At 41.2% G+C, this 62,070-nt stretch overlaps 6 protein-coding genes across 6 annotated transcripts in view; 2 read left to right on the top strand and 4 right to left on the bottom strand.

The window, feature by feature from the left end:
* Positions 1 to 1,580, bottom strand: part of LOC142390275 (mothers against decapentaplegic homolog 6-like) — a 23,692-nt gene extending 22,112 nt beyond the window's left edge. The window contains exon 1 of the mRNA XM_075475702.1: positions 186 to 1,580. Within this exon, the coding sequence (XP_075331817.1) occupies positions 186 to 927 (742 nt within the window). The 5' untranslated portion in view covers positions 928 to 1,580. The remainder of the gene's footprint in view (positions 1 to 185) is intronic.
* An 8,809-nt stretch (positions 1,581 to 10,389) lies between these two features.
* On the bottom strand, positions 10,390 to 13,918 carry LOC142383395 (uncharacterized). The gene is made up of 2 exons (XM_075469183.1): positions 13,868 to 13,918; positions 10,390 to 13,770 (listed from the first exon to the last, which is right to left on the bottom strand). The coding sequence occupies exons 1-2, from the start codon at positions 13,916 to 13,918 to the stop codon at positions 10,390 to 10,392; spliced, it is 3,432 nt and encodes a 1,143-aa protein (XP_075325298.1).
* Positions 13,919 to 31,492: 17,574 nt separating this feature from the next.
* tmem208 (transmembrane protein 208) lies at positions 31,493 to 36,076 on the bottom strand. Its single transcript, XM_075476210.1, has 6 exons — positions 35,873 to 36,076; positions 35,137 to 35,232; positions 33,700 to 33,759; positions 33,442 to 33,578; positions 32,251 to 32,335; positions 31,493 to 32,152 (listed from the first exon to the last, which is right to left on the bottom strand). Exons 1-6 carry the CDS (start codon positions 35,876 to 35,878, stop codon positions 32,015 to 32,017), a joined length of 522 nt encoding a protein of 173 aa, XP_075332325.1. The 5' UTR covers positions 35,879 to 36,076; the 3' UTR covers positions 31,493 to 32,014.
* Positions 36,077 to 38,741: 2,665 nt separating this feature from the next.
* slc39a1 (solute carrier family 39 member 1) lies at positions 38,742 to 43,894 on the top strand. Its single transcript, XM_075476337.1, has 4 exons — positions 38,742 to 39,019; positions 40,354 to 40,484; positions 41,000 to 41,308; positions 42,311 to 43,894. Exons 1-4 carry the CDS (start codon positions 38,905 to 38,907, stop codon positions 42,662 to 42,664), a joined length of 909 nt encoding a protein of 302 aa, XP_075332452.1. The 5' UTR covers positions 38,742 to 38,904; the 3' UTR covers positions 42,665 to 43,894.
* Positions 43,895 to 50,357: 6,463 nt separating this feature from the next.
* On the top strand, positions 50,358 to 54,204 carry rlbp1a (retinaldehyde binding protein 1a). The gene is made up of 7 exons (XM_075470372.1): positions 50,358 to 50,441; positions 50,886 to 51,014; positions 51,123 to 51,327; positions 52,615 to 52,793; positions 52,884 to 53,042; positions 53,134 to 53,244; positions 53,348 to 54,204. Exons 1-7 carry the CDS (start codon positions 50,433 to 50,435, stop codon positions 53,492 to 53,494), a joined length of 939 nt encoding a protein of 312 aa, XP_075326487.1. The 5' UTR covers positions 50,358 to 50,432; the 3' UTR covers positions 53,495 to 54,204.
* An 894-nt stretch (positions 54,205 to 55,098) lies between these two features.
* Positions 55,099 to 62,070, bottom strand: part of LOC142390750 (monoacylglycerol lipase ABHD2) — a 17,853-nt gene continuing 10,881 nt past the window's right edge. The window contains exon 12 of the mRNA XM_075476470.1: positions 55,099 to 58,991. Within this exon, the coding sequence (XP_075332585.1) occupies positions 58,783 to 58,991 (209 nt within the window). The 3' untranslated portion in view covers positions 55,099 to 58,782. The remainder of the gene's footprint in view (positions 58,992 to 62,070) is intronic.

Consider the following 62,070-nt stretch of genomic DNA (forward strand, 5'->3'; position numbering starts at 1 on the left):
GCTTTTGTTTCAGTAACACTTATTTAGGTGGATATTTGCAGAGTAGAAAGTATTAAATGAATATATCAACTACAAAGTTATTTTTAAAACATTCGAGTCTTTGCAGGGTATCTTCTTGGTCCAGTCAGTGCCCTATGAATTAACCTCCAACCGCATCCCCGCCCCTTCAATCTTGATGTCCTTACCTGGCCCGCATAAGCGGCTGTAGTGATAGGGATTGCAGCACACCTTAGCACTGTCCACCACGCCGAAGCTCTGGCAGTGCCACAGCGACTTCAGTCGGGCTGAAAGCGGCAGGTCGCTCCAGCGAAACAGCTTACACAAAAGATACTGTGGAGAGATGTGATGAGCGCCGAGCCGCAGCTCAGTGCTCGGCACCATGACGCACTCGCCCGGTATCCCTCCTTTGGTCTCTACAGCCTTCACCAAGGCGTCCAGAGATCTCTCCTTGAGTCTTTTTAAAAAAACATGAGCGGTGCTTGCGAGTTCCTCCTCCAGAACCGTTCGTCTCGGTGCGCACTGACAAGGGTCACCTCCATCTTTTCTCTGGGCCCAGTAAGGACTCCGAGGTCTGAGATCCCATTCCCCAAACAAACAACACGTCACCGTCCTACTGTCGCCCTCCTGCTCCTGCGGGAAGCCACTGCGCTCTGGGACGCACATGGCACCCCGGTCATCGTCAGGCTGCTCCTCTTCCTCCCTCTCCGCGCTCTCCGCCAGGTCTCCAGCCTCCCCCGCGAGCCCCGGAGCCGGGTCAGTGTGTGTCACCGACCTCTGCTCATGCCTGTGGAGCTTTCCTGAGTGTCTGCCACACGGACCGTTCCGTCCTCCCTCACTTCGTCTGCTTCCATCCCGCCCGTCGCTCTCGGTGACCAGACGGCTTCTCCAGAGTCGCCGAACAAGACCTGAGCGTTTCGACTTGAACATACGACAACCTAGACAGTTTTATATGAGTCCTGTCGGTCCCGTCCCCCTCTCGGGGGATGCCACATCGATTTACACTTGTCGCCAAAGACCGGGAGTTTGTGCACGGTGCGCACAACATGCGCAGCCGGTGGTCACCGTTTTCTGTCTCTCCCGCAGCATCAGAAAGTAATGTTCAACCATACGTAGCGTTTAACATCACTGAACGTCTGAAGAGGGAGAAGGCTACACACAGTCACTGCCCAGTGACCTGCTGTTGCCAACTCAATTAAGCCACAACTTTTGCCAGCCCTCTCACAAAGCCTCCAACTCCCCAACACTCTGGAGATCCCGAACACAATTCACGAAACATAGTCAGACTGCCCAAGGACCAGGCTCAGTTTACATGAACGAAAAACATCAGAACCATGAACCCAAAGTTTTCCAGAGTTTCGCCTTGATCTCTGCGAACCCCTCGGTCCTTCATTCACCCCGAAATAAATCCTCCCAACCTTGAAATCCCGATCGTTTATGTAGCTGGGAGCAACAATTCCGCGCCGGTGACCCGGCATAAAACAGAGATGTTCGGGGACTGCGGTGACAAACTCCAGGACGGATTCCGTGCTGAGAAGTTGTTTTAAAGAGAGCTGGAATTACTCTACTCTCCACTCCCCTGCAAGACTTTTTTCGGACGCACTCACATGCACGCACACACAAACACACACGCTCAGGCACAAGCGCACGCGCTGCCGCGCACATACAGTCAAGCCAAAGAGGATAAAACCCGGATCCCACGACTGTTATTTTCAAAATAAGAAACAACCGTTAAACAGCCAATTTGAAGGATTAAATATATATTTTATGAACCAAATTTTCATCATATAGCAAATGAAACTGTAAAATAAAAAGCTGAAATAAAGGGTTTAGATCTAGGAAGACTAAAGTCGAGCCTTTCTTTTACACATCTAACATTTCCAATGAAGATTCTTGGAATACTTCGTTTTCATGCTATTTCTAGGAAATTAATTTAAATACATTTGAATAGTAAAACATGGTAAATCATTTAGATGTGTGTTTGGAGGCTGAGTCTTTTATGAATGTACGCATACAGAACCCACCTTGTGTAAGACTCAAAGATTCTTGGATCCATTAAAGAAATAGGAATGAAAATTTTACTTTCCAAGGTAATGATCTGATCAGCCCTCGATCGAGACATTGACATTGATATGTGTGCAACAAAAAGCCAATTTTCCCCGGACTGTCGTCTTGCTTTTATGTTGAAATCAAAATCACCCACTTCTCCGTGTCTCTCTGTCTACTTTGACAATTTCTCTCTCTCTCTCTTGCTCACACTGGGCCCCAGAGGAAAGCTCTGGAGCCATTGGTTGATTCCCGCCATCATGTGCCAGTCTAGACACTTTGGCGGCTGGGAGACGCACTGATTGTTGCGCAAACACGGTTTCAAGTTTCTTAACTCTTAAAGACGCAACATCCTGCTCTGCTGTGCTCACCCTGGATATGTTCAGCAGCTAAAATCACACTGAGCAACAGTGAACATATCGATACATTTATTCATATAAATGTAAATGCTGAAGCTTTAATTGATAGATTGTATCCAGCGTGGACCTACTTAGCATATAGCCATATTACAATTATAAAGCCAAGAAGAGTAATAGAGCATCCTAATTAACTTAAAGATGTAAGATAATTATATGCAGGAACTGAGTGTCTTGATTGGTTGAGGCTTTCATTTTTAGCCTTATAGACAGGCATCAAGAGCTAAAGTGCACACAGATAAATTTGTGTACAACAGATTCCCGGCATGCAGCTTGTGAGACTTAAAATCAGTGCGTACCTTTACATTTTTTATTTCAGTGCCAGACATCCTGATTAATAAAACCTTACTTTTACAGAAAAATATTTGGTAGTTATTTTCTCCCAGTGGTGTCACAGCAATAAAGTCACAGTTTTATGGAATTAGACAAATAAAGAGTTTGATGATCTCTTCTGTTTAACACGTAAACAGCAGGTAATGTTTTTAAACAGACAGTTGTCTCACAGCTGATCAGGTAAAGGTTGCCCAGTAATTACAGGGTTAGAGGTTCAAACCCAGGCTCCTCCTGCGTATGTCTTACGGCAAGACACTGAACCCCCAAAATGCTTGTGATGGTCGAGATAAGCACCCTGGGCTTCAAGTGGGGGTTAGTGTTTCCAGCAGTGTCGATTCCACTGCCTGTGCCTGTGCCAACATGACTGCTCCCACAGACTGAGCATTTTATAAGCTATGGCGTTATAGCTGTCGGGTGGGGGTCAGTATAGTGTTCGTTTTGGGTGAAGTGTTAACTCCATGTATCAGTGACATGATGTGTGCTGGTCCAGCACCAGTGGGCACAACCTGAAAGTGTATGAGCAACTACTGGACTGGCTGTGGAAGCGAGAGTCAAGTTACAACGAGAGAGGGTGAGAGTTGAGGATGAAGAGGAAGGCAGTTTTTGTGTGTTTGTGTGTGAGTGTGTGGCTTCACTGGGCACCTGTTCAAAATGTGCCCCCCCCTCCTGTGTAACTCAATCGGATGCAGGGATGCAGAGAGGGAAGAAAGAAGTATTTTTCAAGAGCTTCATCCAGAGCTGAATGTTTCAGTGGCCACATAAGCCCCACTGCGGTCACGGCAACCACGAGAATCTTGATTTATAGATCTTTAAAAAAATCAACAGCCAGAACTTTTCTTTTTCCAGAAACTTGCGAGACGTTGCTCTATAATATTGTTTTCTGTGACTCATTTATAATACTAAAAAGAAAAAGAAAAAAAATAATAAATTAGGTTATTACCCTATTTGAGTCAAACACATAAATCAAAGTGGGTGCAACATGCATGTACAATGCATTCCAAGAATCCATCACACAGTGGTGCATCATGTTGTCAAAGAGAAATAAAAACAGCAGGTTTATGACCAGGTCAGGCGTGGCTTATAGACTCAGTGAGTTTTTATCTGCTTTGTAGAAGTTTTAATTGCACACACTCACACAAAGCAGGAACACTTTGAGATCTGCTTAATGTCATCATACTTTGTGTTGGATAAAAAGTACATGCGTGATTTAGATTTAATCGGGAATACAGTCATACAGTTTGTGATATTGAGAGTAACAACAACATATAAAAAGGCCAGAACCAAAGTTCAAACAAGAGTGGTAATAAACATGAGTCACAGAGGTTCAGTAACCTGAACATTATTCACTTCAAATCACATCCCACTCTAATATACATTTAAAGTCAAATATAAGTCCCACAGTGTTCAATGTAACTACTTTTATACACAAAGAGCAATGTGTTCATGTATAATACAAGATTTATGTACAAAAAATACCAATTAAATTTCTGAAAGCTGCACCACAGTAATGTCATATCTAATCTATTATATTGTAAGAGCTATCTTTGTATAAATACAGCGCTTTGGGGATGTATTTCTGACAAAATCAGTTAAATGAATTTGAATTCAATTATATTGTATTAATCCCCCAAATGGAAAATGATATTGCAGCAGTATAAATTATCATTAAAGATATGCTGTTCTTATGGATAGAAAACAAAAACATTAAGTATAAATCAGCAGACAAACATTTGAGAAAGTTGAAGTGTCGCAGAGAGGAAGGTGTGGTTGATATATTCAGAGATCACAACGAATCTATTGGAGTGTTGTTTATGTAGCATGGCAACAACTTAGCTGATGATGTCACACAGCGCCAGCAGGTAACACAGCTGAATTCTTCATTGGCAGGAACTCACAAACCAACAGATCGACAACTGGGGTGCAGAGACGCTTCTTCTCAGTGAGATGACCAGGATTACACCATCTGTTGTGAACAAGCGCTGGAATCCTCCTTCTTTACTGTTACCGCTCTGTCTGCAGTCTCTGTCTTTCCACATAGTCATCAAGCTGAGTATATTAACAATCAAAATGAGAATGAACATATCAACATATTTTTGTGTGATGTGTCATTTGATTAGACATGGAACTGAACATTCTACATTCAGAGGAGCGGAAACGGGTAAATAACCGAAGTATGTCCACAGCCATGATGCTGTGAACCGTGGGGGAAAAAGACATTCTGCTGCTTCTAACTTTCTCTGTGGCAGATCGTTGTACTTCTAAGTACAGCTGAATTCACTGTACAGACGTTTTGAAGTTACTTCAATTGTGATTTGGTTACTGACACGTTTAGCAGTCTGACAAAAGCAACAGAATAATATGTGAACGACAGCAGATTTATTTGGAATTTGGCTGTATTAAATTATACTCACGCTTTGCTTTTTTCAAATTTTTACAAATTGCTGCCAGCTTGCTCTTGTGGTTATTCTTTGTTGTTTCTGACTTTTTCTTTTTGTATGGACCGGACGGAAACTTTGGAACATGTACAAAGTGCCAAGAGCTAGTTTGAGTTTAGTTGACCGCATACATGCAGCGATTCAACCCCAAGCTGCATTATGTGTGTTATGTGTGTTAGTCTGGTTAGTCTGGTACGATTTTGGTAAGGCTAACACAATAATTAGTTTTTTCCAGTGTCATGTAACCATAGCGATTGAAATGGAAGCTTTTAATACAAGATTAACTCAGTTAGGCATTTCTGGACATTTTATGGCTTCATTAGATTCAGCTGTGAGATCGCAAGAAAAGAAGGAAGAAAGAGATGGAAAATCAAGAGTCACCGTCTGGATTTAATATCAGGACATTAATAATCATCGTCTACTTCTTAAACATTTAGGACATCTGCATGGCACCAATCAGAAATACTAATCAGCACTGCACTAACACACACTCTGCTGCAGAAGGACTTAAAACATTTGTATGAAATGAATCAACAAACTAAATTTTGTAAGAATTTTGTCTTTAAACAAATAATCCCAGCAACCTAGTTTTTGTGTGTGGAGGCTGGAATCTCAACAACTCATACAACATAAAGCATGATATTTTTTTTGTTGTTCTGTGTGTGAACTTAATCTTTAGCTGAATCTGTGTCAGGCTATCAGTTGCCATCAGTTTTGCTACTCTTGCCAAATAAAAGCATGCTGGTTGTGTGTGATGGTGATGAGAGGTGTGTGTGTGTGCGTATGTGTGGAGAGAAAGCGTGGGAAGAGGGTGGTGGTGGCGGTGTATAAAGGTTGGTGGGAGAGTAGACAGGGTGTCCGGCACCAAACCACCTCCCAAAATAAACGCCGTCCCTGCGTCTCTGTGTCTGTCCAGCGGCAGACCTGCGGGCTCCCACTGCGGCAGCAGCAGCAGCAGCAGCAGATAGGAGTCTGGGGCCAGGCGGCCTGTCACAGGAACAACATGTCATCAGCTTCATTGCTCCTCTAATGGCTCTACTCTACAGCAGAGACATGGCAGACAGCGTGTTGCCCCACCAAGGCGGCAGTTTATTCTGCACTTACACACACACATACATGTATACATAAACATTCACGCACAAACACTCCCGCTGCCCACTCCCAGCCACTTATAGGCCAGCACTGCAGAGACTAGCAGGCCCCGTTATAAAAACATTAAGGGATGCTGGAGATAATGTCTGGCTAGACCTCTGGACCCAGGCCAGGCTGTTCTTATCCTGATGTCCATAGGAATCCCTGCGTACAATTTCTGCCAAGTTAGTGACATTAGCCAGCAAAAATATTTATCTGTTTGGAGCTCTTCCTGACTTCAAGGAAAAGGCCAACTCTTTAGAAAATGTACTAATTTACCTTCTTTCAAAGAGTTACATTAGGTCAATTCATTAATTTCTCAAGGCTTCACTTGTTTTAATCAATACACCATAACAAAGCAAGTTAAAAGGACACATGCGCTTTGTCAACAGTGTTTTATTGTTTCAAATTAAGCATCAAATGTACTTTGTCAAAGACTTTTGGCAGACATGAAACATGTATGATTGCATGCTTTTGCTGATGGAAGATTTTTTTTTTCCCTCTAACAATTGCTTACCTAGTATCAGTTATGGTTAAAGTTAGACTGCCAACACAAAATGCAACACAAGGCAACACAAAATGTCAGAACAGCAGCACTATATTTTTGGAGCTTTCATAAAATACAAACATTGATAGTTGTGTTCCTGTTTTTAACTAAAATTGTTAATGCCAGGTACAAAAGGTCAACTATACAGCTCCCAATGGCATTTTAGGAATTACAAATTCAGAGAAAAAAAAAATCTAAGAAATGCAACCAGAAGTTAGTTTTTCTATTCAGTAAACTGGGTAAGGTTTCCTTCCTGACTTTCACATTTACGTCAATGCCCTTAACCTAATGCACCAGATAGGATATTAGACAAAATCTTGGAAGCTGATGTTGGAAAGTGTTTGGAATAGGGCATTGGATGAATTCGACAGCCCAAATTTGTTACATTCATATCGGTAATTTATTCTTACCCTTAAATACAACCTATAAAGATGTCCTGTAAAGTACCACACATTCTCAAGTCTTTCTGTTAAAAAGCCACAAAAATTTCAAAAGGATGAAGGAGAGGGAAGTTGGACATCATCCAATCGTTCATACGCTTGTGACAAGAGTTCAAGACTAACACATGACAACAGTTTTTTCCCTTCTGAGTTACTATCAAGGACACTTTACCAAAACACTTTTGTCACTTTCTGGTGGATTTGGGCAATAACATTAGTTGGCTAAGATTAATTAAGATCACGATTAAGGTCAAAAGACACTCTTGTTACAACACGACCGTCACCCTTGTGGACTTCCTCATTGATTGTCTTGGTTCCACGTAAACACAAAGTGCTACTATGAATTTTTATCCTTTCCTGGTTGGCCAACAGCTTCACTTGGTCAGAGTTAGAAAAGGATATGAATAGGACCAACATACACTCTTCGAACAAATGCAACCGTAAGTGTCACCTTGATGGATGCCATGTTTACAGTTCACATGCAGCTGCTCTCAAGACCACTAGAGGTTGCATATATCTTTACTTATGTAATTGTAGGCTGTTTCAGCCAGTATGAATGTCACATGGGGATGTATTTGGGCTAAGAATAATTTCGATTAACCATCTATTAATCGTCATCTAACATGGGCAAGATTCAACCAATCAGAGTAAACAACAGAGCGGAGCCAGTTGGCAAAGTCAAACTCAAGCTGAAGCTTTTTTGGAGAAGAGCAAAAATATATTCCTCTCAGAAAAACCTTTCGTTGTTCTTTATCCTTTTAATTTAGTGGAAAAATACTCCTTAGTTCTCATTTTTATGCGTCATGTTTCAAGCACTGAAGTCATCGCACCACTGTTGACTCTTGTTAAAGTTACAATCCTCCCATAGCTGCCAATATAGGACACTAACTGGTCCGAAACTTATTGAAAGTAAGATGCTTTCACTCCTGACTGGAACTAACTGAGTAACAAAAAGCTAGCTCACACAGTGGTGCAAAAAGTTAATTTGTTATTCTTGATCCAATAAAACAAAACATTAGAAGAAGAAGTTGTAACTATTGCACATTTTTTGCTTTTCTGATTCTTCTTTAGTTAAAGTTCCTGTTAGTAGGATTAAAGGGACCTGTGGACAGAAGAGCAACATTTTCATTCAGAACTATGTTTTTCATTATTGTCACATCATATAAATCTTAGTGTTTTCTTACAAGAAGCCATTTATGCCTCAGATGGTGATGATCGCCTTCCGACAAGTCCATCATGTTGCATTTCTGTGTTCTTGGTGTGCCAGAGTCGATTTATTTATTGATTCATTCATTTCACATTTCTAGCATATCTAGGGGATGATAAGGACATGGGTCGTCAATTGGTTGCAATCTGCAACTTCACCAGATGTCCCTAAATAATACAAACTGCTCCTTTAAAGGATTTTCACGTCTGTTGGTGAGTGCGTTATTCTTAAATGCCTAAATTACATCATCAGGTCCGACTTCACACATATGAGCTGCACTAAAGGCAGCTTTGAAATACAGATATGATGGCAGGGAGCTGAAACTAGCTGACTGTTAGTTTGGATGAAAAGCTGGAAACGGGTTAACAGCGAGCCTTTATTGTTTTCCCTTGTGAGATTCAGGGGATCCAGTAGGATTCAGTTTCTGTGTTTGAAAATGTGCTGTTCTTTTATCAAGCTTAGCTATACTCCTTCTTTCTTTAGCTGAGGATGTGATGATTATGATCATCTCATTCTCTAACATTAAACTATAATGTTAGACCAAATCAAAGTTAGTCCAGCATAGATCTGTGAAAAGGTAAAAACTATCTGCCAAAATCTCTCAAAAACAAAATGCAAGAATGCAAATATAATTGAAATTCACTTCAGTCCTACAGTGCTCAGCTTGAAGGTCCCTTAGTGCAAAAATATTGATGCAGTATCTCATCTCAGCCTTCAGCAAAACAAACTCTACATCCTAAGAAAGTGAAAATCAAGATGCCTAACTCTCCTTGTTAACATTTCCTAGTTCAGCACACACTCTTCCATTTGTTCTGGACTCCTGGCACCAGAGAGAGGCGTAATCAAGCCTCTCAAAATGCCTCAACTGTCCCTTTGAAATGAATTTCCATAGTTTTTTTTCATTCGCCACATATTTATTTTTCTTCCCTGTCTCTGCTGGTCTAACTCTCACGCTCACAACTGGGGCTAATCGAGCTGCTGAGTGTAGTTAGCTCATTAATCACTCGTCTCCTCTCTCCACTCTGTTCTGAGAAACAGAGTCACTAATTAATGGAAAGCACTTTATGACAGAACACAGGGGTTTCCTGGAAATTAACCATTAATCTAGACTTCCATTATATGTCTAACAGTATGAGGTGGGTGGGGATGGATGAGTTGGAAATTCTGGAAAAGGGTGATCAGGAATACAATGTTGGAAACTAGGTTTAAGTGAAAATAACAAAGTATAGAAGACTTCATTATAACGTTAATGGAAGCAGGTGAACAGCCATGCAGGTTGCTGGATGCTGGCTGTAGGTTAGAACACAACTTTTAAGCGAAATAATAACAAACAGTTGTGTTTGTGTGCACTGAAGTGACCTCACACAACTGTTTTGGTATGTTTCTAGCCTTTATGAGAAAAAAAGAAGTGGAATGACACACAACACAGACTCTTATTGTTCAATCTCACACAGAACATCACAATTACACGCTTATGTGCCACAGGCCATCAGGAAATTATTATCACTGGATGCATCATATTTCCCCATCTAACCAGACCACTGGAAATTGTTCAGTATAAATTCCTCTTGATTTCATATCCTGTTACACTTAAAGGACATTTGAGGTTTTACCATGTCCTTCTTTATCAACCAGTTCAACAGAAACACTGTTGCTAGAAAATGTATTTGGTTACATACATTTTGAGATTTCCTGTGAGCTGTGTCAGTTCGGTTATTCAATACATCTTGTGATGCAAGATCTTGGACACATCATCAGTGATAGTACCTGGGGTCACAGGGGGTTTCGGGTCTTTCAACTTCAGACCCCCTCACCCAGGCGACCCGACCGGGAGTGATCAGTTCCCGGCCTGTGTCCAAGAAGCGCTCTTCCACGCCTTGTCCCTCTGAATCCACAGCCATCGTGACGCTTTCTCAGCGGCCTCTGTAGCAGAGCGGATGGCTTTCCTCTTACGTGCCCCTGTGATGCCTAGGAGACTGTAGGCCCTGCAGAGTGACTTCCCTGCAAAGCCCCTTCCCCCGACCTCAATGTGCAGGCACCTTGCTCTCCACCCCCTGTTGCGGCAGTCCTCCACCAGCTCAGCGTATTTCTCTCTCTTCCTCCCACTGGCTTCCTCCATCCTCTCCTCCCAGGGCACCGTCAGCTCCAGCATGATGACCTGCTTGGAGGACTCTGATTGCAGCACAATGTCTGGTCTCAGGCGTGTCTCTATGATGTTCTCAGGGAACTTGAGCTGTTTTCCCAAATCCACCCTCAGCTGCCAGTCCCTTGCTGTTCCCAGAATTCCTGCTTGGGCCTTTGGCTGGGGAGGAGGCTTTTCCCCAGCCTTCACGAATGGTATCCTGAGCCTCAGTGGTTGTAAGTGCTTGCTGTGGTCAATGGCACAGTGGATGGACTCAGCAACTGCCTTCAGCACCTGGTCGTGGCGCCAACGATAGCGCCCATCTCCAAGTGCCTTAGGACAGCTGCTGAGGATGTGCTCCAGTGTTCCTCTTCCCTGGCACAAGGTACATGATGGAGCTTCTACCTTACCCCAAAGGAAGAGGTTTGACGGGCTGGGCAGGACGTCGTAAATAGACTGGATGAGGAATTTTATGCGGAGTGGTTCTGCCTTCCACAACTCCGACCATGAGATTTTCCTGTCCATGGCTTCCTCCCATCTGGTCCATGCGCCCTGCTGCTTCAGCCCCACCCACTGGCTTGCACGCTGATCTTCGACTCCAGCACGCACCTCGAGTTGGACCCGGTCCCGCCTTTCCTTGCCCCTGAGCCTGCTAAGGTGGGTTGTTGGTATGGTTCCCAGTCCCGCCCGGCCAATAGCCACGGATCCCACAAGCTCTTTGTGGAACAGCCGAGCTTCTGCCTGGTTCACTGCCTCCTGCGCCCTCCACTTTCTGCCTGTCCTCACCTCAATCGCAGCTTGAGCAACCTTTGGGTCCTTCGATTCCCTGAATTGGAGAACCTCCCTTGCCCTGGCTACCATGAACTCCTCTGCAAGGCCTTTGATTGGTAAGGTCAGCTTGTTGTTGTTGCCGTAGAGGGCGATGCTGCTGAGACTCCGAGGGAGCCCCAGCCAGCGTCGGAGGTGGCTGCTGACCCTCCGCTCAAACCCTTCCACGGTGGACATGGGGAATTCGTAAACCAGCAATGGCCACAGTATCCTGGGCAGGATGCCATGCTGGTACACCCATGCCTTGAACTTCCCCGGGAGACCAGATTTGTCTACCGCAGTTAGCCAGCCGTCCAGTTGTTCATTGGTAGCCCTGATGGAAGCTGTATCTTTCAGGGAGCAGTCGAAGATCTTCCCCAGGCTTTTCACAGGCTTCTCCGGGACTGATGGGATCTGAGAGCCTCCTAGGAAGAAGCTGAACCGGTCGGTCACTTTCCCTCCCTTTAGGACTAGAGACCTGGATTTCTCCGGCTTGAAGCGCATGCGGGCCCAGGTGGTAAGCTTCTCCAAGCCCTGGAGGATCCATCTGCATCCTGGTACTGACGTTGTTGTTACTGTCAGATCGTCCATAAATGCTCTGATGGGGGGCTGACGGATCCCGGACTTGGTTATGGGCCCTCTGCACTCCGGCTCGGCAGACTTGACCAGCATGTTCATGGCCAAGGCAAAGAGAATCACTGAAATGGTACATCCAGTGATTATCCCTTTCTCTAGCCGGTGGCGCTCTGATGTAACTGCGCCAGAAGAGAATCTCAGGTAAAAGCTGTTATAATAGTCCATGATTAAGGCCTTGATTTTACAAGGGACATGGTGCCTCTCCAATGCCACCTCCACCAGCTTATGGGGTATAGAGCCGTATGCATTAGCTAGGTCCAGCCAAAGCACAGATAGGTTCCCTTTCCCCTCTCGGGCCTCTCTTATCAGCTGTGTCACCACTCCACTGTGCTCCAGGCACCCCGGTACCCCTGGGATCCCACCCTTTTGTACTGAAGTGTCGATGTACTGATTCCAAAGTAGGTAGTCTGACAGCCGGTGGGAAAGGATACTGAAAAATATCTTCCCCTCGACATTGAGCAGCGAGATGGTCCTAAACTGCTCTATGGTAGTAGAACTCTCTTCCTTCGGAACCCACACTCCTTCTGCAGATCTCCATTGGTGGCCGACAGTCCCTCTCCTCCAGATTGCCTTTAGGATTTTCCACAGACGGCTCAGGAGCTTGGGGCACCTCTTGTACACCAGGTAGGGTACTCCATTGGGTCCAGGTGCTGAGTTGTTCCTTGCAGCCTTGACCACAGACTGAATTTCTTTCCAGGTGGGGGCTTTGGTGTTGAGCTCACAGGCTGGCTCCGGTGGCTTGATCAGGTCTCTGCATTCACCTAGGTCCTCCTCCCTCACTGCATCGCTGTGTGTTTCGTGGAGGTATGAGTCTACCTCCTCTTTTGCGCAGGTTAGATGGCCACTGCGCTTCTGGCCTAGCAGTTGTTTGGTGAACCCAAAGGGGTTAGCTAGGAATGCAACGCGTCTTTTAGCCCTTTCCTTCGCCCGTTTCCTATGCCACTCTGCTCTTCTGAGGGTTAGCAACTTCTTCCTCAGGACACAGCGAATTTCTGCTAGTCCCGGCTTCAGGTCCTCACTTGCCCTTTTGAACTGGCTCTTCAGGTCCCTGAGTTCCCGTCGCAGCTGTGAGATCTTCTCTGCCCTCCGGTTCTTGGAGTAAGGGTTTGCTGCAGCACGCTTCTCAACTATTCCAAACCTTTCAGTGGCGATGCTGATGACCATGGTGGCCATTACTTGGAGTTTCCTGTCTGCCCCTCCTCTCATTGTGGCTTCCAGGATACCATCCAAATCGTCATCAAGCTTCTGCCACTCACTCGCTTTACTGGCAGGAGGCCACTTGACCCGCTTTTGGTGTTGTGGAATGTCTGGAGCTAGGGCTTCCCGAGCAAGGAGGTTCTGGGCGCTGTGGGTTGACTCCTGGCTCGGATCCTCCTGCGTCTCACCAAGGTCCTCTGGAGTCTGTAGGGGCCTGTGGGGCTCGACCCCCACTGGCTCCTCCTGCGGCTCGCAGAGGCTGTTCCTTGTGCGCTGCTCTGGTTGCTCTCTCACCAAACATCCCATCTTGGTCTGGTGGATCTTCAAACCCCGCGGGTTTTTGCAGCTCTTGCCGCATATGCACGTTGTATTCGTTGTCGGTTGTCCGTTTGCATGGGTCGTTGCCTGGTTGTCCGTCCGGTTGGGGTGCTCATTCTCCCCCCCTCTCGGGCTCCCCTGGGGGTATGTTCCTTTAAGACGTTTCGTAGCTGAGTAGGGTTTCTTCCTCTCGGAAGATGCAGGGCGGGTTGCTGGCCCTTCCTGCCCCAGTTGCCGTCTTTCCGTGCTGTCCGCTGTCTCTCCAAGCCGTCACCACTCTATTCATGGTCGTCAACCAGTCTCTTCCTGGACGTCACTGGCTTTGCCAGAGTGATACGGTTATTCAATTATGTCACATATCACACCCTCCAATCTTCTCTTGTTTGATGTCTTCCTCAAATGTCCCATATGAAGGCTCTGTGTTGCAAATCCAACAAAACCTAAGAAAGAACTTTCAGAAAGCAATACAACATTTAAAAAAAAAACAAAAAAAAACGCAAGTGATATTCAGAATAAATATTTTGTCAAATGTTTTGTTGTTGAGACATTATTATTTCTGAGAAGTGTTTTTGTTGTTGCATTTTCTTTTTTTTTTTGTTATTTTTGAAAAGCTGTGTTTGCTGGACACAGGATTTGGTTTTCTAAAAATGACCCGTAACACTTTTATGTATTTGTTGTGTTTTTCTGTACAGTTTTCTGTTACATTCTGAAATAATGTCTTATGTACTATTTCGGGAAATGTCCTGTGTCATTGCTGTAAATTTTGTTTAGAAGATCAGAGCTCATGTTGTCTTTTCTATTAAAATGATAAGAGCCATTAAAAATCCTTTAAATGCATCGTGAAATCAGTTTGGCAAACAGTTATTCTAACAACATACACTATGTGCTGGGGATTTAAGATCTGATGGGAGATCTTTTGAGACATAAAATGAGACATAAAAATGGCCCTGATGCAACAAGTATGCTCATTGTCATTGTACCATCTTGTTAATTTCTGATTAACTTTGTATTCTTTAGTTTAGTGCAATAAGTCATTTTAAAAATGATATTTCACTAAATCAGAGTAGCACACCTGATTCATAGATCGAATTCCAAACCCATTTTCTAGCGGCCTGGGCGAGTATCAGAATCATAAACCTAAACCTTGGGATCGTCATAAAACTGAGTCTGACTTGGGTGAGGGCCAAGGCTGTGTGACATGATATTTGTGCATTTGTTTACTTTCACAGCATTGTAGCTTGTTTAGGCCTCCATTGGGGGGAACAGCATCCAAGAAAACGTGGAAGGAAACGGGATGAAAACAAAGGAAAAGGAAGGGAACCCAGTGAGATGGAGACTGTCCGTCACTGATCTTGGTGTGGCGCCACTGCTACAACTAATGCCTATTGTCACTCACCGAGAACCTTGTATTTATTTATCTAATGACAGAACAAATAACCAAACAAAACAGAGGGGGGAATTGATGTGTTATCGCATTTAACCCAGTCACTGATCCTCACTGAGGATGACTTGTATTAAAAAGCTGGCGTCTAAGTAGGTGCATCACATTATTGGATCAGACTGTAAGCTGCAGAGCTGTTGATGCTTTTTATGCATTTATGAGAGATTACAATGTGGAAATGACGGGAAGTGAGAAAATAGAGGTTAATGGGGAGTGAAATGCATCAACAGTCGCTAGTGGGATTCAAATAAGGAAGTTGTGGCTTGTTGGCGGCTAAAAACAGGGCCACCATGACGCCCCTGCTGCACCATTTTTAGAGTCTTGCCATCACAGAATTGCAACTCAGTCAGAGTATACTGATGAGTTCATTTCATATAAGTTAACAACCAAGCTTGAAAACTGTGGAGACTAAAATGTTTTAATAAAAACATAGACTGTGAAATAGTCTTATAAATGAAAAATGTAATCAGGTAAACTAATAGTGACATAATTTATGTATGTTTTAATTATACATACGCCTGCCTCATGTCATATAAAATTTCGTTCTTTTTTTTCTTCTTTTTTTACAATGCCCTTCATTTATTCTTGAATATTCTGGTTTTCCATATTTCTACCTTTTTTCCAGACTTTTATGCTGCATCATATCACCTTGTTTTCACTCTGAATTTTCCACAGAATAACTGCTTCGTGCTCTTTTGAAGCTTTGCACTCTTTGATTTTGAGGCCTGATGACTGTCTGCCTTAGTTTTGCAGTTATCTTAAATTAAATGTGCTTCAGGTTGTTCCACTTTTTGACTGAAAATGGAGATACAACGAAGCAACTGTGGCTGTAGATCAAAGGAAGAAAGTGCTGCCATATGAGGACTGAACTGGGCTGTGTAGGACTGTTTGAACCCATATTATTATTGATCTTGTTATTCCATTTTCTTAAATTTGTCTTAAATTGATTTACATTGCAACTGACAACCCCTACACTGTTTACATTTGAGTCGTCCTGTTCTCACCCTGTTGGTCACTTGTAAGCCACTTTGGATTGCATTAGCCTCCACATAAGGAAACACATGCGTATTCTGGTCTTCAAATGATTTGAAATATGTGTATCCACAGATGAAATACTCTATATTTCTCAAAATCATGTAAGTTTTCAGTTGAAGTATGAGATCAAAGCTTCATGGTTATCTTTAGCTGGCAAATATATAATGTACACAAAAGGATTTGATTTGATTAATTCAAATTCCTAACCTTGAGGGTGAGGATTTGGAAGACTACAGCGAGTAATAAAACAACATAATGAGGCCGATGACCAAAACAAACCTTGAGATCCTCAGGATGTTTCAGTCATTTTGTCGAGGAATTTTCCTGCAGTGTCCGGGTTGAAAAAAGAGGTTATCTTTGCTGTAAATATGTCTCAATTGTGGCGCTACGGTTTTATTCTTTTTCCCTGATTTACTGATTTATTTACTGGGTCACATGGCATGCATCTCATCATTAGACTTCTGGGACATCCCGTTGGCTTTGCATGACAGGTCTGTTGTACAGTTCTTATCTTATCCTGTTTCTTTGTAAAAGCTTGTTGTTTCTTCCTCTTTTTCTGGAGAATCTTTAATTAGACATGACTAAATCAAACTCCTGCTTTTTACACTTCCAGGTTTAGGACATGCATCAAAGTATTATCAACTAACAACCAAACATATCATCCAAATGATTACACCAAAACTACATGCCAGGCGAAGGCAAGCAGACTGTCGCACTCCAATTCTCTGCATTGTTCTTTCTGCTCACACTTGCCACCACGTTACCAACATACAACTTAACTGCCAACAGTTTGGTGGACCATTCAAGTGTGTTGTGCTACTAGAGGCTCAGCCTTGTGCCAATAGACAAGCGTTGCAGGCCCACTTTTTTTTTTTTAACCTTTTACCTTTGGCCTCAGCTGCAGTTAGTGACATCTAATCAAACAATCTATCAAAGCTGAAGGCTTCACAAGGTTTCAAGCCGCATTTCTCCATTTGTGTGAAGACGCCGTCAGAAATGGACTTTGACTTTGGAGAGGTCTTTTTTTTAAGATCTGCTGAGTAGCTTTCTGTGTCAAGTTAACTTCACAGTAAGTGAGAGCATTAAGATCTGTGTTTTACAGCATTTTCCTTCCATCATTAGTTTACTGTATTGATGAGTATCAACACTAATTTAGCAATCTCAATTTTGCATGGAACCCCACGTGCATTGTAGTTTGACTGTAAGGTGCTGTTTACACATACCCGGGTATTTTGATAAACGCATATTTTCTAACCTTCGTTTGCAAAAATAACTAGGTGCCCCGTTTTTTTTTAAAAAACACGTCTACATTGATCAGCATAAAAACGCTGTCAAGAGCTGTTAAATTACGCCAAGCCTGACGGTGGCAGTGTCCCAAACGTATTATGTGAGGTACTGTACAGTTCTTCACACAGCAGTAATTTCCAGGCATGTTCTTGCAATTCCGGACTGTTTAAACTTACTGATTTAAAAACACACGCGTACACTGTAAACGAACGGAGAGAATGGCGTTTTCACGCTAGCATCCTGCCAACATGGCGGATAGGGGCGGGGCTCTGTACTACAACTCCTCATTCTCAATTGCCCAAAACTCAGTTTTTGTCTCTTTCAACCAGTTTATACACAAACGCTAAACAGAGTTTTTTAAAAATCTCCACTTTTGCCGGAGTTTTTTTATCCCTCGTTTTCGGAGGAAAAAACTTCGTTTGTGTATAAACGAAAGGCACAAACAAAGGGAAAGGTCTTCGTTTATCAAAATACCCGGGTATGTGTAAACAGCACCTAAAAGTCCACAGCAGTATTATTGATCTACTGTGGCATGTTAAGGTTTAGTTTAAGCTTCCACTAAAATGAAGAGCCGAGGCACAAAAGGATGCCCTGATTTCCAAAAAGTATATTGTTAAAGTAACACTTTGGAGAATTTGGCAGATTCTTTTGCTCTTTTTGCTCTCCATTCAATGATGGGACGTAACACCTCTTGTCAAACAAATCTACGTGTAAGCCCTGCACATGTACAGCCCTACACATTCATTTTTTGTCATGTTGAAGAGGCCAAAAAGATGCCACCAAAAGCCTACAAACACGTAAAAAAATGATGTGGTGCAGGGCTGGAGACCAAAGTTGGGAACTGTGGTAACTCAGCCCCCAGGCACTCGAGGGTAGTTTCAGGACAGGGAATGTGCATAAAAAAGGTCAGAGAAATACATAATTCTATTTTCAATCCATTAAAGATTAAAAATAACAGCAAAGGAAAAAGGCCTGAAGACAAAGTTTGGGCATCCTGTTAGTTAGTTCATTGTATCACATCTTATATTCTGTGTTTCTTTATTTTTAAGTGAGGTTCTGTACACTACTCGTAAGAGTTGAGATAGACAGATAAACTAGAAAATAATTCCTACTGATAGGCTTTTAATTCATGGTTTCAGTTGGTTATTTATAAGTTTGCTTAAAAAAAGAATAGGATAAAAAAGATTAAAAATAATAAAACAAACAAAGTTAAAACCCAACAGGATAAGTGTGAGGGTCATGGTATAAGCTCCATTTTGGATTTTCAAGAGTGTATATGGTAAATGGACTTAATTTAATATAGCACTTAGTCTAGTTGACCCCTAAAAGCGCATTATTTACAGTCCAAGCCACATTAACTTATTCACACACACAAACACACACACACACACACACACTTCTCAGTGTCCACAGTGTTACAGGATACACAATGCTTTTATTATCACATACGTTCATAAACCGATGAACACATCGGAGGCAATGTGGGCTTTGGAGTCTTGCTCAGTGACACTTTGACATTTGGTCCAAGGGCGCTGGGAATCAAACCAATGGATGGACTGTACCAGAATTTAATGCAGTTTAACTTAATGTATTTTTCCCACTACCAGGGAAACGTTTCTCCTGCCACTTATTGAAAAGGCCCCAGCCGGGATTTGAACCAGAAACCCCCTTGCTGTGCTAACCACCACACCACCGTGCAGCCTTTACACAGTAAACAATGAGCCACAACTCCAGAGTCTGGTGAAATGTTCCTAAAGGTCTTCTGCAGTCAGTCAATTTGCCTTTCAAGCAATACCACAAGCAGTTTTCTTTTAAAGTTTAGTCACTCCTCCAGACCTCAACTTTACTTCCGTCATATTTCCTAACTGTGCTATGAACTCAAAAAACCTTTACGTTTCTACTCTTCTGCTTTGTGGGGACAAATCATTTTAATTTTCAAATAATTTGGCAGCTGCGAGGATGGTCCCATTGCTGTTAATTGATGGAACAAGGGTAAAGGAGCCGATAGAATCATTTTTATCCTTTATGCTCACATAATCAATTCTACTTCCGTGTAACTGCTTATGCTGCAACTATTCCTGAATGAAAGACCTCCAGCACGGCGTTTGCTGACAAAAGAGGCCGGGACATGCTGGACTTCGTGAGGGCTGATGAGATCCACAAACGTTGATAAATTTTCCTCCATTAGGATGTCTGACTCATAAGGTAGGACAAAAGATTTCTACTAATTTTTGCCTACTACAACAGATTTAAGTTGAGACTTTATAAACAAGATCCGGGTTAAGTCTGGGACTTTAATTTAAAAATAAAGACTGGTACTAAATAAATAACTCTGTGCGCATGTTAAAAGAAAAGATTAAGAATGGGCAACTGGAGTTGTTGGAGTTGTGGAGGAGACGCAAAAAGAATGTTTTGTGGAAATCGAGATAACATAAAGTACTTGGGGAATAAAATGGGAAAACAAGTACGGGTTTTCAGGAAGGTTAGTAAAAAGTGAGTGTGAGAAATTAGTAAAAGACAGAAGAAAAGCCAGAAATTAAACCTAAGAAAAGACAAATTAGTGGTCTTTTAGAAGCAAAAAAACTGGTTGACAGAGGCAAAGAAAAGATGAGAAGGAATAAGAAAAGGCAGAGAAGATAAAAAAGACGGAGACACATACAGAAGTGATGACTCTGACTGACAGAGAAGATGACAATGTAACAGGTAGGAGACATGGACACGGACCGAGTCCTGACCCTCCACTTGGACCTATGCCGAACCCCCCAACTTACCCAGATCTAGATCAAACGGCACCAATCTACCTTGACTTAAGACAATTAGCACAGACAGGTCCAACACCTCCTCCAGAACCGACAGCAGTTCAAAATGCAGAGAGTAAAGTGTGGCATGGTGTGTTACTAGTATGCATGGCAGTAGAGTTAAGCCAAGGGGCAGAGACTATAAAACAGGGAGGGGAGTTCATTTGGGTCCCTCTTCTTGACTTGACACTACCTGAGAGTAGTGTTTGAGCAGCCTTTGTCTGTTGATTTGAGACTTGTTTGGTGAGGATCACAAAACTTGGAGTGTTTGCTTAAGAAAAACAGCCAAGATATAAGGTATCCTTAAGCAGGAGAAGTTATTTTATCATTTTGCATATCTTGGATGGTTAACATTGTGCTTGACACAGCTTTCAGTCACCTGCATGTCTCTGATTGGGAGAAAGGGGGGGCTGTGCTCCAGACTACCAGATTTACTTATTGTTTTTACCTAAACTTGTTCAGACAGTGTTTTATTTAATGTTAACATTCATTTTTGTTGTTATTTTACCAGTATAGCATTGGAGGTGCTAACCACTGTTTATCCCACTTTTAGTTTTTGGAGTGTTCTTTGCATAACAAATTTCTTTCTTTGTCTGAGACATTTGGCTTTACGAAGGAAGCTGATTAATTGGGAGAGTAGTGTTTCTGCATGTGTTTTGCTGTGTTGTGAATTACTATTATTTATGGTGTTTTCTGTTTTATGTATGGTGCTAGTTTAGCCTGCTATTAATTCTCTACCACATTCTCCATAGTAACGCACCCGCATTTACACTGCCAATTTAACCTTTTTAAAGCCTTTTATTTTATTGTAAATAAAATGTATATTTTTTTTAGTATAGTGGTCCCTTGTTCCAGTTTATTCTGGGTTTTCGAGGTTTAATATCACTCGGTCACAAAAGGAAGCAAAACATTTAAGGTCAGGAAGTACAGGCAGTAGTTTTGGGACAAAACACACGATAGACCACAGCACAGGACGTTTGACTAGCGTTTTAGAGCATTATAAATGTGCTGAAAATCACTTTAATCACAAGAAAAAGATGCAAAAAGGCACAAGTCTTTATGTTAACAGATGAGGAGGGAGATTGTGTATTTCCAAGCAGAGCATGGCAGGGGACGTGGCCGGAGGAGAGGAGAGGAGGCAAATCTCAAGATGACAGAAACTCTTGCTACGTTTGTGGTAAGCAGGGACACTGGGCTCCTGACTGCAGAAAAAGAAAGGATGGACCTCGGGGAGGAGGAGAAGGCTGCAACGACTGGACTGCGTGACTTAAAAAAAAAGGTCAGACAAAATTTAAACCACATACAGAATACAGATTAAAGCAGTTCTTTGTTTATGTCTTTGTTTCTACATATTTTTCATGCCAACATGAATTGGGCCTGACATGGAGGAGAAAAGGTTAGACATACATTTATGTATTATTTAGAAAAAGATCAACAGAAAATTGGAAACTTGGCCTGAGGAAAATAACCATTAGAAGCTTTTTTTCTTTAAATCCACAACATGTGATGAAATAACAGAAACAAAATTCACACTAACGGTGACTAAAGTTGAGTAACTTATAGCTGTGGATGTTGTTGCTTTGAAAACATAAGTGGAAGGGTGTTGTGCACTGATCCTATTGAAGGCATATGGGACTGCCCAGATTACAAGGAAAGGGTGAGCTGAGGCTTCTCTGCTAGGGTCATAGTGATTAAGCTTTAAAGGGATAGTTCGCCTCTTTTGACATGAAGCTGTATGGCATCCCATACTAGCAATATTATTTATGAACATTTTCTTACCTCCAGCTGCGTACTGTGAGCCGAGTTCCAGCCTCGTTTTGGCGTTGATGAAGGTAGTCCGGCTAGTTGGCTGGGGCCACAAAAATAAAGTGATTTGCTTCTCAAAACAATATGCGTTCAGAAGAGTAATACATTTGCATCACAAAATGTTCATAAATAATATTGCTAGTATATTCAGCTCTCAGGTGCACGCAGTACATGTTGCGACTTTCACCTGGCAGTCACTTTAACTTCGCGTTATGAGATTCTCTGGGCCCATAACCTGTTAGCAGAGTAACTTATCTAACACAGCACACATACGTGGCACATAACACGAGTCAAGCTTCTTTGCATTTTGAGTGAGTGAGAGACCCGCACCCACGGGCTCACCTATTTTATTAATTACACACAGCGTATACGACACACCTGCGGACAATTCCCCTATCAGGGTCACGTGATTCATACCACCAAAACAAACACAAAACGGGGCATAAAATTAAACCAAAATAGAACAAAACTACATCATGTTTCTTGTTAAACCAAATGAAATGAGAGCACATCTTAACAGATGTCATACAGCTGTCAAAAGCATGTCAAAAGAGGCAAACTATCCCTTTAAGCAATCTCAACCCGGCATTAGACCCACAAGCATAGGTCTAATGCCATTTGAGATGATGTATGAAAGACCTTATGTCATTCCACAACTGAGACCACTCACCAGGAGTGATGAACCAGCTGAAGAAACTCTGGCTGATTACATGACAAAAATGTTAACTAACAAAAGTGTCCAGTTTGCTCAGTCAATTCCAACACAAGAACTCAAGTAGCCCACATCTGTGGTGGATCCCAGAGATTGGGTCCCTAGGTGGGAAGGTCCATATCAAGTTCTTCTCACCACCCCAACTGCTGTGAAAATTGCTAATCTGTCACACTGCAAAAAGACAAATCAACTTCAGCAAAGCTTCAGTCAGGTGAGCTGCAAATACTGAGAACCTGCCACCTCAGTAGTGTAAGTCTGAATCCTGAGGAAGTGACATCAATAGGAACACTTCCTGACGAGGGGGGTTATAGGCAAAAGGCACACGCAGTCGCAGGACTCAGTGAAGCAACCGACGACACTGTGAGGAAATGGAGGGGGAGGAGGCTAGCAGAAACCTGATTAAGGTTTGCTAAATTACTTGGATGGAGCAAGAGGCCGACCCTGGCACCCATTTAAGCAGCCTGGCATGTGATGCCTTAGCGGCACAATGTGTTGTCTGACAGTTTTAACTATTCTTGCTGTTTTCCCTCTGTTATGGTTTGAGCTACAGAAATGAAAGCCTCCACCAGCAGCAACCACATCCAAGAGGCACACGCAAGCGACACCAACTTAACATCACCTGTTTCATCAGATGGAGCAGGTGAAGCACACCATAGAAAAAAGCGGGTCAGCAAATCCCAACCCAATAAGAAAGACAAGGTAACAGTGAAGTTGAGTGAGGGAGAGAGCACTACCTTCCTCATTGGCTACACCCTAGGGTGTGATAACTCTGGTAGAGACGCAGGTACAGGTACATGTGCACATCTTTGTGAGCTGCTGTCCAAGAAGTGCTATTGAAAATCCATCTGTAGTCAATACTATCAATGTAACGACTAATAACCAATCCATCCCACCTCCACCACCATCTAAGGCCATAGTAACCTACCTGAAAAGCTCTGACCTTAAATCTGTGGTAGCCATTGAAATTGCTTATTGCTGATAACAATACATGGCTGGATTGGCTCATTTTCACAGCTCAAAAATTTTGACCAAAACAAGATTGTCTAGCTTATGCTGCAGCTTGGCCATGTTTGGGCACAATTCCATTCCCACTGGATCTATGTACTGATCCCAACATGTGCACAGTGCGGTGGCAATGGGCTGTACGTGGGAGAGCTGATATGGTTTAATGTCACTATCATTCCTGGTGATGACACATATCTCACTCGGGATGCTTGGGTTACCAATCACACTGTTGCCCGCACTGACATTTGGTGGTTCTGTGGAGGAAAGACACTGAGACCTATCCTACCTGCTAATTGGAGGGGAATATTTTTCCTAATTCAGTTCATTATGCCTTTGTATGTGTTACCACTTAATGACGGTCCACAAGCTCCCAGTGCCATGTTTAGGCTCCATCAGACTAGAGCAAAGTGCTCTGCCCCACACAGTTTGTTTCATGATCGCGTATACATAGACTCTATTGGAGTACCATAAGGACTCCCTGATGAATTCAAAGCCTGCAATCAAGTAACAGCTGGGTTTCAATAATGTCTGTTCTGGTGGGCAACAATCAAAATTAGAATATTGTGAAAAAGTTCAATATTTTGTCACTCATTTCAGAAAGTGAAACTCGTATAGATTCATTTGAGTGAAATATGTCAAGCCTTAATTTCTTGTAATTTTGATGATTATGGCTTACAGATAATGAAAACCCAAAATGGAGTGCCTCAGGAAATTAGAATATTACATAAGATCAATAAAAAAAAGGATTTGTTAAACAGGGGCTGCACGGTGGTGTGGTGGTTGGCACTGTCACCTCACAGCAAGAGGGTTCGAGGTTCAACACCCAGCTGGGGCCTTTCTGTGTGGAGTTTGCATGTTCTCCCTGTGTATGTGTGGGTTCTCTGTCCCCTGCCAGTTAAGTTAATTGGTAAAATTGTCCTTAGGAGTGAGTGTGAGCATGTATGGTTGTTTGTCTCTGTGTGGCCCTGTGATGGACTGGCAGCCTGTCCAGGGTGTACCCTGCCTCTCGCCCATTGACCGCTGGGATAGGCTCCTGCCCCCCCATAACCCGACCGACAGATTCAGCGGTAGAGAAAATGCATGGATATTTTAAACGGAAATGTCAGGCTTCTGAAAAGTATGTCCATTTCTATGCACTCAATACTTGGTTGGGCCTCCTTTTGCATGAATTACTGCTTCAATGCAGCGTGGCATGGAGGCGATCAGCCCGTGGTACTACTGAGGTGTAATAGAAGCCCAGCTTGCTTTGATAGCAGCCTTCAGGTCATCTGCATTGGTCTGGTGTCTCTCATCTTCCTATTGACAAGGCGAGTTTGCTGGCCAATCAAGCACAGTAACACCGTGTCATTGAACCAGCTTTTAGTACCTTTGGCTGTGTGGGCAGGTGCAAAGTCCTGCTGGAAAATTAAATCAGCATCTCCATCAAGCTTTTCAGCAGAAGGAAGCATGAAGTGCTATAAAAATTTCCTGGTACATGGCTGCATTGACTGTGGACTTCAGAAAACACAGTGGACCAACACCAGTAGATGACACGGCACCCTAAATCATCACCGACTTTGGAAACTTCACACTGAACTTAAAGTAACATGGATTCTGTGCCTGTCCGCTCTTCCTCCAAACTCTGGGACCTCGATGTCCAAATGACATGCAAAATTTACTTCCATCTGAAAAGAGAACTCTGGACCACTGAGCAACAGTCCAGTTCTTTTTCTCCTTAGCCCAGGTAAGACGCTTCTCACGTTGTCTCTGGTTCAGGAGTGGCACAAGGAACGCGACATTTGTAGCCCATGTCTTGGATTCGTCTCCAGCCTCAGTCCACTCCTTGTGAAGCTCTCCCAAATTCTTGAATGGATTTAGCTTGACAATCCACTCAAGGCTGCGGTTATCCCTGTTGCTGATGCACCTTTTCCTTCCAATCAACTTTCTATGAATATGCTTGGATACAGCACTGTGAACAACCAGCTCCTTTAGCAGTGACCTTTTGTGGCTTACCCTCCTTGTGGAGGGTGTCAGTGACTGTCTTCTGGACATCTGTCACGTCAGCGGTCTACCCCATGATTGTGTAGCCTACTGACTCAGGCTCAGGAAACCTTTGCAGGTGTTTTGAGTTCATTAGCTGATTAGGGAGCAACACCATGAGTTTCCAATATTTAACTTTTTCATGATATTCAAAATTTTTGAGCTGTACTTGTATTACAACCAACAACGTTTTGTCAGTTACACTCACATGCACAGACTGGCTAAACTACGAGACAAAACCAATTTAATGACATGGCAGAATATAATGGCACTTGATTTGCTCTAAGCCAAAGAAGGTGGCGTTTGTAGAATGTTCGGAGATATGTGTTGTACTTTCAGTAACACACTAACACCAACACAGCTCCAGATGGAAGCGTTACGGGCCATTCAAGTGCTGAGCGCACTCTCCCAGGAATTGGCTGAAAACTCTGGTGCGGACAATCCTTTCACCAGAATACTTGAATCATGGTTTGGTAGATGGAGTGGACTAATCTCATCTGTGTTAGTTTCTCTTACAGTAGCCATGGCTTGGATCTCAGTGTGTGCTGCTGTTGCATCCCTTGCATCCGAAGCCTGATTCAGAGACTGATAGCGACAGCTGTGACTAAAACATTGATGTATCAACAAATCCTGACCAATGCAGATGCCTATGATAACTATGATGATACAGAAAATGTGTGCCCTGTGAACATGAATGAATGGCCTATGACATACCCAACAAAAATCTAACTAAAGCCCCGTTTCCACTATGCAGTCCAGTAAGGGTCGGTTCAGAAGGGTTCGCTTATTTCAGTGTTTCCACTACCACGACAGCATACCGGTCCCATGGAACCCGTTACCATTTTTGTAACCCTTCTGCTTGGGGTACCTAGCACACAGGACCGGTTCCAGGCTCTGCTCTCCGTTGTTGGTGAGGAGGCTGTGCAGCGGGAGCCCGATGGCGAAACGAAAAAGTTTTCCAGCTGATTGCCGCAAAAATGGCAGAGAGTGGTTTCAACCGGACCGCGAGCCAGTGTGGCATTAAGCTGAAGAAGCTTGGAGGTGGTTTGAAATTATGGATGTTATTTGTTATTTGCTGTTATTTGCTATTTACGCTTCGGCACGCACTCCACCCACCCCTGAGGGTCCCCTTTGTACAGTGGGAACACAAAGCTGACCCCAAAGCGACCCGACCCGTACCGGACTGCATAGTGGAAACGAGGCTTAAGTGCAGTGTCTGTTGATGTTACTGATGTACTCTGATTCACTTATATGTAATAGATGAAACGATCTTATGAATTTTATTTTGAAGTTTCTAGTAAGCATAAAGTATAAACAGGAGGGACATGATAGAATCCTTTTTATCCTTTATGCTCACATTATCATTTGGCTATCATTTCATGAGAAAAACAGCTGCACTCGGAGGTGACCACTCTGCTCTGCTCTCGGTGCTAGGTGGACGGAATGTCCCACAGCCTTGGTGGTATCAGCGTCACTTTCTGCTCCGAGAAGAGGATATTCAAAAGGCTCGGCATAATCAACACCACTGTCTGCTCCCAGAAGGGCAGAAGGGCAGAAGGGAATGTCTCATGACTCGTATAAACAAAATGCAAGCCTCTGTGTGTTTACCCCATAAAAGCTTGTTTAGAACTTAGTATCTTGGAACATTTGCATCATAGCCTCTGTATGTAGATGTTCCCTTTTTGCAACATGATTAAATATCATGCTTTCAGAATTTCAGTAGTCCTGAATATTCTTATTAGTTTTCCTAACAGGAGCCAAACGTATATATACATCTGTACCATTCACATCACTTTGCCTTTCTTAATGTTGAATGTGAGCTAGCAATAGACCTAAAAAATTTATTACGTTTTTAAAAGTTATCAGAGAGCACAAATCTCATCCGCATAGTGCATCTTTCTCATGTCTTTTTCCTATAAAGTTATAGAAAACCAAACATAACACACTAATGTTGCTTTAGATATTGATAAGAATGGAAAATAATGTTTCATCTTTAACTTTAAGGCTCTTTGAGATCAGTTCTACTTCCTTTACTGTTCATGGTTGCAGAAATTATAACCAGAGGCGTCTGAACAGGAGAGATCATTTTCAACAAAGTGTTCATATGCAGACTCTAAATCTATCATTAGACATATCCAATATATTTGAATATATCTGTCCAATATTTCAAAATCTTCTCATGATCCAAAAGGAAAGTCCCGGGCATCATCAAAGGTTATGAAACATATGTTAAATGAATGTGAAACGAGCTGGGCTCATTAAAATTTAAGACGTTACAGTATGGGCTTACATTGATGCGTCTTCGGTTTGCAGGTGGTGACAAACAGGAGCAGATGACAGCCTGGCAGCGGATGGATCGAGACGTTTAACAGAGGTGACAATCTCCGAGGAGGGTGGAGCATTAGCCACTAAGTCTAATGCTTGAGATGCTTTCAGTCTCTAAAGTGTTTCAGTCACTTTAGAGGACATTACATTGACTTATATCAAATTCCTGGAGACTTAACCATAACCCTACGCACCACCTGTCTAACTTTATCCTAACACAAAGCTTTCACCTTAAAGTTAAATGGAAACTTGTTTTTTTTTTTAACTTTACCAAAGGGAGGCAGGGCGCCACTATGCGACCTTGTAAACAGAAGTATGTCCTCACAACACTAGTTATACAAGCAGACACACACACTCGCACACCCACACGGGAGTCAAATGCTGCAAGAATAATTGACAGCTTCCTTTTAAGGCCACAACGGGAGCTGTGAACGCTGCCTGGCTGGTGTCATCTTTAAACGAGAAGATGATGCTGGAAATACTGATGCTTATTTGTTATTAGAGAAGGAAAGCAAGTAGATAATCAGCTCTGGATTTTCCTTTCAAATTGCTCTGGAAGAGGAGAAATTCAAATGAAGAATCGGCGTCATGCAGCAACGCTCCTTCACTAAAACCCAAACAGTGCGCAGTGTGTGGGTCAGTTTAGTCAAAACAAGGTTGAAACGGAGCCCAGATGATGGACTTGAAGAGGACTACGCCCACGGCTCTACCAAACACACTCAGAGAAGCTCTAACTCTGTTTACACAGTGGAGGCTGAATGTTCAAGGGAACACACTCTGCATTGCATGTAATTGCTTGTGATTCTATTTCTTCACTTCAAAGACAGGGAGTGCTGCAGTTCAAGGGTCAGAGGCTCGGCTGTTGCCCAAATGCCCTCCAATTTCCTGTTTTGTCTGACTTTGCAATTCTTAAGGGATCTAAAATGTGAAGATCATGCTCTGCTGGAGCCAATGTGACACAGAGCTCCATTTCAATCATCCTGACTCTTTGCTTTTAATCTCAGATTGCATGACACTTACTAACATGTAACCCTTTATTTTACTCTCACAGTAAAATGAGGTTTAGATTGTTGGGCTTTCTTTCAGGTTAAACTGTGCAAAGTTACACATGAAGCATGCAAGATGGAATTCATCTCCAAATCCCTTGTTACACATTGTCAGGAAGAACCCTGCTTTACAGCCTTGGTAAAAAACAAGGATGTTGCCCTCCCACTCGTTTCTTTTCTTTTCTGTCCATCATAAATAACGAGCAAAGATAGAGATTCGCACGTTATTTTAAGAAATACATTCACATTTAAAATGAACACTCATAACACATAAATCCAGATTCTTGCACATCCTCTTACAGCGAGCACAACAAAGTACATCTCTGAGTTTGTGTGTGTGTGTGTGTGTGTGTGTGTGTGTGTGTGTGTGTGTGTGTGTGGGGGGGGGGGGGGGTACGTGTGAGTGAGAGGCCCCAGGACTAAATTATACTGGAACATGGTTCCTCTCAAAGCCCACATCTGGGATTGGCCTTGACAACAAGATGCCGTGCTGCTCTAATTTTGGTTACTTTGTTTATAACCCTATAATAGAGACAGTATCGGACCACAGTGCTGGTATGAAGGAGGCCAAGATACAGAAAAAGCAGTCCCTTTGAAAAAACCTAAGGTGGTACTGATGCAAAAGTATCAAGTTGAGTTAAGAGGAGCCGTTTAGATATGTCTATGTATTACGTTAAAGCAAACTTTGTTGGGTTCCTTTAAACTGGATTGACACCATCACAGGGATTCTCCTTTTAAACCTGAAGACTGCAGGTTGGAGCTTGTTGCGCTGGGTGAGCGTGGATGTAACAATAATGATAAATCTGTCATTATATTGGGAAGATACCAGGGCTTTGCCAGCTCACTCACTCTCTTTAGAGCTTCAGCATACTCACTAAATTCACTTAGTCATCACTGGATATACAGAGTAACTTTGCTGACTTGAAAATAAACAGCATTTTGCCCCAAGGACAAGGCTCACCGGATAGAAACGGAAGCTGCACGGACAGGTTTTAAATATATTCAGCATTTGGGGATTAAACTGTCAGCTGTGTATAAATCTGTCGGCTCTAATATTTAATCTTAAGAAGGCGAGTCATTTCAAGAGCCATTGAAAAATGACTTACAGGTGTTATGAAGTGATGCATTGAGTGGCTTTGATGCGACGCTTCATTTGATTTATATTTCTGACATTATTTGTCTACATCCAGTAATGTATTTAAAGTCTTTAGCAAGCAACCTGCAAACTGTCCTCTAAAGCCGGCTCATCACTCAGGCGGCTGCGATGCTCACATCTTCGAGACAACTTGGAGTTTACTGCCATGTCACAACAAATCACCAGGTACACAAACATCCACATGGGGCTGCTTGCAAACCCTCTGATGTCAACATACGCGTCACCCCATCAGAGCCTCGTGCAAACACGTGTAGCAATCCTTTAATGGGCACTGAGTGGCACTTCGAGTCAGACCCCAGCAGGGTGGAGACTGGGTCCTGGTGTGGTCTGCCATCATTAAATCAGAGACAGCTGGACTCAAATCATCACCCAAACCTGCTGTCAGTTTCGAGAAGATAATTTTTTCAAGACGTGGTTCAGGGAGAAGTCTCCTGTGTTGAAGAAGGACATTACATTCATGCAGGACAATGCTCCACCACGTCCAACCACTTCACTGCATGACGAGTGAGCAAAGGTCTTAAAGCAACATTAGGAATGTTTGTGAACCTTAAAAATGATGTGTTTTTATGCTCGTTTTGATAGTGACCAAATAGTGACCTTCCAAACCCGACTTACATCCTAACTAAAACTTCTCATGTGATTTCCAACGAGAACAATATCTGTGAACAGCATTTGTGAAACTGTGGTTTCTGCCTCAACCGAAGTTGAATATAACCACATCAAGAAACTAACACATATTCATGTATAACTCAATCTGCTGGTTTTCTTAGCTAGGAAATTGTTTTTGAATTGGCTCTATATGAACGAACTGGATTATTTTATGAATTATGATTATTATTAATTAATTGAATTCCAATTGGCTTGAATTGGACTTACTATCTAAGTGCCTTGAGATGACATTTGTTGTATTTGGCGCTATATAAATAAAAATGAATTGAATTGAATAATAAACTGTGGTAGATATTCTCAAGAAGGGTGTTTCTAGGTTATTTTAAAAATATATATATTTCCCTCAGAGACTAAACTAACTTTTCCTTGTTTAAAATATATTTTTATTTAAGGTTAAATAACAACGTATTTTCTCACAATCAGACTTATATATTATGCCTAATAACTCTAACCACAGTTTAAGACTCAAATTGGGCTTTTACATCAAATATTTTTAAATGACCTGGAAAAAAAGAAGATTTATTTCTTGAAAAACCATCTATGATGAAAACATCAGCACAATGGAGGAAGATTTTTTTTATTGCAAAATTGTTCCCATTTTTCTATTAAAACTCAATATTCTGTTAATTCAATAAGACTGAATAGCTCATAAACAAAGTCTCTTAATTTTTCAATGAAGGAACATCAAATTATTGATGAGAAAAGCCAAATAAATGACGTGACAAAAACGTAACAATCAAAACAGTTTAAACTGATTCAACTATTTCATTTGAGTTTTTGGGTGGTGGTGAGTAACTTAAGGACACTGTGTAGAACTCTTAAATCTCTTGACATAGACAAACTGTCTTTGGACGGGGACATTACCTAAAGAGAACATTTCATTTCATAATTTAGGGAGAAAAATTAGATTCCAACAGAAAGCAGATAGAAAACAAACATGGAAAACCGGAGTCCACAATATCTGGTTTCAGTCGAATTTAACTTCATAAGAAAATTTCTTCCTGAATAACTTATGAGTTCCTCACTTTCTGTATATATCACAGATTCTGTGTATAAAAATACTTCTCCGTCTGCTTTGCAGCATCAGAATCTCTTCATCTGTCTGCGCTCCTGTCTTCTCTGCTTTTTCTCATTCACCTCCTCCGGTGCCGACGGGCTTTCTGCCATAAACCAGGGACCCAGAAAGTTCACCCACAGCAGGTGCAGGGCACGGGCCGGGGCCTGACACACATACAAGAGACAGCATTTAAATGACGAGGCTTGAATTAAACCAAATAAGGAAAGAGCATCAACTGGGCTTCTTCTACAAAAGCTCTTACCAGCAACCAAAGATACCAGAAATAAGAGGAGATTGTGCTGAGCACTTGCAGTATGGCAGTGAGCAGGATGACGTCCTTGAGGTGTCTAAAACCAGAATAAAGTGGATAAATGATCACTGAAAGAGCACATGTGTCTGTGCACAATGAAGAAGAAGTTACTCTACAGAGAAATAAGGGCACACACAAACACACAAATAGGTGGAACTTCTTTTTAATTAACCTGGTTTTAGAATAAACCATGATCATATAAAGGATTCTTAACATTTCATTCAGGAAGACTCGGATTCTTCTAAGAACTGACAATCAATGCCTACAACTCTCTGTTAACATTGCTGACATGAGTAGCATTCATATTTTACATGAATTTTGAACTGAACAAGGCATAAAACCATGTTCAAAGAAGCATTTCCAAGTTGAGTCCCATTGTCATGTTTTTTTTTACGTGTGCTGGCTTAAAGGGATAGTTCGCCTCTTTTGACATGAAGCTGTATGACATCCCATATTAGCAATATCATTTATGAACATTTTCTTACCACCTGCTGCGTCCTGTGGGCGGAGTTCCAGCCGAGTTTTGGCGTTGACGAAGGTAGTCCGGCTAGTTGGCTGGGGTCGCAAAAATAAAGCGTCTTGGTTCTCAAAACAATATGCGTTCAAAGGAGTAATACATTTGCATCACAAAATCGTTAGCCAGAAAAAGTCAGACCTCACATCGCTTGGCGCTATTTTTGCCTCCCTTCATATCAATGTGTACAGCTACCTGCCGACAGCCGCACCTGTTACGGTGTTTACCGCTCGGAAGCAGGGGACTGCTCGGTCTGCACTTCGGTCAGCACAGTTTACACAGCCCATAGTGATATGAAGGTAGAGAGAAACAGCGCCAAGGGATTGTGAGGTCTGACTTTTTTCTGGAGAACGATTTTGTGATGCAAATGTATTACTCTTTTGAACGCATATTGTTTTGAGAAGCAAGACGCTTTATTTTTGCAACCCCAGCCAACTAGCCGGACTACCTTCGTCAACGCCAAAACGAGGCTGGAACTCGGCTCACAGGACGCAGCAGGGGGTAAGAAGATGTTCATAAATGATATTGCTAATATGGGATGTCATACAGCTTCATGTCAAAAGAGGCGAACTATCCCTTTAAGAAAGAGCTTCTCAAAATAGTCGCCTTGTATTTTGGGGATTACTTACTCTGCCATTCCCTGCTCCATGTTTAGGTCTATTCCTCCATCCAACAAACTTCCATCCTCAGCAAATGCTGGCTTGGCCATGGCCGACATGGAGCGGTAACTTCCTACATACACGGCGAGTGCAAACAGCAGCAGCAGCTACGGGATGGAGAACAGGTTTCAAGCCAGGAAGGGAGTTGCGTTGAGGCAATTTTACACCCGGCGTACGGATGCTGAGGCTTTGAATAGCTTTTTTTTTTTTTTTTTTTAATTCACTCACCCATGTCCAAAATGTAGACGAACTGTAGAAAACCAAGAAATTTACAGCAGCGTATATTACCTGTAAGAAGAGTATAACAGTGCTGTAGCAATAACTCCATTTCACAGACAGACAACCCTCTAAATGGTAACTGGCAACTACCTTTAATAATCCATTAACTGTTTCGATCGTCTCTGAGGAAAAGGTGGGAAACTGTGTCAGGTTCCAGTTTTTAAAGATCCAACAAACAATGTTGGCCTTTGAAAAATGAGGATTTCCATTTCCCTTTTTAAATTAGTCCCTGATCAGCAGCTCTACGCTGACATTTTTACATTGGTTTATTCCAAATCATCAGTTGGTTTCAACCTTCAGGTTGTCGTGGGGAATTTCGAACAAATCAATGAGCAAAACTGCATTATTGCAATTTTGGATTCATGGGATTTTACCATCAGTGTTACATGCATAGAAGTGTTCAGACTCTTTTATAACTGAGGATGAGATTATGCTGAGAGTCAAACCACTATTTCAAATCCATCCAAATATTACTCTTGCTGATATCAGTTGATTTTGATGGACTCAAAATAAAGTTCAGCTTTGCCTGTGGTGTGATTCTGATAACTTCTTGGTTTCCTGTGATGACAAAAACCCATTTACTTAGTGCTTTCAAATCATGAACTGTCACAAAAAATATCCAAGGAACTGGGCATACAATGCGGGACAACTAACAATGAGTGGGGAAAATGCTGCACAACAGTGATGCTACTAAAAACATGATGTTCCTCCAAAGTTGAAAAGAGGACAAGAGCTTGAGTTACACAGGCAGGAAACAAGAATTGCTCCAAATGCCAGTCAGTTCTGGCACAATACCATCTAATAGGAGGCAAAGTATACACCAAAATCAGCAGGAGTCATTTCATCAAATTAAGATCACGGTTAACAGTCCAGATGAAGGCTTGAAGAAGGCTGTGAGCAGCAAATACTCTCACAGTACTCCAGCACAGTAAGTTTTGCAAGGAAGAGCAGGGAAATGCTGCCAATTCAAGACGTGCCAAGCTAAAAGTCTGATTCCTCAAATGACCGACTGTTGTCAGAAAATCCAAAGAATACCTCAACAAAGTACCAACTTATAAAAAACAAATGTTTAAAAATTGTAGACATGTCCTGTTTTTTACTAAAATAATTATGATTTATTTCCCCCTCTTTGTAAAAGCTGCAATATGCAGATAATATGGAAAAGGTTCTTGCTTTAGTTTTTCATATTTTACAGACATCTACCATTTTAAGCAGAGTTTTGTAGTTTCTTCAAATTTTTTTTTAAAAAAATCCACTGTATTTGTTTAGTCCAACACTGCCAATTTTGGGGTTAAACATTAGAAAATACGAGCAATTACTATACTGTCAGATCTATATAGAGTGAAAGAATAGAGGAAATATGGTGTAATTCATTTGTCTTCTTACATTAGCTCCAAGGATGACTCTTGTGTAGAACTTAAGCGTTGCCTCGTTCTCCTCATAGATCTGCTTCTTCCCCTTCGTGCCAACTTTTCCTTTGGGCTGTTGGGCAATACACACAGCAGCATGATCAATACATTGTCAGCTTTATAAACCGATCAAATGGCCCTAAATACAAATACAAAACTAAAACATTGTGCACTGGGCTGCACTGTGGTGTTGTGATTAGCACTGTTGCCTCACAGCAAGAAGGTTTCCATGTTCAAATCGCAGTTAGGCCTTTCTGTGTGGAGTTTTCATGTTCTCCCCGTGTATGCGTGGGTTCTCCCCGGGTACTCCGGGTATATGGTTCATGATTCAAACCTAACTTTTAAAGTTTGTATGTTTACATCTTTTATATTACAGGAAAAGTGAAACATTAATTTCACAACATCTGTTCTTTGTGGTTTTATCGTCAGCTGTTCATGACATCGCAGTACACTCCTGACAAATTTCCCATAGTAGGGTACCTATTGCCATGGATCTCCCAGTGCATGAAAATGTCACCTGAGTTTGGGTCTATGTCTACTTTTTTTTTTTTATTAACAGATGTTGTGGCTGCATGTGTTGACAATGTTTCGCTCCTTCAGCAGCGTATGATGGTATCACACCATAAATACTTTAAGCTCACGTTAAAGAGGAGCAGTGAGTGTTCCTGATCAATTTTGTCACTGTTGTGGCTGCATGTGTCTGCTTTTCTCACCGCCATTCGCTATGTTTCCCGCTACCGATGAACTCTTCCGCGGCGTCTTCTTTGTCATGGACCTCGGACCAGCCGCCGCTTCGTCTTGTTATTACGTTACCGCATCAAAAATCAAACTCCTGTGTCTCCCTGCGATGTAATTCCTTGAAACACATCAGCATTCAGAGGCTTGAGGGGGCAACATTTCCGGCGCACGAATATGTCGTCACCAACTTACTGTCGGTTCTCCTGCAAGAGGCGAAAGTCACTCGTAAAACTTGGAGACAGGGGACCATCTACTGGCCATATGTATAAATGAATGTTCTTAAAACATCCTAAAAATCCACAAAATTTCCGGTTTGCACTCTTAACATTGCGTTTGATTATTTTAAAGTGGTGGAAAACAACAACAAAACTTCATGAAAGTACTAATTTTAAATTATAGTGAATGTTTGAAAGTAAACGTATTGTGTTGGACTTTCTGGTTGATGTTATTATTCATGACAGTTAATGAACAGAGCTGTGGTTTGAACTATTTGATGTAGCTACAGCTTTATGTTAAAAAGGAAAAATAACATCTGAGGGGTTGTCAGATGAAAAAGAAGAACGGCTGATGCACACATTTGTTTTCTGTTTCTGGACTTTTTTCAAATTGCAGGTGAAATATTTGATCAATTTAAAAAGATGTATCTAATCAAATCAACCAGAGGCCTGGGAGCTTCATGGTTCTACGCTGTATCTTAGCTGTTCTTACAACTGCTCTCTTCTGGACAGAGATCTCTGATGTTGTTCCTGGGATCTGTTGCAGCCACCCTCTCAGTTTGGTGATCACAGTCCCCAGTGCTACAAGTACCACTGGTACCAATGTTGCTTTCACTTCCCACATCCTTTCAACTTCCTCCTTCAACCCTTTGTCGCTTTTTGAGCTTCTCGTATTCCTTCTCTATGATGTTGCTGTCACCTGGAAATACTACATCTATCACGACTGCCTTCTTCTGTATTTTTTACCACAATGTAGTTGATTAGCAATTACCAGTTTATCAGTTTGGATCTGGAAGTTCCACATGATGTTAATTCTGTCAGATACCACTTTTGGTAGTTATCTCCTCCTTAGACTTTGAGACCTCTAACCCATACTTGGTACACATGTTCCTGTACGTTATTCTGCTTGCTACTTGGTTATAGCAGTGCATGTTTGCCTTACCGGCCTGCATCATACACCTGCTACTATGTGCTGGACTGTGTCGGAGGCCTTTTTCACAGCCTGCACCTGGGGTCCTGTCTGGTGCCATAGAACCCGGCCTCTACTGCTTGTGCTCAGGGCTTGTTCTTGAGCTGCCATGATTTGTGCATTCATGCCCTCTTTAAGACCAGCTTTCTCCCGCCACTGCTGGGACTTCTTCATTTCAGCAACTTATTCAAAGTGTTTGCCAAGATATGAATTTCCTAACAGCTGAATGTCCATGACTTTCGAATAGACTTATTGCACTTGACATCTAAGAAAATCAAGCAAAACCTGCTGCTGAAAGCTACATTTATATACCCTAATGTGTGCCCTCCTGCAACCTTTACTTGCTTTCCATAGTAGAATAGACTCAGTTTTCTCCAAGTTACAATCAATATAAATATGGCAAAGGAATTTTGTAATGATTATATTTATCAATAGTGGATGACAACATACAGTCTATGCATGTGGTCATGTTAAAAGGAAAGCACACCTTCTTTAAATTCTAAAGTTTAACTTTAACTTTAAGGACATATTGATAAAAGTATATAGTCCTCACCAGGGTGTACAAGTTGCCAAATTCATCCTCAGATAACACTTGCTAGTCTGTACTTTATGTACAGCCGTATGTACACAGGAAAACCACATGCGGAGGTTGCATCTTGCACATCTTGCATCTCCTCATCTCTGAGGAGTAGCAAATGTGCTGATGCGCACATTTCTTTTCTGTTTCTGGACTTTTTCTTAAAATATCGGTGAAATGTTGGATCAACTTAAAAAGATGTATGTAATCAAACAGCATCAGAAGTTTAGAGGGGGAAACACTTTCTAATGGAGCTCAAAGACGTATAACTCATTGTAAAAGGAGATTGCAAGAAGACTGAAAACCAGTGGTTTAACCCTTGAATATTGAGGGTTTTTTTTCATATTATTTGTGTTTAGTCTTTAATATGCTGTGTACACATTCACCACTTGGCCCTTGTAGGCAGTTATCCTTTTTTCAAGCTCTGGTCCTCTACCAGTGGCCTGGGAGCTTGTGGGTTCTACACTGTATCTCAGCAGTTTATGGAACTGTCTGGAACTCCAGTTGATGTATGTGGTCATATGAAAAAGAAAGCACACCTTCTTTAAAGGTTTAACTTTTCAGGGCATATTGGAAAAAAGTATCCAGCCCTTACCAGGGTGTGGAATTTGTCAAATTCAATTTCAAATAAACAACACATGATAGATTATACCATGTCATTGTTTATTGAAGAAAAGTAAGTCAAAATGCAGAAGCAGGGTGTGAAAAACTAAGTACACCTATTGCTTAGGAATAGGAATTAAGGGGGTAAGTAGTAGCCAGGTGCTGCTTATGAAACTCATTTGAATACCGGATCATTAGCAAGTCTATGTGCTTTTATTGCATAAAAACACAACTTAGACTTAGCTTATGTGTGAGAAATCATATGTAGAAATGTTGCATATTACCATAAAACCAATGAAAAGTATGATTTTGTAATGAATATATCTATAACTTCGAGTCAGTACTAAGAGCTAACTTACATGTTTAACTTTAAAGTTATAACATAATTGCTGTAGTTAACGATCCTGTTGTAGTTTCAGCTTGTTTTGAAACAGTATTTTTGACCATCTGCGGCCACCGTACCCGTAGCCTTTATACTTCCCAGCAGTAGCAACACTACAGTTGGCTGTTTTCCCCGCAGAGGCTCATTTCATCGATCGTAATGTAAGCATTGCGTTGATACGCTTCTCTTCTTCACTTAGTTTTATGTTTGTACAGGTAGACAGCGAGTCCCACTCTTGAACTGACAGTTTCTGATACACAATGGAGTACCTGCTTCAGGTGAAAATCGGCGCTTTGATTGGTTTGTTGTTTTTAACTCTTCTTTTTGGATTTATTCCTGCTCGAGTGAAATGGTTCAGAGACACTAACGGGACAGGTGAGTACACTTTAATATAACATGTACATGAATATGAGCACTCGTTTGCGGTATGATTTGTGTTAATGATTGTCTGTGTTACCAAAATATTTTGTCTATTTAAGGATAAGTGACATTACAGCTTCCTTCTAATCTCACCCAAACAACATGGGTCATGTTTTTTTGAACAGATAAGTATTTTACTGTGATTAGATCATTTGTTGCTTAATGGCACTAAAGCCGAGCTACAAAGAGGAAGTCGTTAATTCATTTAAAACTTTCTTATTATTTCTATTATATAGTTATGTTTGCTGATAAACTAAATAACCTTAAATTGGCAAAAGTTTGAATGAAGTTTGGTGCTAAGACTCCGCCAAAGATGAACTCATTTACAGCATTAAGATAACACTATAACCTGCTGTATGTGAATCACGTGTTTTAGCTGACGATAATGTTGTGAGGACAATTAGCTGCTGTTGATCTCATCGACTGTCATTAAGAAATCATTTACAATATCAATATGTGGGTTACAGTGATTACAGAGCAGAGATGAAGCGGTAAATAACAGGATGTGCTTCAAGCTTTGATCACTGAACAAACATCATTGTAATCAAAACGTCTTACTGATGTAATAATAAATGTCTTGTGGTGGTCTCCCCTTGTTCTAACCCCACTGTTACAACATAACTATAAATGAAAAAACTTCAAATTAATAGGTCATCACTACCAGGAGTCAACCCTGTTCTCAGCCCTGTCAAGAGTCACCTGATCAGGATGAAGCCTGAGGCTCAGAGGCCCCTAACACATGGCCACATTCATTTTCATGTCTAAGGGGCCAAACTAGACAGTCAGGATGCTGAACTTTGGCTTTCCTACATGGAAGTGAAAGTATATTTTTCTCTTCATTTCATCCACGAGTCATTTCCCCCTCTATCACATGATACCCTCACAGTCTCTCTAATTTTGTAGGGAGTGAACCAGCTTTAATTCAAACTCAAAGATCCATGTAGACAAAGTAGAATAACAAAAAAAATAAAAAACAATATCACATTTAATAAAATCTACAGTAACATAGTATTTACAAGAACTTTGCATATAGATGCAAGAAAATACTTTGCGTCACATGTTAGATCCGCTGAAGCCGTTGAAACAGCCTTGTAATTTGATATTGATATGTTTTATTTACTCAACTGATCATAGCAAGGTAGAACAAATATAATGTGTAACAATCCACACCATTCAGGATTCAGTAATAGACTATTTCTGAGGAATGAAAAAAGTGAAAGGAGCATGTCACTGAGCCTCATATTTTATGCTGAAAAACTTAAGAGATGTTTTTTCTTTCCAATTATCAGAAATCCATCGCACAGTTCTGAGTTTGATCAGCTGTTTTGCCGGCGGGGTTTTCCTGGCTGCATGTTTGCTCGACATTATCCCAGATTACCTGTCTGACATCAGCGCAGAGCTGGATGCTCGGAAGGTGGAGGTACGTACATGTAAAGACAGATGTGGTCAAACTCAGGAGAATAATAACAGAATTATTACATTTGATCTTGATTAATTATAATATTTTTCACCCTAAGTACGAATTACTTAGTTAGTCTGGAATATTTTTATTGCACAATTCTTACTATAAATCTATCATTTGACAACCTGGAATCAGACAGTGTATGTCCATGAGAGTTTTTTTTGTACATTTTCTGTTGAAGTGTCCATTTGTTTAATAAATAATAAAGTCTTTCCAGGAAAACTGCTACTAATAAAGCTATTGGCGGCCTTATTTTCTTAAAAGTTAAAACAGAGCAGTTTCTTGTTCTTTAAAAATGTGACAGAATGTCAAATATGTGCAAGTCCATAAATCCTGTGACTCGGTGGAAAATGTAAAAAACAGATTCTGATGATCTACAGATCTCATAATGGTGTCTTTGTAAAAAATCTATTTATCTTTATTGCTTGACTACATCAGACTGATGCTACAATCTCTGTGTTGGTCTTCAACAGACCAGCTTTCCCCTTCCTGAGTTCATCATGGCTGCAGGCTTCTTCACAGTCCTCATACTGGAGAAGACTGTCCTGAACTGCCGGGAGATCAGAGGGGCTCAAGAGGAGAGGGCGCCCCTTTTAGCGGAAAGCAGGAATGGGCACAGCCATGGAGCAGCCACGAGCTCTGACCTGGAGAGCAGCGGCCACCACATCCACGTTGATTTCCAGGCTCACTCTCCTTTTCGTTCGTTCATGCTCTTCCTCTCGCTCTCACTCCATTCAGTTTTTGAGGGTCTCGCTATCGGCCTGCAGAACTCCGAGTCAAAGGTATGAAGACGGAGTATCTCAGCTGATGTTCGCTCGAAACATTTGTTGTTTCCTTCACTTTCTTTCTCCCCACGTTGCATTTCAGTGCTTCCTCTTTTCCTGTATTATGTCACACAGTTTTTGTCCTGTCAAAGCATTGTTCAGATGAGCTTGGACACATATTCACAGCATGCTCGTATAAGAAAGTTTCAGTTTAGACTCTCTGAACGCTTTGAGAAGAAGTGAATCACACTGTCACATGAGTCCGATTTTCTGGTCACAAGACAGCCTAAGCAGACTCAGCCTACAATCAGTATTGCCTCAGGACTTTTCATCTATAGGTCTTTGTTTATATATGTGTTCAGCTGGTAATCTTAAAGAAATGCAGACATTTAATTGATAATTAGATAATTCCCCTTGCAATTTCGGGTTAAAATTTCAAGAAAAAAGCAAAGTGCATAAAGCGTTTGTTCCAGGTTTTAACGTTTAGAAACAATAAGAAGATGTCATGAGTAAAAATGAAGATTATTTGCTTACATAAAATAATTTCTTAAAATTATTAAACAAACCCAGTTTCCATAACAGTCGGGATGCTGTGTCAAATGTAATGATTTGCAAGCCATAAAACCTCTTTATTTAATTGGAGGTAGTACAGAGGTGCGACTGTAGCTCAGGAGGAAGAGCAGTCGCCTACCAATCGGAAGGTCGGTGCGGTTTGTGTGGGGTGAATGTGGCTTGTAATGTGAAAGCGCTTTGAGTGGTCGGCTGGACTAGAAAAGCCCTGTACAGGTACAGTCCATTTGCCATATAAAAAACTTTTTATATCTTATTAGTAAAGTTTGAGTTTTGATATGAGATGATTGTTATCCTCAGGCAGCACAGCATCAAGAATAGATGATTTCATGGTATAAAGAGCCATGAAATCTGCAGTGGTGACACATCTATTGTAAAGGATCTTAAATTGCATGTTGTCGTCAGTTTAAAGAGGCAGAAATAACCAAAAATCATCTTTATGTTTTTCAGGTATTAGAAATCTGTATTGCCATTCTCGTCCACAAGAGCATCATAGTGTTCAGCCTGTCAGTGAAGCTGGTCCAGAGCGCCATTCGTCCAATGTGGATAGCTCTGTACATCTTGGTGTTCGCCGTAATGTCACCCTTAGGCATCGCCATCGGCATCAGCGTGATGGAGGCTCAGCTAGCAGCTGGAGCACTGATACAGGCCATCCTGGAGGGGCTGGCTGCAGGAACATTTGTTTACATCACCTTCATGGAGATCCTCCCACATGAGCTAAACTCTGCAGGGAAGCAGCTCCTCAAGGTGCTCTTCATCCTGCTGGGCTTCACCATCATGGCAGCACTGACCTTTCTGGGCTGAGACTTTGTATTTCGGCTGGCAGCGCATTTCTGTCAGGACAAAACCTGCGCACTTTGTGCAATCCTCTGCAGCTTTCACAAGTTTGTTGGTTACTTTAGTACAGAAACCCACGCAGGAGCGGCTTCATCGCTGCCTTGTTACATCCAACTGTGGAGATTTTTTCATTCAAAGGGAGCTCCACAACACACTGGTGTTTTCTTGCTTTCAACTGCTTTTAAAGAAGCAAACATCCAAACATTTTTTTTTTAAAAGATGATTTTATTGGAACCTAATAGGTTTATTGAGGAGAAGTAAAGGGGTATATGTCCTCAAATATCACTGACCTTATTTTAAGCAAGCTGTGGGCCTGCAAACCAAATCGCAGTTTTTAATCTTTTGCAGTATGAGGGAAACAACTGGAGATGAAGAGCAGTGCTGTAAACATGTGATACCATGTAATAACTCAGACATGCCACTGTACTAATACTTCTAAATCTTTAACGTTTACATTATCTCTGTAGGTCATAAGGGAAGTCTCTTTGTTTCCAAAAATGAATAATTGTGCCTTCGTTTAGTATTATTTTTATTATTTTCAAACCTCACACTGTTTGTTCTTTGGCTCAGCTGCACAGTTTTTCTTTCTAAGGGTTTCTTTGGTGGCCTTGGATCACTCTGTAAATACTAACACGCTACTGCTTTTAGTAAAATTGCACAATTTGTTGGGACAATAATAGAGAGCTTCCAACATTTGTCAAATATAAAGCGATTTACTTCCTGTTTCACTGTGGACAATCACAGGGGCTTTAAGTATCGGCACAGTGAGAAGTGCAAAATTATTTCTTTAAACTGAAACCTGACATTTTTGCTTGTCACAGCACAGCTTTAATTTATTTTTAAACTTCATCACATCTCGGCGGAGTGAGACTGGGATTTTTCTGATCTACACTTCCTCATGTTTATAATTTTATTAGTATGTCAACTTGCTAACACTGAGGGATTTACAGAGTATAAATGGAGTTCTAGCACTGAGCTGTTATCACAATTCCTGTTTTAGTCTGTCATGTGATGGTCAGATTGTTTCCTCATTGGGGCAAATAAGCAGGAAAAAGAAATGTGTGTGTTGTGACTGTCAGCAAAAAAAGCTTGTCTTCCAATTCCAACATAGTATGCTGCATATTCTTTGCCAGAAGTCCATTCCTTTTCACTTTTGTGTCTATAACTCATTGTGCTTCGTTAAAGTGTAAAAAAACACTGTGTTTGTGCCTTACGATCATTCATGTCTTGAGAGAGGTGACTGTTATGTCGCTGATTAGAGTAAAAAGATTGAGACTCTAAAAATGAGTGCAAAGGGGTTTTTATTTTTCAAACAATGGCTGTGTGTAGTCACCTGATAAAGTGTGAGTCAGTGATATCATATCCTAAGATCTTAGTTTAACTTCTTCTTTTTCAAATCTAAAGCATTCTTAGGTTAAACTGCGGAATACTCAGTCTTTTTTCAGCAGGTTAGATTATTCCAACCACCAGATGGGAGTGTTGCCCTTCAGACTGATGGCCTCCTCCCAATAAGGACCGTAACTCACAGCAGCAGGAAGAACACTGGAATACTTTCAGGTTTATACTTCAGTGATATGTGTTTAGTACTACTAAGAGCTGCATTTTTAGAAAGTCTTTTAACTTTTGAAAACCTAGTGGTGACTTCATTGTAATTGGTCTTTTTCTCACGAGAGGCAAAAGAGTCCATAATACAAATAAAAAAAACTTTTAGGGTCATACTTCAGAGGTGGGTTTTGGACGACTAACAGGTCCTTTTTTACGAGGCATTTTAGCTTTTAAAGGCCTAGAGGCGACCTCGTGGGATTTGTGTCTTTCTTGGGAAAGGATAAAACATTCTATAATACAAAAAAAATCTCATGACTCACGAGATCTTGGATATCAGAGTTTTGTTCATTTTAATATAACACTGTTCAGTTCCAACCCTCAATACTCTTTATGATCTTGTTGATCTCGTGGTTTAAAAAAAAAAAGAAAGTCTCCCTCCAGTCCTTACATTTTATAACGGCAGACACAAATTCATGATCTTAACGCTGTAATTGGAGTCAATCTAGACCTATTTATTGCTTTTCAGGATGACAAAACTTGCAGGAATTTCTTCACATCAAGGTTTAACTGTATCCCAGAGACAAAAACGCTTGTCTGATGTGAGACACGGAGGCCTTGTTAACCCCTGTTTGTCGCTTTTAGGGATTAGGAGGAGGTCATTCATAAACAATCACTAATGAGAGGTGCTGATAGGGGAACAATAGTACAGTAAGACTGCCAGTTCTGCATAACAGAGGCTCCAGTGTGTAGAGGAGGGAGACCCAGCCGAGCATTGAGTTTTAATGCGGTACTGACGCTTTATTTGTTCACCCACAGTTCATTAACCTCTTCCCAGCAGCAGGATCCATCTGGACACAGATTCTTCTCTCAGAGATGATTCAGATTATATCCTGAGTATAGATACTGTCCGCTTCTTATGCTGCTCCAACATCCTTCATTCTTGGGCTGCATGTTATAAAGCAAGAAAAACACACAAAGAGTAGATTGACACCATTCGTGCCAATTAAATATAAAGATGCTACTCCAAAATGTTCTTGTGATTACTTCTTCTACATCGTGGTGGCCTAAGTTTGCAATTTCTGGGAAGAAAAGAAGAACAACAACTCTAGTCTACATTCAAAACACACCAAAAATGTAACAAAACGGTCTTGAAATGAATGACAACAATGTCCAAATGACCAGACTGAAAGTGCGGATTTTTGGTGATATCTGGCGATATACCAATATCATTGTGCACCCCTAATTTTGACCCTCCTTTTCCAATCTGACCCAAAGATAAATCGGCTTCCTTGCTACATTTTCACATTTACAGATCTACATTTGTTACTCTCATCAAACTCTTTTAAAAGATTATATGGATTTCCAAGATTGTCAGACTGTTGTTTTACAGCTCACTCTGTTGCTTTTGACCCAACACTTACTATACCCCGAGACTTTAGCATATCTGAACACAGAAAGATAGGGAAAAAAAGCACATAAACAAATGAAGGATTGTTGTAAAACACAGAGAATACAGTAACGTAAGGAATGAGAATGATACGAGGCAAAAAAGAAGGTTAGAAGATTTAATATCACATACTCAGACATTTGAAAACAGGTGAGGTGTGGGTAGGAGTCTATTAATGGTGAAAAACAGGTAAATGTGGGTATGGAAAATCAGGTAACTGAGACAGGAAGGAGAGTCTGAGGACATCTGGTGGACAGATGAAGAGTGGCAGGAGATGCTTGAACAGGAATCTTTACAGAAATTAGTGATAATGATTTGTAATAATCTAAAGTTGTTACAGTTAATGCCAAACAGAACATGGAAATCTGGACAGGCTGAATAGGAATATGTCCAACAGATTTCAGACATCTCACGCAAAGGGCAGAACTTTGGTGGCATGAAAGTTAAAGTTTAGTCTCTAAGAGAAGCGATAGTCCGGTCCTAACAGTGACAATGCTATCAGTATTGCTAGACTTAACCTCCTGACTAGCTCAAATTTGTCCTTTCTAGATGACATTTATACCCTTGACTACATCTCACCCCCTGCATACTACTAAAGCAACTCATTTTGTACTCTAAAGAGGACATTCAGGATTTTATTTTGATACCAAATATGTAGGGGTGGGCCTTTGGGAACTTCCTCTTTCTCTTCAAAGTGGTGGACATCACCACAAGCACATTTTATGGAAAGACAAAAAGTAAGTTCAAATGAATTGTCATTAAGCTATTTATGCTTCAAAATGTTGTTGTTTTATAATACATGAACCTCTTTAGAAGATGTTAAGTCATTTTCTAAAATGATTTAACAATATTTTCTTGAAAAATTTCCTTGTTTAAAAAATGTCCTTAACTCAGATCATGAGTTGTCTGATGAGGGAGATCAAGAAAGGTTATCCAAACATTCAGATGTATTGGGCCTCACACACCAGAGTTCAAATAGTGGCATAATCCATGACCGTAAATCAGTTCTACAAACTAAGACATGCCTTTAAGATTGTCAATGACCTTGATGAGTCTGATGAGGATAAAAGCAAAGATCTCCAGTGGAAAGTCAGGCCTCTCCTAGACAAAGTGAGGCAAGGATGTCTAAGTCTGCCAAGAACAGGGAAATTGTCCTTTGAAGAGCAAATGATTCCATTTACTGGTCGCTGCCCTGTTCGCCAGTATGTAAGGGCCAAACCATACCCAACTGGACTGAAAGTGTTTGACAATAAGCCAGTGGTCATGGCATCCTCTGCCTATGGCACTGAGTCTCAGGACTCTGGCGATTACCAATGCATGGCTTCAGTATGAGATTGACTACCAATTCTTATGTTGAAATAGATATTTGGCATTGAATTTATTGATTGTCATCGTGGTTTAGTGGTTTTTAAATATTTGCAATATACTCTTTGCCTCCCAAACAATTGGGAAAGATGAAAAAATAGTGATATGGCAACAATTTTTTTTCCTGGTAGATATCAAAAATGCAAAAGTGGCACCAAAACGGTTAATCAGCGAAGATCAAATTACTCACATTAAAAACTCAATTCCTCTAAATAATAATAATAAAAAAGAGTTGCTGTTAGTATGATTAATGAGTGGAGTCACAATGGGGGCCCGGCTGTCTGATGTTGTGCAGTCAAGGATAATTCATTCATAATCTGGGACACAAAACAAGTGATCCCCTTTGAGGAGGATTTCAAAGAATGTGCAGAGGAATGTTTAATGTGAGGCTGAAAGTGTGAGCGCTCCTTTACAGCCAAAATCTCCCCTTCTTGTGTCACAAGAGGTTTAATATTCATTCTGAACGGGTGACAGCCACACCAGGCGATGTGATATATTATTTTAAAAGTGAACGTAAAGTATGTGAAGAGGAAATCAGTGCATGAATTGAAAACATAAAATACCATAAAAGCCTTAATCATATTGGACTGTTCAGTTGCATGTATGTGAACAGATGTATGTGGCATTTTCAGCCATCAGTGCAGTCAGTATACAGTGTCCTCAAAGTGCAGCAGTAAAGTTTTGCTCGTGCACTTCCTCAAACAGCGTGCTGTGTTTTTCTTGTTCAGCAATGGGTTTTCTAAAAATGTAATTTAATACTTTCGTTTGATGCGTTTGCATTTTGTTTAATTTTGCTATCATGGAACATGGAGGAGCAGGAGGCTGAGGACCCAAATGCTGGAACTATGAGGAAGGGAGGCAAGGACTGGCAAATGAAGGTGAACAAAAGGTTTAAAGTAAATTAAAAGCACTGCCAGAGCGAGACAAACAGAACCTAAACTAGAACCGAGGAGGGATGAACAGTGTCTCTACGGAGCAACAAGGTAATCGCTAGCTGGCGGTCATCGACAGAAACAAACGACATTAATGATCTGGCAATGAACACTGAGAACCTGGGAGCATATATGCTGGGATGGTTGATTAGATGAATGGGTACAGGTGAGTAACAAAGACAGCGCACAGGTGAGGCAGCTGAGGACATCTGGGATAGTGACGAGTAAACTGAGCAAGAGCAAGGACTAAAACTAATAAGAATGCTGAAATGAGGCAAAGAACATGATCAAACCAAGGACGGTCCAACAAAAACGGAACACACAAAAAACAGTACACACACAAAAAAAACATGGATCATGGTATTTGCAATATTTTTAGCATATACAATGTTACAATGTTCCCTGTAATTTTGGTGTGATTCTGGGAGTATTTTTAGTTTTTTCTTTTTATAGAAATCTTGGAAAAAATTTGTGTGGGTATAACTAAAGAAAGAGGACTCATGGAATATACTTACAGGACCGCAAAACAGGTTATAGTCCAAAAACACAGAAGTTGTCTATCCCACCCCTCGTCTTCATGCACTTTGTTAAAAAAGAATATAGTCTTACACAAGTAAGGAATTTTCTACCTCCCCCTTCATTTGATTGTTAATCAAAAGTGCTGATTGATTTATCATATTGAATTAGCCAGGCTAATCTAAACCAAATACTTTACTCAGAGGTTAAAAAAAAGAAGGGGTTTTGCATGCTAAACCACAACAGGATGGACAAATTGATTCCACATTACCACTTCTACCTGGGTTTATTCTACATGCCATTTGTTCATGAAAAGCTTTCCCATTCCACACATCACTTTAATTAGCTAGCTTGCTGCAAACAAGAGCTTGCCATTGCAAGCTGAGATTAGCCTGACTTTACAGTTCAAGAAACAAACAAAAAAAGAATGACATGAATCTGAGCAACACAGGTGGAGAACTAAGCTGAACACAGGCTGGAAAACAAAAAGCAGGAAGTAAAACTACCTGAGACAAAAAAACAACAACAAGATATTTCAAAATAAATCAGGACAAGGCCAAAAAACTGTTTTGTCCAATGTTGTCGTGTGTTTTGCATCTTAACACCTCCACAGGTAATTCAGATCAGCTCCACACACCTCCTCTCCTTCACCCCAGCTCCACTCACAGTTTGCATTATGCAGATTAGCCACTTGTTGTAATCCACTGTGTCGTGCTTAATCCTGTTTGGAGTGACGTTTTCAGCAGCTCCTCCCCTCCTGGTCCTCTGTGCCACTTGTGTCTCCTCTTCCACTCTGTAGGTCTCTCATCCTGACTGCTGAAGGTAAGGCTACTCATCTCTTTGATTAAATCAACCCTTATACAGATGAACAAATAAAGATGAATGGCATGTTGGATATCAGTAGCACTAAAAGTTATCAACTAATTAGCACAATATTTGTTTTTTGTGTGAATAACAGAATTTTGTGAAAAAATATGTTTGCTGTTGCATGTTATTCTAAAGTTTATTGTTCTGTTTTTGATCTTTAATTTTACATCCTACTAACACATCTGTATCACGAGTCTGGGTTGAATTTCTTCAACTAATTTGAATATTACTTGAGCAAATATACTGTATCATTTTTATATATTCAAATTATTCTTGATGTGTAGTTTCTAAAAGTTTCCTTGATAAGCAATACAAACATCTCAACTAAACACAGGTGTGGGTGTGGATATCAGCCAAATGTTTTCTTCGCACATTATACAATTATTTTTAGGTTACAAAGATAAGTTTCCACAGCAGAGTAGTCAGTGTTACTGAGGGCACCTCCAGGGTCTCTACAACCCGTCCTGTTGAAAAAATATCCCACCATTTGACATAAAAAGACGTTTTTAATCTATCCTCTGTTTCCAAATCCAAACAGAAAACGATGGCTGACACGAAAGGATGATTGACTGTAGCTTATAGTTTAATTTGTCCAACAGGAGTCAAAGTTAGCAAATACAATATATCGCATGTCAGCATCCAACATATCAGATGTTTATGCATGTGTGTATGAAAAATAAATGTCCTTTAATATGAGTTTCTGCCATTTCATGTTAACAGCTTTTTTAAACTGAGCAACAACGAGCATTAGGAGTATTATTAAGTGGAAAAACTGCATCTATTATGTCAGCCCCTTATGTGAGAGGATACCTTCTCCTCTAATAGACACTCTGCATACTCAACTTTAAGACTTCACTGAATCAAAAGAAAACATTGTCTTATTTTTTTCTGTGATCAAAAGATGGCTGGACTGAGCCTTGATCCGACATGCTTTTTACTCAACAGACCCTGACAACACCAAATTAAGTGTTGCCAGTTTTGAAAGACAGGCTGAAGATGCTCTGATTGTGCCAATTCTTCTTTCTTTGCAGTGTTAGCGTAGCTGCTGTGAGAAGCTGCAACCATGGCTGCTGTAAGTTTAATCACTTCACAACAATTCATAGAGAGCACTTGAGTGCCCCTTTTTCTTTGTTTACGCTGGTTTGGTCCAGTTCTGGCCCCTGTTCAGTGGTTAAATAACAGGTTGGAGCGAAACGCCTTCGCTCTTGGAGGTTTGACTGTCAGCGCATGATGCTGCTTAATACTGTTATTGTACCAGTAGATGCTGGCTCTGGGATGGACCTTTAAGCTGTGTTTAAGAAAAGGCTTTAGAAGTCCTTTCAGTAATCATGTGAAGCAGATTAACCAGATGTTCGCTGTTGTAGACCAGTTGGAGCTAGTGGTTTGGTGTTAAAGAGAATAAAGGAGTATTGCATCAAAGTGGTGCGTTAATGTTTGGCAAATTACTCAAGAAGCATCAGGAAAAGATGACTGATAACAACCTGCACAAGCTTATTTTACATACGTCTTTCTGCAGACTGGAACTTTTCGTATGGTGTCGGAGGAGGAGCAGGCCATGAGGGCAAAGCTGGAGCATCTGACAGTGGAGGATCATGGGCCGGTGTTTGGGCCGTGCCCCAAGCTGCCTGGCCACACCGTGCAAAAGGTAAAACAATGTCATGTCTGAATGGGAACAGGTACAGAGGACGCGTGGTTCACATTTTGTCTCTGGAAACGTTTTGGGGTTTCTGAATGTTTTGTGTGGATTCTGTAGGCGAAGGATGAGCTGAATGAGACAGAGGAGAGACGGGCATCGTCGCTGAAAGACCTGCGGGCCATGATAAAGGAGAGGGCAGCAGAAGGAGACGACATGTACACACTGGTGCAGCAGCGCTTTGGGGACAAACCGGACTCTCTGCTGCTGCGCTTCCTCAGAGCCCGCAAGTTTGACGTGGCCAGAGCGCACGAGCTCATGAAAGGTGAGTGCCAGAGGCGACCACCTATTAGCCCACAGAACTTCATGTGAAGGGCTTTTATTTTGCTTCTGTTGTTGAGAGAAAAACTCAAGTTCTCGCCCACATCAATCCAACATCCATATCCTTTGATTCGGCATATGCACACATATTTCAGTAGCTTCAGTAATTAAGGATGAGGTCTCCTTTGTTTCGCTGTTTGCTTGAACCCTGTCCATCCCTGAGACAGCGAGGCATGTGTTCATTAATTGAGGGCTCTGAGATGCCTCTGAGTTTGCCCCGACAAAGGGCTCCATTGTGTCCAAATTGGACAGCAAGTTTATTTTACTTGTGAAGACTCAGTGTTATGCTGGGAACGTCCCCATGCCTGTGTCGGTCTGGGGGAGGAGAGGAGATTAAAAAACAAAACAATTTGACACAACTATGGGAAGATGCCATGTGACTTGCTTGTTATTTACACGCGTGCTTTATTAAACTCAAACACATGTGTATGGCACTTTTAAAACACAAATTGATCTCAAACTCCATTACAGAGCAAAAGCAAATGGAAACAAACAAAAAAAGCAAAATCATAAAAGAAGAAAACATAAAAGGAATAGAAAGGAGCTGTAAAATAGAGAGAGCATCCATGGAAGAAAAACATACATATAGCGACCATCCTGTCCTCCTGCAGTCACTCGTGCATGGTTGTGGGAGACTGTTTTTGACGCGCTCTTTACAAACCAGTGTCCATACGTTTTTGCCACGTTTGGGTGATGTTCCCGTTTAATGATCCAAGAAAAAAAAAAGGTTAAAATGTAAACCTGATTATACTGATGCAAAAATAACTAATAATGTGACTTTGTGATGCCGCTGGAAAAACTAACAAAGCCAGGTAAGTGAGCAGTAAAAAAACACATGACCTTCCACCCCATGGTCCCCAGATTACCTGCACCCGTGCTTATAAAGAAAACGCTATACTGCGACTCGTGGAGACCTTACATAACCTATGAAAGACAGACAAATAAACGGATGTGGCTCCTACGGCAGGGGAATGTGATGTGAACTTGTTCTGTAGGGTTAATTGCAGACATAAACAAACTCACTCATCAAGCACGTGCACGTTCATGTGTGCTAACTCAGTTAACACACATGAGTTAACTTAACTGGTGCCTCTGTATCTCAGGAGTAAGGCAGTAGAGTCCTTGTGTCTGCCACATCAGTGGCCTGAAGTGACCGGTTATACTCCAAACACATGATGCCCCATATAAGAATGCAGCTGATAGGCAAGTGTGTGTTGTGGGGTTCTTCTAGGTTATGTGCGCTTCAGGAAGGACTATCCTGAGCTGTTTGAGAATCTGACCCCCGAGGCGGTCCACAGCACCATTGAGGCGGGATACCCTGTGGTTCTGCCCCGCAGAGACAAGCATGGCCGTGTGGTCCTGCTCTTTAACATCGACAACTGGGACCTGGAGGAGATCACTTTTGATGAGGTAGCTGGGAAGCAAACACACATTAAAACCAAAAAGAGATAATTTTTTCTCTGTACTTAGAAAAAAGATGCGTCTTTGCATGTTTAACAGGTCTTGAGAGCATACTGTGTGATCCTGGAGAAGCTGCTTGAAAATGAAGAGACTCAGATAAATGGCTTTGTCCTGATTGAGAATTTCAAAGGCTTCACCATGCAGCATGCGTCAGGAATAAAGACGGCTGAGCTCAAGAAGATGGTGGACATGCTGCAGGTCAGAATGGACTTGGAAAAAATAGTTGGAGAACTTCTCCATGTTTAACTGCAGAACTGTATTTCAAATATCTGTGTGTGTTTCTCTGCAGGACTCGTTTCCCGCCCGTTTCAAGGCGGTCCACGTTACTCACCAGCCCTGGTATTTCACCACCACATACAACGTGGTTAAACCCTTCATGAAAGCCAAGCTGCTGGAGAGGGTACGGATGGGGAAGCAAACAGTTGCTATGAGCTAAATTCCTGATAGATTTATCTCTTTTATGTCAGTCATCCCCTCTTAATGCTGTTCCTAACTCTCTACAGGTCTTTGTTCATGGTGATGAGCTGGACAACTACTTCAAAGAATTTGATGCAGATATCCTGCCTTCAGATTTTGATGGAAAAGCCCCAATGGCTGACTTCCAAGGCATCGCTACGAAGATTTTTGGCTCCGAAGACACTGCTCTCTGAAAAAATATTAGTTCCTTTTTAAACCCAAGAGTAGAGGCCTTCACCCAAGATGTTGTTTGTGATCAGATCCATGGACTCTAAAAAAAAAAATGCATCTAGAGTTAGAAGCAGGAAATGGTTCGCAAATGATTAATGAGATAAAAATGGAAAAGAAAAAGGATGTTTAGATATTTCGGTGAGAATATTTGATAGTTTACCTTTTTAACTTCACAGAACTAGCACTCCTTGTCATGAAAGATGAAGAAGGAAATAAGAGTTGATATGATGATCTAGATCACAATCAATTTGGCCTGATGTCATTTGCCTTAAAAGTTTGTTTTACAAGAACAACGTGCCGACAACACTTTCAGATTAGTATGAGGACAGACTTTGCTGTGTTATGGTCTGTGCTTTACAGTCTCAATGATGACTTTACGTATAGTATTCATAGGGGGAACGGATAAGGAGATAAGCCTGAATTACATTACTGTTTCAGAATGAGGGGCCTCCTGATGCAGTGCCTCGGAAACTGTTTTAGCTCTTGAAAGTCTCGTTTCAAAATCTGCAAATATCATGTGAGGTGTGATACTCCAAATGCATTGTTTCATAGATATCGTTTCTGCCTGTTGCATTGGATTGGAAAATGTTCAATAAACTTTTTTTGTTGGTGTCTGTAGTTTTTTTTATGGATTGCTTTTTTTGTTGCCCTCAGACTGAATTCTGAACAATAAATATGATACGTGTTAACATGAGCAACGTGCACTTCATACTTAAAAAGTTATCACGTGTCTGGAAGGGTTTGCACATGGTTCATATTAGTGGAGTCATGATATAGGTGTGGTTTTTGTGAATTATTGCAGAGAATGTGTCAGGATGATCTCACATCTCCGCTGTGGTAAATAAACGTCAGACATGACTGTACTTCTTTAAGACGGTCGTCATTCTTCTACAGAGGTGCCATAGAGAGCATCCTAACTAGATATCACAAACTGGCATGGCTAAGACAGCAAGGCTTCACTGAGGTTAATTAAAACTACCCAGAACATAATCAATACCCAGCCACCGAACATCAGTGGGGTTGTACGGGCTCTGGTCGAACACTGCTAATTAAACTGGTAGTGATTTTTATTTTTTATCCTAAATGCGCTGCATTCAAACTAAAGCCAAGGCAAACAATAGGCCGGTGGCTGTTCTCATAAGTAAGCAGCATCCCCAACATCTTATTCAAGATCATATTGAAACAAAGGAGACAACAGACCATACATTTGGATCCTCAGCAAATAGTTAGGAAATGTGGACAACAAGTCGCTAAGGTTCTGCCTGCTGTAAGTCATCAAGAAGACTCAGGGGATTCAAGTCATTTTGTATGCCATTGTGCCATCATATCCTCCTGAAATAGCCAATATGAAGTCACATAATGGTGCTTTGAAAGCCCGACTTATCTTGTCACTTTTGCAGCTCAAGAAGCAAAATAAAGTATATGCAACACAATCGCCACAATGGGATTTTATTGTTCATGTTATGTTAATATAGTTGTTACTTCAGCAGAGTTAAATACGTAGCAGCTCAAAAGAACTTAAAAGATTTACTAAATGTTACTAAGCAAGTTAAATAAAGAGGACATGTTTTTCTTTTGAGAAAATAATTTATTTTGGAACACAATAACCATATTTTCCTCACATAATCAGATCCCACACACCACCGGTTTTCTTCAACAAAAATACCCAGTGTTCAGTATCAGAGTACATCATACTGTGTGACCGTATGTCTTTTTCAAGTTATCACCACACTCCCCTTAACCATCCGTCAGCAAGTTTGTAAACACAAAATTAAAGCTGTATAATGATCAGTGTAGGTTAACACGCTGCGGGCTGCCATCCACCTGCTTGGGGCTGAGAATTCAAGATTTCAAAACGAAAAAAATGATTTTTCCAAGAACAACACTGAGCAATACTCCAAATCAAAATCCAAAGCTTGATTTTTGGTTGTGGTTACATTTAAAGTCACTGGAGATATCTGAATTCTTCAGTTCCAAGCAATGTAACGGGAGCCCACAGCCTTGATGTCTGAAGCGCTGGAGTTAGGATAAATACAAAGGAGCACATTCTTATATCAGTACAGTAAAACAACTTGTTAGATCCAACAATCCATGAAAAAAAAATGATCTCAGTGTTTATGACATGTTTTGGTCAAAACATACCTTTCCCACCATTTTCTTTCATATTAGCATGAAGATAATAAGAATCCCTCCTGGCTGCTAATTTTGCCTTGAGTTTTCATCCATGGTCCCTCATATATTTGAATATACACTATCTTTATACACCTATTTTGCCTTTTATTAGTTAGAATTGACAGGTTTTGGTTACTGTTGATCAGAGGTGGTGATGTGACACAGTACACATGTCTGCTGTATGTTTACTCAACACTCACGCTCTGCTGCATTTGCACAAGCAAATAACACAAGAAGTCATATCAACAATACAAAGTACAAAAAGGAAAAAATACTCAAAAATATTTCACTAGAAAAAATACATCTAAATAATACATCCAAACCTGCATCTTTGTGCAAAGTTGGGGAGAGGCAAAAACCTTTACAAGAACACAAAGGGCTCTTACTGCAGAAACCGGATTAGTGCTGGTGTCAGCGATATTCATCTGATTCTTTAATGAGGCAGAAGAATCCCAACCACACCGGATTTTTTTTTTTAAGAAATGAGAGCTGTGGACAGGTTGAACAATAAGCCACATGACTGCAGTTGGATGAGAATATACTTGCCATGAATGTCAGGCAGCTGTAGTTTGTTCTCCCTGACAACAGATGGCAACAGTGCCATTAGAGGCAGAGAAAGGCTTTAGGAAGAGGCTCGGCTACCAGTCACCCCGTCACTGATCCTCATTAGTTCAGTCACAGCAGACTGATGATTTCCAGCCACACTAAGTCCTCGTCTGGTTGAACCTTATAGTACATAAAAATGGTTTTGATGAGGTCCACACATTAAAGTGAACACATTTCAAATGAGAGGTGAAGCGGGCACAGGTGTCGGACTGGTGCTCGGTATTAGCAGAAGCCCTGAGTTGGAGGAGATTCAGCTGGATTAGTGAAACCTTTTTTTTTTTTTTTTTGTTAAACTCAATCATGCCAGCATTTGTGAGATAAATACCTGGAATTCATAACATTTGCTCAGAATAACCTTTATCAAAACAGGTGGATCTTATAAACTTTATGGTCATGAAATTATCTTCGTGCCAAAAAAGAATAGCAAAAAAAACAATGAATAGTGCTCATTACAGTACTATAATTTATACAAAAAACCGCAAAAAGACAGTTTGTAATATTCTCCATACGTTAACTGGCGGTTGAGTCATAAGCAGATACGCCAAATTCTCCCACCTCAAGCATGTTCACAAATACTATCATCCAGGTATTAAAACACAAACTATGGCGTGAAAAGCCTAACAAAAGGCACTGTTGTCAATCACTTCATTCATCATCTCAAACCACCCCATGTGTCCCATCACAGTGTTTAGTAGCAGATTTTAGACCACAGATTTCTTGGCAGGACTTTTGCCTAAACAGAAGATTCCTAAGTTCTTGCAACAAGGTTTGTGAGAGCTTCTTAATCAGATTTACGTTTTGACGGGTCCACAGGTTCCAGCATCGCAGTATGATTTCATCAGGACAGGTTTGTGATCATCTTTCACTGCATTTTTTAAAACTGCAGTGCTGAAACGCCTTAAAAGCTCAGCCTGGTGTGGAAAATAGGAAAAGATGAAAAGATGTCGCTGAAAAAAAAAAAAAAAACCCAAAAAACAAAACAACTTCCTAGAATAAAAATGATCTTCTTTCTTGCACGCAGCATTTGTTTTCTAATTACACAATATGACAATCACCGGTATTTTCACGAACAATCCACCAAAATAAAAATTTGGATAATCTTTGGTATCTTTAGCCCTCCTACTCATCAAACCTCACAGCTCAAATAATTAAAAACTCAAAAACAGCTTCCAACTGCTGAACTTTCCCTTGAATAGCACCACATGGGTAAATCCGTGCACTGTGTTCTCATTATCCTAAAACCACGTGATTATCTGCTGGTTGTTTTGATGTTTGCACCGAACAAAGATGGTGGAGCGGTGGGTCTGCTTCTGTGCAGGAAGAGGAGGATATCAGAGTCTTAGCTGAACCTGCAGCTGATCAAAGGCAGGGGAAAGTAGAAGGGCTCAAAGACACTTGACGACAGACAACACGGGGAACATCTGAGTCATTTAACGTTTAGTTATCATCCTCGCTCCCTTCAATTCTTCCTCTCTGTCATAAGGAGCGTTTAACTAATAGTAATCTCCATACCTGCACTTCCAGGGAAAAAAAGAGATTGTGGCATACGGGGTGTAAAGTGCACTGAATCAAAGTGATAAAAATGCGCCTGTGGGAATGTGCATGGATCCCTTCTTGGATTGATCCCTGGTAACGTTTGGCAAACACTGAACATTTTTTCATTTCAAGTGCCAAACATAAACCCCAGGAGGATGTTATAAGTAGGAAATAATGAATGAAATCCCACTGTAATACTTACTTTTTTCTACTGTACATTTACTACAAACAAACAATTCACCCAAAACAACAGACATTAAAGGGGTCAACAGACCATGAACATGGTTTGGATAATACCAACTCAAAACAAAGCCCACATGCCCCATCGTGAGCTTTAACTCTTGGTCTACACAGGCGCACAGAGGCGTACTCACCACATCTGTGAGTTACAAACATACACGCAAACAGACATACTACAAAGATGCTGCGTTGGTTAAGACAGCAGACTAGGCTATATGGCCTTGGCGGTGATAAGCAGTGAGTTTCTCATAGGTGCATTAAATAAGCACCCACTGTCGCACAGTCTTTGCTAACTGTTTTCGGAGGCTTCTTGTGTGCTCTTTTATCACTTCACTACTCTAGAGTCATACTCTCACTTTTCTTTTAATCCTCCACTCATATTTAGTCAATGCCTCTATTAGCCAAGAGTCACGGTGGTGTAGAAGTAGAGAGACAGAATGCTCCGGCTCTGAGTCCTCGCATTGGAAACAAGCAGGAAGGCAGTTATTTTTGTTTGTTCACACACTGTAAGGTGATGGGACAATAATGGGGGGGGGTAAAGGCGTGTGATGTGGTTCGATAATGGTGAGTAGCACCAGAGGAGAAGGCAGAGAAGAGTGAGCAGTTTTAAAGTGTCTCCTCTGTGCAGTGTAGGGTCAGTGGTGCTGGAGAGAGGGAAGGTGGGAGGAGGGAGAACAAATGAAGAAGATACAGAGTTTTAAGCCTTTTCCTGTACGCAGGAGAGCTCACTCAGGTGGACACTTTGGCACGGTGGCTTCTGTTTCTCCCACTGGCACATGGCATTGGCGTATCCCACAATCACTTTGTCCATCCAGGTGAGGGGCTTGGGGAAGAGCACGTCACCCTCGAAGAAGCCCAGGTGGCCTCCGTGAAGCGTCAAGGAAAAGATCACATTTTGCTTCTTTGCTGAAGGACGACAAAGTACGTGCAAATTACTCCTCCGCACACCACTTAGTGAATAAATTAAGAGCATCTGAAAACGATCCCAGGACACATACAAATATGGGCTCGCCAGGGTTCATTTTATATCTGTTAAAGATAGTGAGGGTGTGTTTGCTTGGTCAAGCAGATAACAGCCTGAATAAACTTCTGGCAGCTTGATAAAGAATTTGTTTTTTCGATGGTCACCATAACGACCTCTCTCTTGCAATGTGGAGGTGATTGTGAAAATTCTAAGATGTAAACACTTGTTAAAACAGGTATGTCTTGACAAACAGATCTTGCACAGACACCACTTCAAATGTTTGGGTGTCACAACATAGCAGAAAGTATGTGGACACACCCGTCTTCTTCTCTGTTTGACAGAACAAAGACGTGTGTTTTTCCATGTTGCCTGTGGAAGCACTCAAACGGACTGCGTCAAACGCCTCTTTACCATTCACATTCACAAATGCTCCTGTATCAGAATGGTGGCCGATCTCTGACTAGATTTTAAGATATCATGGAAAAGCCCCCAAGAGGAGCACAGTGAGATATCAAACAAAAATCAAAGTATCATTTGTCTCAACCTGTCAGTAAAACAGTAAAATAAAATAATTCAATTAAGATAAGTGCACATAAATAAAGGGGTTAATTAATGCAGAATTCTAATACTCTAACAATAACCTAATAAAACCTAAACTTTTACAAACTGAATTGGAAAAACTGTGAAACAAGAGACAAAACAGCATAACTTGGGTTGTGTCCATGCTCCTGCACGTATTCCTGTACTCATAAATGCATTGTGAAAACTCAGTTGCTTGAATAGGCTGAAGGAAGGGAAAGAGAACTGTGTTTGCTGCAGTTTCATACGAGGCTTTTATACTTTTAGCTTTTAGGTGCAGCTATCTAAAATCATGATGAAGGCTGGAAAAAATGTTTTTTTCTTCTTTGCACTACTCCAAAGGATTGTCAAAAGAGTTACATCTCAGATTCAAACATGAGCTGAATTGTCAGAGAAGCAAATGTCTTGTATGAGACCGCAGAGATTCCTCTTCCCTATAACCTTCAGCCTATACAAGCACCAGAGCTGAGATTCTTCTATGGGTGTAATGTTCCTCTGCCCACATACCTTTGGCCAAATAATGCAACTGTTAAAGGGGAATTCCGGTATTTTCAACATTAAGCCTCTTTTCTGAGTCGTCTGCAATGTTTTAGAACCCCCCTCACCGCTTTTTTGATGTTTACTGCTCTCTCCGGTATTTGCCTAATTTTGATTCATCACAACCTGCTTCAGAATGGCAAGTCATATGCATGTCCATAAAGGTCCGTAAAAGCACCATAAACGTCCGTTTTCAAAATCATCAACTCACCGGAGTGGTTACTGGTGTGCACTGGTAATCCATATCAAATTTCGCGGCGAAAAGTTGCTTCTGTCGTGTTTTATTTGACATTTTGTACTGGATGTTCGTTGATATTACTCCGCCACCGCTAAGAAAATAGTGCGAGCATGAACGAGCTGCCAAATAAAACACGACAGAAGCAACTTTTCTCCACGAAATTTGATATGGATTACCAGTGCACACCATTAACCACTCCGGTGAGTTGATTATTTTGAAAACGGACGTTTATTGTGCTTTTACGGACCTTTCTAGACATGCGCATGACTTGCCGTTCTGAAGCAGGTTGAGAAGAATCAAAATTAGGCAAATACCGGAGACAGCAGTAAACATCAAAAAAGCGGTGAGGGGGGTTCTAAAACATTGCAGACGACTCAGAAAAGAGGCTTAATGTTGAAAATACCGCAGTTCTCCTTTAAGGACTGACTGCTCCACATAAACATGCTTCATGTCTCTTTATGAGATGAGTAGATTGTTCATGCTATATCTGTTTAATTTCTATTCAATTAACACAGAAATAGGTCATAAATCTATTCATACTTTTTTTTTTTTTATAATACTCAAAGTAGACCACCTTTAAACTGCGAACTAACAATAATCTCTCTCCGATTGTAGTAAAATGCTGTGGACAACCAGGCAAAATGGGCTCATGAAAAGCATTGGCCTGGATCTCTTTATTCTCCTGTTTTTATCTGGGTTAGTGGGGGAGTCTGATGCGGATGAACACTGATTAAGATCCCAGAGGGCTTTAACCACTGTGCACTATTCATGACAGTTGCTGAGCTGCCCTCAGACAACTAAGTGCTTGGCCAGACCCTGCAGTCCCCGCCTCAGCAGGCGCTGAGTGACAAGTTGGAACCAAATGGTCTGGAGAACAGCTCAGAGTTTAAAAAAAGAAGACCTGAACACATGGGCGCATCATTAAGAGTGACATGACTGCGTCACGATTTTTCTTTCCGTCCCAGCAGCGAAAGCTAAACTTTATCTAGTTTATCCAACCTCCTTCAGCACATTAAATCATAAAAGGTAGTATTCACAAAAAGTTCAAGCTTTCTTAAACCTAATGTAACTGTTTAAGTTCAACATAATCTACTTAATAGTGACTCTGGTCTAAATTCTTGTCCCAAATCCCATTTGTTGCCCAACAGGAAGCTAATCCACTTTTCTATAAGTGTTGCTCTCGAAAGAGCAACTCTCTATCCTCTGTGTAGGAAAAAGTTTCATGTAACTCCACCCACACACACACACACACACACACACACACAGTCTTACATGAGGAATCATCCTTTTCCAAAATAATTATGTTCTCAGTAACTTTAAACATAGCACAGGCAGAGGAGAAGGAAAGCTTGATGCATATGATGATGATGCAGCCAGTCAGAATCTTTATTTCAATAATAATTAGATTCAAACTCCTCATACAATGCATTCAAAAGGAAAACATTGTTTGTTTTAGGGAACCTGTGAAGGTTTAAACTGAAGGGGAAACCCGGTTATATTTCTGGCTGCTGCAACATGCCAGAAAACATTACTCTTAGACTTTTAAGCCCCACCCTGTCCTGGTCAGAGTGCAAAGCCAAGTCATCAGAAGCTCTTTTGAGACTGCCGTAATATTACACAAATACAGAGGTTTACAGCACCTTATTCCCTTTTTTTCCTCACTCGTT

The sequence above is a fragment of the Odontesthes bonariensis genome, chromosome 1 (genome assembly GCF_027942865.1).
Source record: "Odontesthes bonariensis isolate fOdoBon6 chromosome 1, fOdoBon6.hap1, whole genome shotgun sequence".
Classification (NCBI taxonomy): domain Eukaryota; kingdom Metazoa; phylum Chordata; class Actinopteri; order Atheriniformes; family Atherinopsidae; genus Odontesthes; species Odontesthes bonariensis.

Coding starts and splice junctions, on each gene's coding strand:
- tmem208 (XM_075476210.1), bottom strand. Junction 33,579..33,699: donor CGTCTACATTTTGGACATGG/GTGAGTGAATTA, acceptor TCCATCCCGTAG/CTGCTGCTGCTGTTTGCACT. Junction 32,153..32,250: donor TCTGGTATCTTTGGTTGCTG/GTAAGAGCTTTT, acceptor TATGTGTGTCAG/GCCCCGGCCCGTGCCCTGCA.
- slc39a1 (XM_075476337.1), top strand. CDS start 38,905: ATGGAGTACCTGCTTCAGGTGAAAATCGGCGCTTTGATTGGTTTGTTG. Junction 40,485..40,999: donor TGGATGCTCGGAAGGTGGAG/GTACGTACATGT, acceptor GGTCTTCAACAG/ACCAGCTTTCCCCTTCCTGA. Junction 41,309..42,310: donor TGCAGAACTCCGAGTCAAAG/GTATGAAGACGG, acceptor TATGTTTTTCAG/GTATTAGAAATCTGTATTGC.
- LOC142383395 (XM_075469183.1), bottom strand. CDS start 13,918: ATGAATAGAGTGGTGACGGCTTGGAGAGACAGCGGACAGCACGGAAAG. Junction 13,771..13,867: donor GCGGACAGCACGGAAAGACG/GCAACTGGGGCA, acceptor ACATACCCCCAG/GGGAGCCCGAGAGGGGGGGA.
- rlbp1a (XM_075470372.1), top strand. Junction 52,794..52,883: donor AGGAGATCACTTTTGATGAG/GTAGCTGGGAAG, acceptor CATGTTTAACAG/GTCTTGAGAGCATACTGTGT. Junction 53,245..53,347: donor AAGCCAAGCTGCTGGAGAGG/GTACGGATGGGG, acceptor AACTCTCTACAG/GTCTTTGTTCATGGTGATGA.